The 71,448-nt window shown below is 44.9% G+C and overlaps 4 protein-coding genes across 7 annotated transcripts; 2 read left to right on the top strand and 2 right to left on the bottom strand.

Moving 5' to 3' along the window:
- The first annotated feature begins 21,299 nt into the window (after positions 1–21,299).
- On the top strand, positions 21,300–26,043 carry LOC125542737 (protein trichome birefringence-like 14). Of its 2 annotated transcripts, none has more exons than XM_048705912.2 (5): positions 21,300–21,587; positions 23,581–23,794; positions 23,898–24,062; positions 24,665–24,860; positions 24,982–26,043. In XM_048705912.2, exons 2-5 carry the CDS (start codon positions 23,641–23,643, stop codon positions 25,811–25,813), a joined length of 1,347 nt encoding a protein of 448 aa, XP_048561869.2. In that variant the 5' UTR covers positions 21,300–21,587; positions 23,581–23,640; the 3' UTR covers positions 25,814–26,043. The 2 variants fall into 2 exon arrangements, with proteins under 2 accessions (XP_048561869.2, XP_048561867.2); XM_048705910.2 differs by having other exon boundaries at positions 23,880–24,062.
- Positions 25,914–28,059, bottom strand: LOC125542738 (uncharacterized). 2 transcript variants are annotated; one of them, XM_048705914.2, is made up of 2 exons: positions 27,023–28,059; positions 25,914–26,862 (listed from the first exon to the last, which is right to left on the bottom strand). In XM_048705914.2, exons 1-2 carry the CDS (start codon positions 27,812–27,814, stop codon positions 26,827–26,829), a joined length of 828 nt encoding a protein of 275 aa, XP_048561871.2. In that variant the 5' UTR covers positions 27,815–28,059; the 3' UTR covers positions 25,914–26,826. The 2 variants fall into 2 exon arrangements, with proteins under 2 accessions (XP_048561871.2, XP_048561870.2); XM_048705913.2 differs by having other exon boundaries at positions 26,992–28,054.
- A 1,618-nt stretch (positions 28,060–29,677) lies between these two features.
- LOC125542736 (translocon-associated protein beta (TRAPB) family protein) lies at positions 29,678–31,971 on the top strand. 2 transcript variants are annotated; one of them, XM_048705909.2, is made up of 6 exons: positions 29,678–29,964; positions 30,833–30,931; positions 31,032–31,140; positions 31,283–31,354; positions 31,482–31,487; positions 31,573–31,971. In XM_048705909.2, the coding sequence occupies exons 1-6, from the start codon at positions 29,789–29,791 to the stop codon at positions 31,690–31,692; spliced, it is 582 nt and encodes a 193-aa protein (XP_048561866.1). In that variant the 5' UTR covers positions 29,678–29,788; the 3' UTR covers positions 31,693–31,971. The 2 variants fall into 2 exon arrangements, with proteins under 2 accessions (XP_048561866.1, XP_087402398.1); XM_087546272.1 differs by having other exon boundaries at positions 31,283–31,487.
- Positions 31,972–40,600: 8,629 nt separating this feature from the next.
- Positions 40,601–41,936, bottom strand: LOC125542735 (F-box protein At1g30790). Its single transcript, XM_048705908.2, is given in 1 exon segment — positions 40,601–41,936. A coding segment is annotated over 1 exon segment (1,230 nt). The 5' UTR covers positions 41,928–41,936; the 3' UTR covers positions 40,601–40,697.
- Between the last annotated feature and the right edge of the window lie 29,512 nt (positions 41,937–71,448).

Genomic DNA, 71,448 nt, shown 5'->3' with positions numbered 1-71,448 from the left:
GAACAGTAAACTTTTTTACGTACCCTGAATTTGTCTTTTTTGCTGAGAGTTGCTTAGATGTCCAAATGAGTTGAAACTTGGAGCGCAACTCACGCACAAACTTATCTATCACACAGAAAATGGAATTTTTTTGAATTTTTTTAGTGTTTGTTTTGAGTTTTTTTCATCAGGGCGGGTGCAGATGAGCTCGGGAGCAGAAACGCCGCACTCATTTTTTCTGTGTCCATTTAAGAAAAATTACAGAAAGAAGCTCATAACCACATGAATGCACACTGGCTTTGGCAAGAATCCTTGCCTGCTTGCTGCTTGATGTTGTCCATACTTCAGCCCCGTCACAAAAGCTCTGCAGTAAATACCAGCGACGAATCCATCATTGTATACATATCAGCAAATTACAAACTACAGGCCATGACAAATGGGCCGTGACCTTTGCAAGTTCACATCTTCGCATCGTACTATGCGGTGGCCAAATTACCAACTGTATGCCCATCTCAGCAACTTGTTAAGATTGAAGAAAGGTTTTTTTTTCTCGAAACGGAGGCAAAAGATTTGCCTCATCAATTAAATAAGAAGAGAATAGAGTTTATTACAAGGGCACACTTTTACACGGCATGGAAGATTACTCACACATCACACTTGCACTTGTCCCCGCGTCGCTCCGCACGAGCGACACGGGCGGCGACCCAAGCCACCGCCGAAAGCCACCCCCTCCGTCGTCTCCCTTCCTCGCCGCCACCGGGATGCGCCGCCAGGCAAAGCCCGTGTGGCAGTGGCGGCGGCGGGGCTTCTTCTCCACGGGGCGGGCGGCTCATGTCTGGCTCGTGCGGCGCCGACGCGTGGTCGTCGCGAGCTCGGCGGCGGCGGGCTGAGGCTCCTCTCCTTCGGCGGGAGCGGCGGATCCGGGGCCCTCGTGCCCGGATCTTGTGGTGTGCGGGCGGGGCCGGCCTGCAGTGGCTGCCCTGGCATCGTGGGATGGTGGCCCGTGTTGCGGCCGATCTGGTCCGGCGCAGCACGGCGCGGGCGTGGCCGGGTCGTGGTGCATCTGTGCGGGAAGGTTCGGCACGAGGTGCCCGGCGGCATGGTTCGGCCGTCGTGAGGATGTGCGGCCACGCGGTCGGTGGCTGCTGCTTGGGCAGTGCGGCAGCCCGGGGTGGAGACAATGCAGTTCTGCGGTGCTGGGCGGAGCGGATCTGCTGCGAAGTGTGAAGGTGGTCAGATCCGGACGGGTTGGACCTTGGTGGCTCGATGGAGGGCTTGCTGATGCTTGATGTGCGGGGCTCGAGAGGTTGACCCGGGCGAAAGCTTGTCTCCGCGTGTCCGGTGCCAGCGATGGCGACGCTTTCAAGCGTCGTTTCCTTCTTGTTGGCATCGTCGAGGTACTCTCAGCTCCAATCTTCGCAGCTTCGGGGGAAACCCTAGATCCATGGGATCGGACGATGACGGTGCTCTAGCATCGTATCCCCTCTCGGGGGCTTCGTCTTTGGAGCTAGGCATCATCAAGTGGGACCGATGGAAGTTGGTGGAGTTGGCGTCGAGGCTTTTGTGGCAACGATGATGGGTGTGTGCAATGACGGAGACGCGACAATGGTTGCGATAGTCGGCTCTTCTTCGGCGTGTTCGTGGGATTACATCAGGTTGTTTTGTTGCGGTGATGTCGGAGCTACGGCGGCGGGGCCCCTGTGGCGGCGATGACAGGCAGCAGGTGGTCTGTTCGGTGGTCTTCCGCGACGCCAACCTTGCATAGTTCTCCTTCGGAGCTATCATTCAGAGTCGGAGTTGTGTTGTCCTTGGCGCGGGTGGCTGAGTTTGGCCGGGGCTTCTTGTGTTTCACACAGCCTCTACGGTGTGGGTTGGGTCGACTTTTGTCTTCGGAGAAGTCGAAGTCGCTTGCTCGGAGATTAGGGAGGGCGATGACGCCTGTTGGGGAGAAGTGATGACGATGACACCGGTGTGTGATGTTGACGAGACCCTCTATGTGAGGTGTGTGTGGTATTATGTGTGTGCCGCTCAGCGGTTTGTGACGGTTTTCGCCCGGTTTTTCGTTTATTAACCGGACAACTCTCTTCTGCTTTATTAATGAGATGAGGCAAAGCTTTTGCCTCTGTTTCAAAAAAAAAGATTACTCACACAAAATAATGTCCCCTAATTTTTTAGCTCTGGCGGTGATCCAAAGGTTTGCCTCGCAGATGATGTTGTTTAGCAAGATTGGTGGTGGAGCACTCTTATTCCGGAAAACACGGGCATTCCGCTTGTTCCAAATGGTCCATGACACGAGCATGATTAAAGAGGCCATGGACTTCCTGTTGGGGACTCCGGTGCCGGTCCTATTTGTCCACCAGTTCTTGACCGAACTCTCAAGATGCCACATAGAGGTGTCCATATGATGAAGCCCGAATTTTGCAATGACCAAGTTCCAGAGCCGAATAGTGAGGTGGCATTTGAAGAAAAGATGTGATCCACTTTCTTGCTCTCGCTTGCAAAGGGTGCAAAGACCACAATTTGGCCATCCACGTTTTTGTAGTCTATCCGCAGTCCAAATTCTGTCTTGGATAGCCAACGAAGCAAAGAATTTAGCCTTTGGTGGCTCCCAAGTTTTTCAAACCATTTGGTCCATGGAGAGAGAACCAAGCAAAGGAATCATTAGAATATTGGGCCCATTTATGGGGCAGCCCAATAGGCAATTTCCGAAATCTCAAAGGCCCATGTGTGTGAGCAAGTGGTGGGAGTGCGAAGTTTAGTCCCACCCTGGAAGTTGAAGGAGTTGCACACCACCTTATAAGGTGGAGTGTTGTAGCACTTGTAAGTGAGTCAGAATAAGAGAGTCTCTCGCGCACTCCTCCTCTCGGGTCGCTCCCGCAATCGACTCGGACGTGCGACGTGGGCCTCCCACGTTGCACCCGTTAGGGTTTTCCAAACCGCTATATAAAGACACGCTGCGGGCGCCGCAACACACAGAAACCAATCTAGGTTTTGCCACGTCTCATTCCTTGCGCCGCCACCATAGTCCACCCCATCCCGAGCGCCGGCGTGCACCGGCGAATGGGAGAGCAGGTCTCCGGAACCACTTGCCTTTGTGATCCTGTACGGGAGAGGATGAATAAGGTTTTTGGGAAGCGCCATGCGCGCGACTGCTCGCTTGTCTTCATCACGGCTCGCCTATCGTCCAGGTCGGGCGATCATGCTCGTCGTCGTCTACAACGTCGCCTTCTGCGCCCAGTCTTCACCAACGTCGTCATCAACAACATTGTTGCACCAACGGCTACCTCATCTACAAACGATCGGTATAATTGCAGTGTCCCATCTCGTTGGTTAAACATGTTTGCGAGTATCATGTTTTGCGATGTTGTGCTGCTACTGTTCATGTTGTTTAGTGCTTCTAGTATGCTTGAGATTCACATGTTAGTAGCGGTTTTCATCATGTTTAATATTCTGGAATTAATCATGGAAATTATGCCTAATTACTTAATAATCCAAAAACCTTATTTTAGGCAATTTCCTGAACTTACCATGGCTGGTTTTGCCGATGCTATGAGGCCGGAAAGTTTTAAGGGTACCAACTTTAAGAGATGGCAAGTGAGATGCCAACTTTGGCTCTAGTCCATGAAAGTTTGGGACCTGATCAGTAATGGTCTTCCTGAAGGTGCATCTGATGAAGATCGGAATAAGCACAAGGAAGCCAATACTAATTTCAGAGGTTGTGTTCTGAGTGTCCTTGATGGGTGTCTGTGCGATGTGTATATGCACATCAAATATGCTAAAGAGCTCTGGGATGCACTGAATACTAAGTTCGGTGCAACCGATGCAGGCAGTGAGCTGTACGTCATGGAGAGCTTTCACGACTACAAGATGGTGAATAACCGTTCTGTAGTTGAACAGGCTCATGAAATGCAGTGCATTGCAAAAGAGCTCGAATTCCTCAAGGTTGTGTTGCCTGACAGATTTGTGGCTGGGTGCATTATTGCAAAGTTGCCTTCTTCATGGAGGAACTTCCCCGCATCTCTCAAACACAAGAGACAGGAGATATTGGTTGAAAATCTGATAGCATCTCTTGATGTTGAGGAGAAAGCCAGGGCAAAGTACACGAGTGACAAAGGTGGTGAGATCAGGCTAGCACCAACATGGTGCAGAAGAATCACCACGTCAAGAACAACAACAAGAACAAAGGGAACTACAAGCCCCAGTTCAATGGTCATGTCAATACTACTACCTTCAAGAATAAGAAGAAGAAGGTGTTGAACAAAGCTGGGCTCGAGTGCTATGCCTGTGGAGCGCTCGGCCACTTTTCCAAGGAGTGTCCTGATCGTGCGGACAAGAGAGGGAAAAATGGCACAAAGAATGTCAACGTCGTGACCACTAGCAACACTGATGGATACGATAATTTTCCTATGATACTTTCAGTCTCCATGTTGGTGGATTGATACGGGTGCTACTGTTCATGTGTGTACTGACATCTCTATGTTCACTTCTTATCATGTCGCTCGGGATTCTTCCGTCCTAATGGGGAATAGATCACATGCTACTGTTTGTGGTGTTGGCACGGTATATCTGAAGTTTACTTCGGGGAATATCGTGCAGATGAGGAACGTGCAGCATGTCCCTACTATGAACAAGAATCTTGTTAGCGGCTCCCTTCCTTGCAGAGATGGGTTTAAAGTAGTGTTTGAGTCCAATAAAGTAGTTATGTCGAGATTTGGACAATTTGTTGGTAAAGGCTATGAGTGCGGAGGAATGTTCTGCTTTTCACTTTCCGAATTTTGCAATAAGTCAGTAAACCATATTTATGGCGATGTTGATTCAGAGGCTGATGTTTGGCACTCTCGTTTATGTCATGTTAATTTTGGTCTACTGTCTCGGCTATCCAGTTTGAGCTTAATTCTAAATTTCACCATTGCCAAAGGTTCTAAGTGCCCTAGTTGTGTGCAATCTAAGCAACCTCGAAAGCCTCACAAGGCAGCCGAGGAGAGAAACTTGGCACCTCTAGAACTCATACATTCTGATCTATGCGAGATGAATGGTGTGTTGACAAAAGGTGGAAAAAGATATTTCATGACATTGATTGATGATGCTACTAGGTTCTACTATGTTTATTTGTTGCAAACTAAAGATGAAGCTTTAGACTACTTCAAAATCTATAAGGCTGAAGTTGAAAATCAATTAGAGAGAAAGATCAAACATCTTAGGTCGGATCGTGGTGGGGAGTATTTTCCCAAAATATTTGATGAATTCTGTGAGGAACATGGTATTATTCACGAGAGGACGCCTCCTTACTCGCCCCAATCAAATGGGGTTGCTGAGAGAAAAAATCGCACGCTGGCCGATTTGGTGAATGCCATGTTGGACACTGTTGGTTTATCTAAGGCATGCACTAGTAGAAAACGGGCCTATTGTCCCGGTTCATAAGGGCTTTTTGTCCCGGTTCCTGAACCGAGACTAAAGGGTCGTTACTAATGCCCTGACCCTTTAGTCCCGGTTCTAACCAGAACCGGGACAGATGGGCCTCCACGTGGCCTGCGCGCTGAGCCCAGGCAGGAGGGCCTTTGGTCCCGGTTGGTGGCACCAACCGGGACCAATAGGCCTCCACGCATCAGCATTTCTGTGGCTGGGGTTTTATTTTTTTTTGAAAGGGGGGGGGGTTGGGGGTTTTGGGGGGTTAATTTAGGTATTTCATATATTGTGTTAGATAGCTAATTAATAGACAGAAGTGTCCTCTCTTATGTCCGTGCTTGGTCGACGCTACGTATACTATACATACGTACAGAGAGGACTAGACACGCTAGCTAGCTAGTAAGCAAACAAAGGAAACAGAAGATCGTCATGAACATATATGCATACAGAGAGAAGTGATATCGACCACCTCTCCTTCTCCGAGAGATTGGTCGAACAACAAGTTCTCGTATATCTATCGTCCGACACTACCGGCTACATATATACAATAATTATCTCTTACAAATATAATCTCCTACATTATGGACGCATGGTCCACATAGTATTCTCCGTCTTCAGCGATCACATGGTCAAGAAAGAATGCCGCCAATTCCTCTTGAATTGCTCGCATGCGATCTGGTGCTAGGAGTTCATTCCGCATCCGAAACATCTAATTTGAAGAAGGGGGTCAATACATATATATATAAATGAATGAAACTCAACACAAATGATGGTAATAAAATAAAATTGTGAATATTGTTATTTACGCACTTCATATTGTTCGTCAGTGTACCCGCCCCGCTCACAGGTCGTGTGGCGGATGGACTCGCAGACGTAGTATCCACAGAAATCATTCCCTTGTTCCTGCCACAACCACTTTACAAGAAATAGAGGTCAATCAAACTGATAAGCAAGAGTGCCAAATGGTATTGATGAAACTAGCGCTTGAATCACTAGGAGATGCGCGGAACATGCTACTATAGTACTTACTTTCGGGTGTCTAATTTGCAGCTCCTTCGGCAGTCCCGGAGCTTTTTTGGTGAATTTTCTCCAAACCCTGCCGGACAAAGAAAACAATTAGTTGATATCAGGAAATGAACAAAGTTGCTGATATGGTGGATAATGATCGATTTAACTTACTTCTTGAGGATTTCAGTCATGTCCGCATACTCCTGGGGATCTTTTCGTCCAGAGTCCAAGATAGTTACTACTCCCTTCTCAAGCATAATCTCTAGGAGAATATAGTGGTACCTGCGCACGCATGCATAACTCATCAATTACATTACTATAAACTGGACTAATATATAAGGGAAACCGTATATGCACAAGACAGTAACACTCACTTGAAGTTGTAAGGAAAGAGTATTATATCTTTGTGTTCATTTATTTTGAATGATCATAGCAAGTTGGCCTCGGTTTCTTTGGGCCTTTCGTTAACCTCAGTTGCATTTATGAGATATGTGTTAACGAACCCAATATCACTGATTTGTCTTTTCTTCAATTCGGCGATCTTCAATCTGCATAATATAGTGAGGATAATTATAAATACATGCAATGAAAGAGCTGAGCTATATAGAGAGACTTAATGATAGAAGTAGTAGTACTTACAGACAGTAGCAGGTGACCGTTGTTTTATCGAGGGCCAATTGATTGAAAAACTGATAGAACTCCTCAAATGGAATAGGCAACAGTTCAATTCCAACGAGGTCATGCTCCAGTTTAACTCTCGCATACAAAGTACTCCTCCCCCCAGACTTTCTGCAGATTTTCAAGTACCAATCATGCAACCTTCGCATCATCGTTGATAGAGATTTTTCATCTTTGACAAGAGGCTTCCTGTACTCGTATCTGTGTATCTGCACCTCCATGGGATCATAATGTACCTCGTCGGGCAGGTAATCGTCAAGATTGCTATAACTGGGCACCATCCTCGGATCGACGATGTCGCTAGGCACCTTGAGCGGGAGGCACGATTGCTTCGCTTGTTCGCCGAGCTGGGAAATTTGTTTCCCAGCTGCTCGTCGTTCTTTTAGCCTCTGATCACTGACTGTACTTCCCGACCGCTCCGCTTCGGCCCATGTCTTTGCAATAATGCGCTCATAGTTGCCTTTCGGCGGAGACTTGGGTGGTTTTGCCAGGGCAACCAGAGTGCGCTTCACTTTCACCGGATCTACCTTCTCCTCCGGAGGTGGATGTATCTTTGCTTTCAACCCTTTAAACCAGTCATCCACTTCGGTTCGCGCGATCTTCGCGTTCTCCTCCGGGGTCCTCTCGTATGGTAACTTCTGTGGACTCTTCAGAGAAGGACCGAATATGTATGTCCTCCCGCCTCTAGTTGTAATGCTAGACGCCGGCCGAGCAGACGGAGCGGTTGTCTTCTTTACTTGCTTACGAGGCGGAGGAGAAGGACTACGATGCACCGGAGCAGCTGCCGGAGCAGCGGCGGGTCTCTTCCGCCCTTGCTGACAAGGCGGAGAAGGAGGAGGCTGGCTGCTCGGGCGCGCCGGCGCAGGCGGAGAAGGAGGCGGAGTGCCGCCACGCGCCGGAGAAGGAGTCGACCGAGGGCCCTGATCGTCACTCGCCGGAGGAGGAGGAGGAGGCGGAGGCGTCCAGTTCGGAAGGTTGATGAGCTCCTTCCGCCATAGGCATGGAGTCTTCAGAGAAGAACCCAGCCGAGTCTCCCCTTCTCCGGTAGGGTGGTCGTAGCGCCAACCGGGACTAATGCCTCCCTTTAGCCCCGGTTGGTGCCAACAACCGGGACCAAAGGCCTGTGCTGCCCCGAACCCAAATATTTAGTCCCACCTCGCTAGTTGAGAGGGAGGCACACCTGTTTATAAGGTGCGGTGCGCCATCCCTCTCGAGCTCCTCTCTAAAGCAGGCTTTCGGGCCTAACACTGCAATCTGTGCCTGTGGGCCTACTTGGCCTCCCGCGGGCCTGAATCCTGGCCCATGGTAGGGTTTCTAGTCGTATTCAGGCCGTGGGGGCCCAGTAGGTGGCACTTTTTTTGTTTTTTTGTTTTGTTTTGTTTCTACTTAGAACTAAATACTTATTGTTGCTATATTTAATTTTTTTTCTAGTTTTTTTGTTTTGTTTTCTGCATTATTTATTTTCTTTTGTTTCTTGCTTTATTTTTTAATTCTTTTAGCTTTTAGTTTTAGAAAAATTATAAACTTTCTGTTAGTGCCATTAGTTTTCAAATTTGAAAACACTTTTTTAGTTTTTTTGTTTTCTTTGTTGCTTTATTTATTTTATTTTGTTTCTTGCTTTATTTTTTAATTCTTTTTGCTTTTAGGTCAGCAAAATTATAAACTTTCTGTTAGTGCCATTAGTTTTAGAAAAAATATAAATTTTCTGTTAGTGCTATTAGTTTTCAAATTTGAATAGTTAAAATTTGAATTCTTTGAAATTTGTGTGAATCACAAGTTTATGATTAACTTTACTAAAAAAATGAACATAGATGCACCTATAGAGAAAATTCGACCTAAATTCATAGTTTTCAAATGAACTCTGAAAAAGTTGGCATAGCATACTCGTCTGTTACAAATTTGGCATGGTATCATCATAATAGTTGCGGGAGAAAGTCTTCACTTTTTCTTCGCTTGTGTCATTTGCTTATTGCGTCGTAACCATGGATAATCTTCATCGTTTATCAGGATGCTTGGGTCAGCCTTGACATTGAAGGGAGGAATTTCATGAAACCTTTCATAATCTTCAGACATGTCTGTCTTGCCCTCCACTTCCAGGATGTCCCTTTTTCCTGAAAGAACTATGTGGCGCTTTGGCTCATCGTATGATGTATTCGTTTCCTTATCTTTTCTTTTTCTCAGTCTGGTAGACATGTCCTTCACATAGATAATCTGTGCCACATCATTGGCTAGGACGAACGGTTCGTCAGTGTACCCAAGATTTTTCAGATCGACTGTTGTCATTCCGTACTGTGGGTCTACATGTACCCCGCCTCCTGACAGATTGACCCATTTGCACTTAAACAAAGGGACCTTAAAATCTTGTCCGTGGTCAAGTTCCCATATGTCCACTATGTAATCATAATATGTGTCCTTTCCCTTCTCGGTTGTTGCATCAAAGCGGACACCGCTGTTTTGGTTGGTGCTGTTTTGATCTTGGTCAATCGTGTAGAATGTATTCCCATTTATCTCGTATCCTTTGTAAATCAATACAGTCAAAGATGGTCCCCTGGACAACAAGTACAACTCATCACAAACAGTGTTGTCACCTCTGAGACGTGCTTCCAACCAACTGCTGAAAGTCCTAATGTGTTCACATGTAATCCAGTCGTCGCACTGCTCCGGGTGTTTGGAGCGCAGACTGTTCTTGTGTTCATCGACATACGGGGTCACCAAGGTAGAGTTCTGTAGAACTGTGTAGTGTGCTTAAGACCAAGAATGCCCGTCCCTGCATATTATTAAGTCCGCTCCTAGCGTGCCTTTTCCAGTCAGTCTTCCCTCATACCGCGATTTAGGGAGACCTATCTTCTTAAGGCCAGGAATGAAGTCAACACAAAATCCGATGACATCCTCTGTTTGATGGCCCATGGAGATGCTTCCTTCTAGCCTAGCACGGTTACGGACATATTTCTTTAGCACTCCCATGAACCTCTCAAAGGGGAACATATTGTGTAGAAATACAGGCCCTAGAATGACAATCTCGTCGACTAGATGAACTAGGACATGCGTCATGATATTGAAGAAGGATGGTGGGAACACCAGCTCGAAACTGACAAGACATTGCGCCACATCACTCCTTAGCCTTGGTACCATTTCTGGATCGATCACCTTCTGAGAGATTGCATTGAGAAATGCACATAGCTTCACAATGGCTAATCGGACGTTTTCCGGTAGAAGCCCCCTCAATGCAACCGGAAGCAGTTGCGTCATAATCACGTGGCAGTCATGAGACTTTAGGTTCTGGAACTTTTTCTCTGGCATATTTATTATTCCCTTTATATTCGACGAGAAGCCAGTTGGGACCTTCATACTGAGCAGGCATTCAAAGAAGATTTATTTCTCTTCTTTCGTAAGAGCGTAGCTGGCAGGACCTTCATACTGCTTCTGAGGCATGCCGTCTTTTTCGTGCAAACGTTGCAGGTCCTCCCGTGCCTCAGGTGTATCTTTTGTCTTTCCATACACGCCCAAGAAGCCTAGCAGGTTCACGCAAAGGTTCTTCGTCACGTGCATCACGTCGATTGAAGAGCGGACCTCTAGGTCTTTCCAGTAGGGTAGGTCCCAAAATATAGATTTCTTCTTCCACATGGGTGCGTGTCCCTCAACGTCATTCGGGACAGCTAGTGCGTCGGGACCCTTTTCAAAGATTACGTGTAAATCATTGACCATAGCAAGTACGTGATCACCGGTACGCATGGCGGGCTTCTTCTGGTGATCTGCCTCGCCTTTGAAATGCTTGCCTTTCTTTCGACATTGATGGTTGGTCGGAAGAAATCGACGATGGCCCAGGTACACATTCTTCCTGCATTTGTCCAGGTATATACTTTCAGTGTCATCTAAACAGTGTGTGCATGCGTGGTATCCTTTGTTTGTCTGTCCTGAAAGGTTACTGAGAGCGGGCCAATCGTTGATGGTCACGAACAGCAATGCCTTTAGGTTAAATTCCTCTTGTCTGTGCTCATCCCACGTACGTACACCGTTTCCATTCCACAGCTGTAAAAGTTCTTCAACTAATGGCCTTAGATACACATCAATGTCGTTGCCGGGTTGCTTAGGGCCTTGGATGAGAACTGGCATCATAATGAACTTCCGCTTCATGCACATCCAAGGAGGAAGGTTATACATACATAGAGTCACAGGCCAGGTGCTGTGATTGCTGCTCTGCTCCCCGAAAAGATTAATGCCATCCGCGCTTAAAGCAAACCATACATTCCTTGGGTCCTTTGCAAACTCATCCCAGTACTTTCTCACGATTTTTCTCCACTGCGACCCGTCAGCGGGTGCTCTCAACTTCCCGTCTTTCTTACGGTCCTCACTGTGCCATCGCATCGACTTGGCATGCTTTCCGTTTCTGAACAGACGTTTCAATCGTGGTATTATAGGAGCATACCACATCACCTTCGCAGGAACCCTCTTCCTGTGGGGCTTGCCGTGAACATCACCAGGGTCATCTCGTCTGATCTTATACCGCAATGCACCGCATACCGGGCATGCGTTCAGATCCTTGTATGCACCGCGGTATAGGATGCAGTCATTAGGGCATGCATGTATCTTCTCCACCTCCAATCCTAGAGGGCATACGACCTTCTTTGCTGCGTATGTACTATCGGGCAATTCGTTATCCTTTGGAAGCTTCTTCTTCAATATTTTCAGTAGCTTCTCAAATCCTTTGTCAGGCACAGCATTCTCTGCCTTCCACTGCAACAATTCCAGTACGGTACCGAGCTTTGTGTTGCCATCTTCGCAATTGGGGTACAACCCTTTTTTGTGATCCTCTAACATGCGATCGAACTTCAGCTTCTCCTTTTGACTTTCGCATTGCGTCCTTGCATCGACAATGACCCGGCGGAGATCGTCTGGTTCCTCTTGATCTTCAGCAGCTTCACCCGTTGCAGCATCATTGGGCACATCGTCCGGTTCCTCTTGATCTTCACCAGCTCCCCCCGTTGCAGCATCACGGTATTTAGGGGGCACGTAGTTGTCATCGTACTCTTCTTCTTCGTCGTCTTCCATCATAACCCCTATTTCTCCGTGCCTCGTCCAAACATTATAGTGTGGCATGAAACCCTTGTAAAGCAGGTGGGTGTGAAGGATTTTCCGGTCAGAGTAAGATTTCGTATTCCCACAATCAGGGCATGGACAACACATAAAACCATTCTGCTTGTTTGCCTCAGCCGCATCGAGAAACTCATGCACGCCCTTAATGTACTCGGAGGTGTGTCTGTCACCGTACATCCATTGCCGGTTCATCTGCGTGCATTATATATAATTAAGTGTCCAAATTAATAGAAGTTCATCATCACATTAAAACCAAAGTACATACATAGTTCTCATCTAACAACATATAACTCTCCAGAGCATCTAATTAATTAAACCATACATTGAAACTATGTAAAATATTTAAATGCGAAAACAAAGGCGATCATAATCGCAACCAAGGTAACAATTGATCCAACGGCATAATGATACCAAGCCTCGATATGAATGGCATATTTTCTAATCTTTCTAATCTTCAAGCGCATTGCATCCATCTTGATCTTGTGATCATCGACGACATCCGCAACATGCAACTCCAATATCATCTTCTCCTCCTCAATTTTTTTTTATTTTTTCCTTCAAGAAATTGTTTTCTTCTTCAACTAAATTTAACCTCTCGACAATAGGGTCGGTTGGAATTTCCGGTTCACATACATCCTAGATAAATAAAATCTATGTCACGTTGGTCCGCATAATTTTCATAAACAATAAATGAACCAATAGTTATAAAGATTAATATATATACCACATCCGAATCATAGACAGGACAAGGGCCGACGGGGGCGGATACCAAAACCATCGCACTATATAAGATGCAATAATAAAAGTAAGAAAATTATACAGGTATCTATCTAAACATACAAGTAACAATATTTTTCCTTTTAGAAAGAAGATAAGAACAAGAGGCTCACCACGGTGGTATCGTTGATGAGATCGGCGCGGGTGATCGACGGCAGTGAAGACGGGGGTGGGGCGTGACGGACCGCTAAATCTAGACAAATCTCGAGGAAAATGGAGCTTTGAGCTTAACTACTGTGGCTCGGGCATTTCATCGAACACCTCATGTGCATAGGAGGTGAGCTAGAGCACCACAAACCCCTCCCCTCGCCGGCCTGAGAAAAACAGAGCACTGGAGTGCTCTGCTCGCGGGCGAGGGTATATATAGGCATCTCATTGGTCCCGGTTTGTGGCATGAACCGGGACTAAAGGGTGGCCTTTGGTCCCAGTTCAGGCCACCAACCGGGACCAATGGTGGTGGGCCAGGAGCCAGGCCCATTGGTCCCGGTTCGTCCCACCAACCGGGACCAAAAGGTCCAGACGAACCGGGACCAATGGCCCACGTGGCCCGGCCGGCCCCCTGGGCTCACGAACCGGGTCCAATGCCCCCATTGGTCCCGGTTCTAGACTGAACCGGGACTAATGGGCTGACCCGGCCTGGACCGTTGCCCCCTTTTCTACTAGTGATGGTGTGGGAGGCTTTGTTGACTTTGTGTCATGTCCTGAATAGAATTCCAAACAAGAATAAAGAAAAAAAACCTTATGAGGAGTGGGTTGGGAGAAAACCATCACTTTCATAGTTGCACACTTGGGGATGTTTGGCTAAGGTCAATGTTCCAATTCCGAAGAAACACAAACTGGGACCAAAGACAGTAGATTGTATCTTTCTAGGCTATGATCAGCGTAGCGTTGGTTATAGATTTTTAGTGGTTAAATCCGAGGTACCTGATATGCATGTTGATACTATTATGGAGTCTCGTGATGCAACATTTTTTGAGAATATGTTTCCTATGAAAGATATGCATAGCACTGCTAGAATATCTTCTGAGATAATTCCTGAACCTAGTACATCAAGTGATTATTCTAAAGAACCACATGAACAACCACATGACATAGTCCTTGAGAAGAATGACAATGAAGCTCCTAAACGGAGTAAGAGGCGGAGGATTGAAAAATCCTTTGGTGGTGATTTCATTGTATACCTTGTGGACAATACTCCTACGACCATTGCAGAGGCATTTGCATCTCCTGATGCAGATGACTGGAAAGAAGCCGTCCAAAATGAGATGGACTCGATTCTTTCAAATGGAACGCGGGAATTATCTGAGAGACCATATGGTTGTAAGCCAATTGGCTGTAAGTGGGTATTTAAGAAGAAACTAAGGCCTGATGGTACCGTTGAGAAGTACAAGGCACGGCTTGTAGGCAAGGGCTACACCCAGCGAGATGGCAAAGATTACTTTGACACCTATTCACCTGTTGCTAGAATGACCACCATTCGTGTACTACTTTCCTTGGCTGCCTCCTATGGTCTTATCATTCATCAAATGGACGTGAAGACAACTTTCCTTAATGGAGAGTTGGAAGAGGAAATCTATATGGATCAGCCTGATGGTTTCGTGGTAAAAGGTGAAGAGACAAAGGTGTGCAAATTGTTAAAATCTTTGTATGGGCTGAAACAGGCACCTAAGCAATGGCATGAGAAGTTCGACAAAACTCTGACTTCTGCAGGCTTTGTCATAAATGAAGCTGATAGGTGGGCAATAGTGTTATTTTGTGCTTGTATGTTGACGACATACTAATTTTCGGTACAAGCATGATTGTGATAAATGAGGTCAAGTCTTTTCTATCAAACTGTTTCGATATGAAAGATCTGAGAGAAGTTGATGTGATTCTGAATATTAAGCTTATTAAGGATGAGAGTGGGATTACGCTAACGCAATTACACTATGGTGAGAAGGTCTTGAGCCATTCCAACTTTAATGATAGCAAGACTTCTCCAACACCTTATGATCCCAGTGTGACTCTACGAAAGAACAAGAAAACAGCGAGAGATCAATTGAGATACTCTCAAATTGTTGGTTCGCTCATGTACCTTGTGAGTGCAACGAGGCCTGATATCTCTTTTGCTGTGAGCAAGTTGAGCAGGTTCATGTCAAACCCGGGTAATGATCATTGGCATGTACTTGAAAGGGTCATGCACTATCTGAATGGTACGACGAGCTATGGGATTCACTATTCAGGGCACCCTGCTGTGCTTGAAGGATATAGTGACTCGAACTGGATATCAGACGTTGATGAACTCTACGCCACAAGTGGATATGAATTTCTTCTTGGAGGTGGCACAGTGTCATGGAGGTCTTGTAAACAGACCATATTGACGAGGTCAACCATGGAAGCAGAACTTATTGCTTTAGATACAGTCACTGTTGAAGCAGAATGGCTGCGTGAGCTCTTGATGGACTTGCTGGTGGTTGAGAAACCTGTACCGGCCATTCTCATGAACAGTGACAATCAAACAGTGATTGCCAAAGTGAATAGTTCTAAGTATAATGTGAAGTCATCAAGACACGTTAAAAGATGATTGAAGTCTGTCAGGAAATTGAGAAACTCCGAAGTAATTACTGTTACGTATATTCAAATAGACACAAACCTGGCAGATCCCTTTACGAAGGGACTATCACGTAATGTGATAGAAAATGCATCGAGGGAGATGGGTATGAGACCCGTGAGTGTCACACCATAGTGGTAACCCAATTTATGTGATCGGAGATCCAGTGAATTAGGACCTGGGAAGAACAAGCTAGTGGTTTGACTGAGGAGAGTATCTAGTAAGCCCTCTCTAAGTGGAGATGCATAACTCTCAAAGAGTTGTAAGGCAGGTTGGCAACATGCCTTAATGTGTTTATGACGGCTATTGATAGCAAAGATGCTGTCCTACAGAGCATTCTTGAAAGAGCACACCTATATGAGTCCGACTATAAACGTCGTAGTCTATGAGATTTGGGTGATCTCTAGTAAACTCATGAAGAGACCGGGGAGTACGACATATATGCTCCACCCGCGGGGTAGACTACTGGCAGCCAGGTACTGGTTATGACTTTGAGTGAAGTCTGTTGGCACAAAACTTGCAATTCAAGGCATAGTCCATTGTTCAAGCTGCTAATAGATGTAGCTTAAGGCTCTATGCGGAAGTTCAACTTAACAGTCTCTGCTGAAACACTGGTATATAAACAAGTAGCGAGGATTGGCAAATCTTCAAATGGGCATTTGAGATCTGGTGGGGGATTGTTAGAATATTGGGCCCATTTATGGGGCAGCCCAATAAGCAATTTCTGAAATCTCAAAGGCCATGTGTGTGAGCAAGTGATGGGAGTGCGAAGTTTAGCCCCACCCCGAAAGTTGAAGGAGTTGCACACCACCTTATAAGGTGGAGTGTTGTAGCACTTGTAAGTGAGTGAGAATAAGAGAGTCTCTCGCGCATTCCTCCTCTCGGGTCGCTCCCGCAATCGACTCGGACGTGCGACGTGGGCTTCCCATGTTGCACCCGTTAGGGTTTTCCAAACCGCTATATAAAGACACGTTGCGGGCGCCGCAACACACAGAAAACCAATCTAGGTTTTGCCACGTCTCGTTCCTTGCGCCGCCACTGTAGTCCACCCCATCCTGAGCGCCGGCGTGCACCGGCGAACGGGAGAGCAGGTCTCCAGAACCACTCGCCTTTGTGACCTTGTACGGGAGAGGGCGAATAAGGTTTTTGGGAAGCGCCATGCGCGCGACTGCTCGCTGTCTTCATCACGGCTCGCCTACTGTTCAGGTCGGGCGATCTTGCTCGACGTCGTCTACAATGTCGCCTTCTGCGCCCGGTCTTCACCAACGTCGCCATCAACAACATCGCTGCACCAACGGCTACCTCATCTACAAACGATCGATATAATTGCAGTGTCCCATCTCGTTGGTTAAACATGTTTGCCAGTATCATTGCGATGTTGTGCTGCTATTGTTCATGTTGTTTAGTGCTTCTAGTATGCTTGAGATTCACATGTTAGTAGCGGTTTTCATCATGTTTAATATTTTGGAATTAATCATGAAAATTATGCCTAATTACTTAACAGGAATTGGGTCTTGTAGGCGGAGGCCGCAGTGTAGAACCAAGGAACGCTGCATGTCCGCAGCTTCATACGGCACAAAAACCATGTCCTTAGAGTGACTCCGCATGAAGGTGCAGTATGATATCTGCCCTATGCCCCATGCTGCATCGCGTGTGAATGATCTATCGAACATAAATCTGCATGAACTGAGGTGAAAAAGAAATGAGTCAAAACTGCATAAGTTTGGTGTCAGTGTGATACGATCAAATGAACCCTACGTTCAGGTCATGTGAATGAGGCGTGGTTGTTCTCTCCAGGAGTCCGGGTTATATAAGACGTGGCAAACTGCCCAGTTTTCCAGCTCTGGTCAGCCGAGCCATCTTCTGAGACAAGTGAGATGTGCCTGTACATCATAATATTGTCTGTAGGTTGAGATACTGGAGTAAACCAAGCGGCTGTAGGAACAGTTCTATTTCAGTTATTTACAAACAAATTTGTACATTCCATGGGTACATGGACTATTTCTTAGGCTGCGTTTTTGTATATGACCCATTCACTTCCGTCCATTTGCTTCTTCCAAGTTACTGCTTCATCTTCTTTGCCCTTATAGAACAACCGTCCATTTGCTTCTTCCAAGTTACTGCTTCATCTTCTTTGCCCTTATAAAACAACTCTTTGGATGCTTTGCTGACATAGCACAAAAAGGAGAAGCAATTTCGTTACATATTCTAAATATTGAGTAAGAATAATTCCGCTGTTAATTAATTAATTAATTACTTTTTCTTATGCTTTCATCAGTCGTGGAATTCTCTTTGTATTCGCTGGCTTTATCTGTTTGGGAAGGTGACTGAAAAAATAGTAAGCACACAAGGTCAGATAGTATGAAGAGAACATAAAACAAGCCAAAACCAGAGTATGGTGGTGTGTGCTTGTCAGAAACCCATCTTGCATTCCTGCGGTTACATTCTGTAACATAGGTTAAGCAAACATCAGATAGAAATATTAGGGCCAGATAACCCATGGCTAACTTATCTACAACCACAAATCTCATTATACTGGACATAACAAAAAGTTGATGCTGAAGAAATGCATACTGGCATTCTGAAGAAAGAATCCATGGTTACTCCTACGGTTATAGTAGAAGATAAGTAATTACCTTTCGGCTCAGAAGGTGATGCCCCCTTTTCACCTCCCACATTAGCAGGAACACCGACAACGGGCAGTGGTGGTGGTGCGCCGGTAACTTGCTTTTCTACTTTAACTACTGACCGTGGCAATGAATCTACACTTGGGAAGTCTTCATCTGAGGATGTATGCTGATCTACAAACTTTGAGTTAGCAACAGAAATTTGAGAAAAATGAGAAAAAGGATAAGCATGCTTCAAAAAACGGAAGAGATAAATAGGTCTATAGGCTTAAAATGACCTGGATGAGTCAAAACCAATGAATCTGGATGGATATTTTCAGTATTGTACTCCCTCTGTTCCCTAATGTAGCGCATATATATTTTAAAAAAAGTCAAACCTCACAAATTTTGACTAAGTTTGTGGATAAAAACATTTGCATCTCGAATTACAAACATATTTTATATATTTGGTATTGTAGATATAAATAGTTTTCTCTATAACCTTGATCAAACTTTGTAAAGTTTGACTTTTCAAAATATCTATACGCCCTACATTATGAAATGAAGGGAGTAGTATGTTCCTTCCTCCCATTTCCAGATAATAAACAACATGAAGAAAACAAGAAGGACGAGTTTAAGCTCCTTGCACTGCAGTAGATTTATGCTCCTCAATCTCATCCTTTATTGGTGTTTAGGAACAAGTCATGTATTATTAGGACAGCTTATGATTGTAGAAACCTGCTGTCACTTAAGAAAAGAAGTAAAATTAACATCTATGATATCAATTATAATACATATCTCCGTCCTAAAATAAGTGTCGTGGCTTTAGTACAAATTTAATATCTTGAGACTCGGTCAAACTTAATGAGGTCTTGATCAAAGTTAGTGAAGTTTGATTAAGGACAATCTCAGAACTTCAATTATTTTGAAACGGAGGGAGTAAGAAGTTTTGACTGTTCTTTTTTATTCCATTTCCTTGTAAGAAGTTTCATTTATGTTTGTTTTCATTTTCATATCTCCTTTTTGTCTCCGGATTTTTCATAGTAATCCAGAATTTTTTCGCTCTATTTTTTAACATGTTGATAGGAGAACTGCCAAATCCATTGAATAAACATGGGTATTACAAGAACACCTTCAAAGGAAGAATGCATCGCATAAGACGAATGCCCAAAACAAAAAAAAATGTAAAATGGCCGCTCGGTTTATTGAGGAAAACCGAACAAAAAACTACACATCACTTAGCTAGACTAGGCCTAAAGCACCACAATACATACAAAACGCCGGAATACCAACACCCCCCAACACACCGGCCGAAGAATCGAGCGCCTTCGACGCTACCAGAGTGCACACTAAAAACCGTTGTCTTAGTCCGGATTGTCACGAGCATATCCATGAAACCTCGAAGACACCAGAGAGGAACGATACATCCGATAGAGCGATCCTATGCCACTCTGATCCCACGAGGATGACTGACATAACTCGCCTGACGCACCTTAGGGTGCTCCTGGTACTTACCGTCGTCGATCAAGCGACCATACCTGAATGGATGCAGCACCAACGACTCCACGCTCCCAAATCGCTGCCTGCTCCTGATCACCCACACCGCCAATGATCCCGTGCTCCTAACACAAGTCTTGAACTCCAAGGCCATGCTTCAAACAAAGTAATGATGACAATACTCCAATGTAAGGGCATCTTAAAGTCGACCCTCAAACCGACGTGCTGTGCCATCCAACGCGGCCCTGTATCGGCCCGACGACCGGTTTGGACGCACTATTTTGGCAAACCCGACACAAACTAGAGGGCTTTCAGGAGTCCGGACAGTACACACGTCATGGGAAGGATTGGGTTCTCCGGGTTACCAGAAGTGCACGGCCGCACTGCGGATACTTGCATATGGCACGGTTGCTGATTCGTGGGACGAGTACCTACGAATGTCTGAGAGCACATCCGTAGATGCCATGGTTAGGTTTGCAACTGTCGTGGTCTCTGTGTTTGGACCTCAATACCTGAGATAACCAACTGTGGCAGACAGCGAGAGGCTCTTGGAAATCTTGAAAGCAAAAGGGTGGCTATGTTTGGTCGGATCACTTGACTGCATGCATTGGAAATGAAAGAACTGCCCAAAAGCTTTGCAAAAGCAATATCAAGGTCATGTTAAGAAGCCCGCCATCATTTCTGTAGTAGTTACATCACATGATCTTTGGATTTGGCACATTTTTTGGCATGCCCGGGCCTCACAATGACATCAATGTGTTGCAGCGATCATCATTGTTTGCTAGGGTGACTGGAGGAAAAGGTCTTCCTTGCCACTATACTGTCAATGGGAATGAGTACGACATGAGTTACTATCTGGTTGACGGTATCTATCCTCCGTGAGCTACCTTTGTCAACACCATCTCCAACCCAGTTGGCCAGAAAAAGTTTCACTTTGCCCAAAGACAAGAAAACGGCTAGAAAGGATGTTGAGAGGGTATTTGAAGTTCTGCAGGCAGGTTTTGCAGTTATCAGTGGACCATCTAAACAATGGGCTGTGGAGACCATGTGGAAGGTGATGACCTGTTGTGTGATCATACACAACATGATCGTGGATAATGAGGGTGACGATGATGCCGCAAGTCTTCAATTTGAGAACACTGTTATCCTATCGAACTTCCTAATCAGAATTCGCCACATTTAAAGAGTTTGTTCAAATGCATTAACAAATTCGGCATTGAGCAACTCACGAGCAACTGAAGTAAGAGTTGATTGGGTATCTGTAGACGGTTAAAGGGGACAACAATATTTAAGTGTAATATTTAAACTTATTTAATTTAAACTACTGTTGCATTTGAATATTTGAACTATTCTAGACTATATATGCGACTATTTAAGTGTGTGGGCTTTAAAAAAAATTTAAGACCTGGCAGTGTTGGTTGGCTGGCTCCCACATCAGTGTCCGCGAACTAGTTCCTTTTCTCAGACGGATGCCAAAGCAAATTTACGGATCAGCATTGAAGATGCCTTACTTTTCCCCGACAGTACACCCCACAATACAAGGTTTGTTCAACACAAGTGTTTCTCTTTCTCTCTGTGGAAAAGAAAGCAAGTGCTTAAAATTCCCCTTACAAAAGATTACAGGTCTAAAATTGGTATCTCCGTTGCTAAAAAGCCAAAAGAAGAACGTGGACTGGTGCTAGTGTCCCCATTTCTTCTCAGATTCGTTCGACCTCACGCGTCCTCCATCCCTTCCCTACCTTACCCTCAACGTCTCGCCGCCGACGCCGCCCAGCCTCCGGCCGAGGGATTTCCGCGGCGCTGGTCTGACCGCCCTGACCCCCTCCGTCGCGGGCGCCTCCCCATCTCGTGCCGCCCCCGCCGCTCCTCCCCGCCGCACGCGAGGAGAGCGGCGCCGCTGCCCCTTCCCCGCCGCTTGTCCCCCATCTTCTCCGCGCGGATCCGCCTCCGAGGTAACCCCTCCCATGGATTATCTGGCCGCAATCCTTCCGTTAAACATAATTAATCGAAAGCTCGAATGATCACGGTCATTTCTGGAGGCAAATTAGCCATGCGCAACCACCTTCCCCTGGAAAAATTCACATCAGTTCCAGAGGCGATTAACGATGGATACGATCCAGCATTTAACACTGGTTTCTTCAGATCTCTACCAAAGGGCTAGGCATATGCTTGTAGTGCGGACGACGATGAGCACCTGGTGGTAGTTACAACCTTACATTTTATAGTATTTCAGATGCATAGATAGATTCTTCGATGCTTCCTAGGCCAATAGCTGTTATGCTTGCTTGAATCTCTCGAGATTGTATTGTTGCTGTTGGGTGCTAGTTTGTCTTATCTGCATTAGCCTGGATAACTAATTCACAAGGCACAGGCCCGGATGCTCTGCATTAATTAGCGTTGATAACTAATTCCTAAGCTACATACAGTCCTAAGTAATTATGTCGCCTAGTTAGTGTTGGTGTAGTCTACCTCGCTGCTCTGTTTGTCTTATCTGCGTTGACATCTTTTGGTCTAACATATCTGCAGTATTACTGTGTTGGTATGCATGATACCTCGCTGCTCTGTTGCCCTGACATCTCTGCATGTTTGGGTAATCACAGTGACAAGGAAAATTAATTATCGATGGCAATGTATGCAAGTATATAGGGCATCAGTACATCTAGATTTAGTCTCACACTTCATTTCTGAAACTTTGAACTTCCCCCTTTCGCTTACTTCAGTGTTAGACCTGGATTTGTCCACAACCTTCTGTGCAGATCATGGCAAATGGTGTTCTCATTAAGTAGCTAGGGAAGTGTATCATACTTGAGTTTTTCTCATGTATAGTTGTCAGTCAGTACCTGCGCTTCTGCATCACCTGTAGTTATAATATGCTTTTCTTTGACACTTGAGCATCTTTTCATTTAATGTATAGTTGTGCATTTATTAGTCTAAAAACCTTGGCTCAATTTGCCCTCCAATCTTGGATATATTAGAAATTAACTACATTAGGATATGAAACCGCAGACAAGTTGGTGAGAGTGTTGGTATATGTATATAGTTGAAGGTTCAATAGCTAGCAACCATGATGGTAGCTAGTTATTTCTAGGAGCAGGCTAAATTTGCATCACCTTAATCTCCTTTAATATAAATTGTGTCAAGTAGGCTTCGGGCATGAAGGCGAGTGTGCCTTGTTCAATTTAGTTCTTCCACTTTGCATTGCCCTAAGATAAGATATATTTAGAGCAATTAATCACTTGATGGTTTTTGTGAGATGAGGCTACTTTTATTGCTTGTTGAATAATTTGTAGCTGGTGTGGGTTGTTTTGTTGCATTTATACTTGAGAATGGCTTGATCTTCTGCTATGTGCTCATAATGTTGGTTGTCTTAATATATTGGGACAAAATTGTTTGTTTGTTCTGGTAGATGTTTCAGTCCAAATATGTTTCACTCCAATGGTTTGATCTGCTAATTTGTGCTGTTTCTTTATTCTGGTAGATGCTTCAGTCCATATATGTGTCACGTACGATGTGCTTTTTTAGGGGAAAACGTACGATGTGCTTGCAATTGAATTTTTGTGTATGTAACAAGGACTGAGGCTTATACCTTAATGGAAACCTTGACAAGTGTTTCGAGTTGTGATCATGCCCCCAATGTGAAGTCATACCTTCATCCACTTGATCAAGAAGGTTCCTGGTTATAGCATTTCTCCATATATTTTTTAACAGACTTAGAATATGATTTTGTACTTAACAGGTCAGGGGACAGACTTGAGAGCCTTTTTTCAAATATTGATGATTGATATATTAATAACAACTAAAATGATGAGTACAACAACTGGTCGTGTTACTGTTAATCTTTCGGTTGCACGGCACTTATAAATTTAAATCATTTCCCAAAATGTTATATACTACGAGATATAATATCACTTACTTAATTTTACCTTTTTTCTTACACGCCAACAGGTTTCTACAATCATAAACTGTCCTACTTTTACATGGAATTTTCCTAAACATCAATAAAGGATGAGATTGAGGAGCATAAATGGACTGCGGTGCAAGCAGCTTAAGCTCGTCCTTCTTGCTTTCTTCATAATGTTTATTCTCTGGAAATGGGAGGAAGGAACATACTACAATACTGAAGATATCCACCCAGATTCATTGGTTGTGTCTCATCCAGGTCATTTTAAGCATATAGACATACTTCTCTTTCTTTTTTTGCATTATGCTTATCTTTATTCTCATTTTTCTTTGAATTTCTGTAGCTAACTCAAAGTTTGTAGATCAGCGTACATCTTCAGATGAAGACTTCCCAAGTGTAGATTCATTGCCACAGCCAGTAGTTAAAGTAGGAAAGCAAGTTACCGGCGCACCACCACCAGTGCCACTTGTCGGTGTTCCTGCTAATGTGGGAGGTGAACAGGGGGCATCACCTTCTAAGTCGAAAGGTAATTACTTATCTTCTATGACCGTAGGAGGAACCATGGATTCTTTCTTGAGAATGCTACTATGCATTTCTTCAGCGTCACCTTCTGGTTATGCCTAGAATACTGAATTACCATGTTGTACATAAGTTAGTCAGGGGTTATCTGGGAGTAGGGCGTTTCGGTGCCCAGGCTCATCTGCACCTGGTTAGAAAAAAATCGTAAAGAATACAAAACGAATTCAAAAAATTCCAATTTTTTGTGTGGTAGAAAATTTGATGCGTGAGACCCGCTCCAAATTTTAAGTCATTTAGACATCTGAGCAGCTCTCAGCAAAAAAGACAAATCGGGTCAAAACAGTACATGAACAGTAAATATTTTTACAGACCCCCAATTTGTCTTTTTTGCTGAGAGCTGCTCATATATCCAAATGACTTGAAATTCGGAACGGGTCTCACGCAACAAATTGTCTACCACACAAAAAAAATTGGAATTTTTTGAATTTTCCTAGTATTTGTTTTGATTTTTTTCGTCAGCGTGGGTGCAGATGAGCACGGGTGCAGAGATGGATTTTTGGTTATCTGGTCCTAATATTTCTATCTCGTGTTTGCTTCATCTATCTTCAGAATGTAACCACAGAAATGGAAGATGGGTTCCTGACAAGCGCAGACCACTCTACTCTGGTTTTGGCTGTAAACAGTGGCTTTCTGAGAGCTGGTCCTGCAGATTGACTCAGCGCACTGATTTTGATTACGAACAATTTAGATGGCAACCTGAAGCTTGTGATATGCCAGAGTTTGAGGCCTCTCAGTTCTTGATGAGGTACGTGTCCATAGCATGTCCGATATGAATGTGGGGATGATAATATACTGCACCCTTGGCCTTATTATTATTATCTCTTGACTCATTAAGGGGAAAAAATACTAATTTGGTTATATTTCAGAATGCAGGGCAAAACCATTGCTTATGTGGGCGATTCTTTAGGGAGGCAGATGTTTCAGTCCATGATGTGTATGGCTACTGCCGGAGAAGAGCGGGCAGACGTGGAAGATGTCGGTGCGGAGTACGGGTTTGTCTTAGCACCAGGCGCAAAAAGACCAGATGGCTGGGCTTACCGGTTCCCGAGCACCAACACGACCATTCTATACCATTGGTCGTCGACGCTATGTGATCTGGAGCCTCTGAATCCATCAGATCCAGCCACCAGCTACGCCATGCACCTCGACCGCCCACCTGCTTTTGTGCGGGACAACCTCCACAGGATCCACGTTCTGGTCCTCAACACTGGCCACCACTGGAACCGGGGCAAGCTAAGGGCAAACAAGTGGGAGATGTACGTCGGCGGATCCCCGAACCGCAACAAGAACATCGCCGCCATCTGGAAGGCCAAGAACTTCACCATCCACAGTGTCGTCAAGTGGCTGGACGCGCAGCTCCCCCGCCACCCCCACCTGAAGGCCTTCTACCGATCCATCTCGCCCCGGCATTTCTTCAACGGGGACTGGGACACCGGCGGCCGCTGCGACAGCACGAGCCCTCTGGCCAAGGGCAGCGGCATCTCCCTGAACCGCTCTGAGGACACCGATGCCGAGGGCGCGGTGATGGGAACCAGGGTCAGGCTGCTGGATGTCACTGCTCTGTCGCGCCTGAGGGACGAAGGGCACATTTCGCGGTACAGCATCAAGGCCACACAGGGGATCCAGGACTGCCTGCACTGGTGCCTCCCCGGTGTGCCGGACACGTGGAACGAGATCCTCGCGGCGCAGTTGTTATAGTCTGTATGTAGTTGGATGGAAAATGAGCTAATTGTTACGATATGTATACGGTGATTATTGCTGGTATTTACTGCAGAGCTTCTATGGTGGTGGTGGGGGGGGGGGGGGGGGTGATACATGGAGACAGCAGGAGGCAAGCAGCAAGGGGTTCTTTCTGTAATGTAACTTGTTGTACTCATGCCACTTATTTCCTACCCCCTCCGGAAAGAAATATAAGAGTGTTTAGATCACTGCTGTCAAAATAACAGCGGATTTGGCCTGTCAAAATTATCTTTTGTCCTAGTCCACTCAAATCTTACAGTTCTTTTGAACTTCTTCAGGGGAAAAAAGGAAAATTATTTCTTTGTATCTTTTCTTTTGCGCGGCATAATGTTTATGTCCATGACGCGCACCTATCTATACAAGTCCCCGGAGGAGTAGTTCCGAAACACAAACCAGAGAAAGGAACGTGTGAAAGTAGCAACTGACGTTGTGGTTGCCATGTGCAGGGTTTAATCCCAAATAGATCATGTTTAATTGATTCTCAACACTCCCCCTAATGCTGCCTAACATTATGACCATTACAATCATCAAAGCTACATGTAAGAACTTGCATTGTACTCCACTATACATGATCAACGAGGAGTCAGAAAGTGTAGTAGTCGATCCATTCTCGAGAATGTGATCCCTGAATGAATAACCACACTAAAACGCGTCTATATACATCGGTTCAGAAAAACAAATCTCTAAAACGTCTTACATAAATGCACAGAGGAGTACTTCCTCCGTTTCAAAATAAATGACTCAACTTTGTACTAATTATAATACAAAATTGAGTCATTTATTTTGAAACAGAGGGAGTATTTGTGAACACAGGGAATGCTAACTTGGAGCCGGCCGGCCTGTTGCCCCTACCTAGCTAGGTGTTGGAGGAGACACGCCAGCTTGTGCCCCCTTCCTCATCTTCTTCTTTCGCCTCACAAGGAGAAAAGCTGCTCCGGCGACGACGGCGACCACGATCACGACGGCACCAACTATGACGACAAGAAGGTTATCTCGAATCTTCTTCCCTGCATCCACACGCATGCACGACTGAATATATGCATTTAAGTATATTAATTACTCCCTACGTCCCATCATACAAGAACGTTTTTGACATCAGGAAGTAATTTGCAAGAGAGAAAATGTGACGAACTCACGGATCCTCGCTCCTTTCCCCACGGGCCTCACCGGAGCGGATATCTCGAACCGCAGGTTGCAGTCGTACCGGTGCACCGAGGCCACGCCAGACCGGACGCCCTCGAACACGCCGAACAGGCCGCCGGGGCCGGGCACGTCCCGCACCGACTTCGCCAGGCACAGGGCGCACTCCGCCGCCGTGACGTTCCACGGGGCGCACTGCGCCACCGCGCGGACGGTGCCGTTCGCCCGGAGGGCGGCGCTCGCCGCGGCCAGCATGCGCCCCGGCACCCCCGAGCCGTTCGCCGCCGCGCGGGGCAGCAGGGACCGCGCCAGGCCCACCAGCGTCTCCGCGTCATAGAACCTGGGGTAGACGACGGGGTCGTGGGTCAGGAAGCTCATCCAGCGCCGCTCGTCGGCGGGCGCGGAGACGGAGGCGTTGGTGTCGGAGTAGGCCAGGAAGCAGCCGTCGTTCCAGAAGGCCGCGCGCCGGCTGCCGTCGCAGAAGCCGATCCTCTCGACCGCGGTGGCCAGGCACTCGCGGCAGTCCCCCCGTGCGGGGGACTCGCCGAAGCAGAGGGCTCGGGCGAACGCCGTGCCGTTGCTCCGGCCGGCCCTGCCGGAATGGAGGAAGGCGAAGCCCGTCGGCGCAGCGGCTGACGGGAGGGCGGCGAGGAGCGGCCTCAGGCTGGCGCCGAACGCGGTGCCTTTGGCGGGCCGCCGTGGATCCGGGTCGCAGTCGTACAGGAGGTAGCCCCCCGTGACGTCCTTGGAGGCGCCGGCCACCCCGAACGCCATCACAGTCACGGCGACGAGGAGGAGGAAGAGGCATTGGCGCGCCATGGCGTTGACAATTGTGTTAACAGGCTCGTAGTCGTAGAGCGCTTAGCTAGCAGCTACGGGAAGGGAATGGAGGCGTTTTTAGTAGTCTAGTCCGCAATGGATGGCACATTCCCATGTGACGTGATCTGGAGGAGCAGATTATGCCAATCGATAACGAAGGGCCCGTCTCAGAAAAGAAGATTTATAACTTTTGTGTGAACTCAAATTAATGATGTATAGTTTGATCTTTTGTACTCCCTCTGTTCACTTTTATAAGACGTTGTAGACATTTCAGACAGCGTTCAAAATAGTTCAATGTCAGCTGTCTGCAACGTCTGATAAGAAAGAACGAAGGGGGTAGAAAAAATGATCAACAACCACAATACTCCTAAACAGAGATAATACCAAAATACTCCCTCCGTCCAAAAATACTTGTCATCAAAATGGATAAAAAGAGATGTATCTCGAACTAAAATACGTCTAGATACATCCCTTCTTATCCATTTTGAAGACAAATATTTCCGAACGGAGAAAGTATGTATTATTGGATCCCATAAAGCCCTACTGGCAAAGTATTAACACCAAAAGGTCAGATACAGATATGAACAACTGATGAATAGTTGTTGCGGTCGATATTTTGGCCTATTAATGTGCACCACATTTTCACGAGCCTGAATAGCATGGCGGGCTTTGTCACATGGCGTTTCGTCAAGAAGGGTATGTTCTGTGTTCGCTGTACGTATCATATGGAGTAGGAATCGTTTAAGTCGGTAGGAAGAATCAGGGGCGGCAAACTTGAGTTCAAATGGGATGAGCTATGCAGACTTCAAGCGAATATCAAAATTTCAGCGTGTAAGTGTTTTGCATGGTTTCAATGCGTGGAAGCCTGGGAGATCTGGAGGGGACATTGGTCTGAGAGAAGTGCAATTGTACTAACAATGAAATTCTTGATTACATGTAATTTATCAAGACCGGTTGTGAGACCATCTACCTGCGAGAAGTTATCCTCACTATGTATGGTGCACTTGACCAATGAGGTGACAAAGAGTTGATGGTGAAAAAGTTTAGTTCATACCATATGTGGTTATCTCTATTCTCTATCTAGGTGCTTAGTAGCGAATTTTGTGAGAGCCACATATAAAAAAAAAGAAAGAGCAAATGGATCGAAGTAACGGAGGGCTTTGTCACCCCAAATATGGATGTTAGATTTGATCCGGATAGCGGTAGCGGGGCGAGAGACGTAATCCGAGATGACTGGGGCAAATTTATTGTTGTTAGCAAACACATACCGGAGCTGGCTTTGAACATTGCAACCATCGTGGAAAACTTCGTCAGTGCTCGATGGTCCCTATCTTGTCGATGGATTGCCAAAGGCTATCCATTCGATTGGATTGCAAGGAGGTCATCAATCAAATACTTTGAAGGACAATGGATTTTCGGCAACTGTGAATGCTCCAATCTCTGACGACATTTGCGTACGAGCTTCTTTTTCATGAAAGTACCTTATGGTTTCTGCCTTAGGGTTACTAGTTCATACTCTAGCTAAGGTGTGTGATCCTCAATCAGATGTTTGGGTCGATGAACCACTGAGTTTTATCGTTGCTATGTAATTGGTGAATGTAAGTGTTATGTAACTACTAAAGCTCGCCAAAATGGCATTCCTAAAAAAATAAATAAAAGAAACTAAGATAATAATATTAAAAGCAACTAAAAAAACACTATTAAAAGCATTATAAGCTACAGTACCAACAAACAATTGCAAAAAGAAAAGTTCAGTTTTATCCATACATGCACTTTTGTTTGTTTGTGTACGGCGGGTCCCATGTGCAGCCTCACTTGCCAGGCACCACCCCTGGGCTGGGCTACTAGTATGCAGAGCCCATCCGTCCCAGTCCATACCATACCCAGAGTCGTCTTCTTCTTCCATCCAGCTGGGCGAGAGGCACGAGATCCGATCCGATCCGATCCGCCGGAACCCTAGCCAGGTCCACCACCATGGCGACGACCCGCTCGCTCCTCCTCTGCGCCGCCGTCCTCCTCGCCGCCCTCTCCTGCACCTTCGCCGCCGACGCGCCCTTCCTCGTCGCGCACAAGAAGGTGGCCCTCTCCCGCCCCAAGCCCGGCGTCGAGCGCCTCGCCGTCTCCCTCGACCTCTACAACCAGGGATCCGCGTGAGTACTCCGACGTCCCATCCTACCTGCCTGCTATCCTGTGTTCCTCCTCACTTCGCGACGGCGATGGGGCCTGCTCTCTCCGCCAGATCGACGGGATCTGCGGCGGCCTTGGCCGGCAGCCGAGGGGATCGGCTCAGTTAATTGTGGTTTTAGCTCCTTCAGTTCACAATTTGGCGGTGGAATTCCGGCACCATCTCGTGGATCCTGACTAGTAACTGCTAGATCTAGCGTTTATAGATTATTATCCGTACAAAATGGTGACCCGATCCGTCGTTTTGTTGCTTGACCACGCGCCTGATTTAATTTGTCTAGGCAACCAGCTAGCAAGGTAGAGTAGCCGCAGCCAATTTGTGAGCTTTTACAAGAGCTTCAGGCGTCCCATTGTTATTGAGCAAATCTGTCAATAGTAACACCAGGGTTTACACTTGGGAAAGTTGAAGCATCTATGTGGTGTTTAATAGTCATCAGTATGAGATGTCATAAAATGTTCTCGTTTGATTACCTAGACTAGAATAGAAGCTTATCCTTCTTATTTTGATGTATGTTGTAATCTCATGGTTTTACTGCTCTTGCTGGTTAGAACTCGTATATGTGCCAAGCACTTTTCCAGATAGATTGGTTCTAGCTTGTTAGATGTTTGCATCATGTACAGTAAAGTTTTAAAACTTACCAGATGGGTTTCCTTGATGTTCTCAAAACTGAGTTATTGCAATATCTTGTTTGCTCCTCAAAGTGCACATCCTATTTCCATGGACAAAAGTTTGATTCCTTTTTCTTGTTCAACTTACCTATTTGTATAATATGATGGCCAGTGAGTATCCATGTATTTTGCATAGTCTAATAAGGTATTGTTATTTTTGTGCAGAACTGCATATGATGTGGCCATTAATGATGACTCGTGGCCAAAGGAAGCATTTGAACTTGTCTCTGGAGAGGTCTCAAAGACTTTGGAAAGGCTTGAACCGTGAGTGCATTTCCATTTTGTAATGCATCTCTCTGCTTTTGGTGACTCCACTCCATTATGGTGTTATAGTAAACTGAACTTTTATCATTTGCACTTTTAGTGGTGCCACTGCTTCGCACGCGTTTGTATTGGAGAGCAAAACACAGGGCAGGTTCCAAGCTTCACCTGCTGTTATCAAGTACCGTGTTGCCACAAAGGCTGCACTTCAGGTATGATCCTCTACCCGTTCCGTATATTATTCACTAGTGTCTCAAATGATATACATTCGCTTGTTTGCGAGATCGCCTTGTTTGCTCATTAATTCACCAGTGTCAACGCCTCCTGCTAAACTCATAATTTTGTACGCTGTAGGAGGCCTACTCAACTCCCATCCTCCCCCTGGACATTCTTGCTGAAAGACCTCCAGTGAAGAAGTTTGAATGGGTAAGTGATCATGTGCATTTTCATTCTGGTAATATCTCCTTGGTGATTCTAATTTTTTCCATGCTATTTTGTGGGGCTGATACCCTTGCTCTGGATATCTCTGGATTTGCTCTCATGTGCTGTTCAGGCTAAGGTAATTTCATTTCATTTCTTCTCCATCGAAATAAGCTGCCATGATATTCCCTGGTGTGAGATTCTAAGAGACTGTCCATGTGCAGAAACTTGTTGCGAAGTATGGAGCACTGGTGTCCGTTGTTTCCTTCGTTCTGGGGTTCATCTACCTGGTCGCGAGCCCATCGAAATCTGCCGGCTCAAAGTCTGGCAAAAAGAGGCGCTGATCTATCATCCATGGTTCACCGTTTTGGTAGCTGGCCGTTTGCCTGGAGAGACCCTTGATAGCCGAGGAAAAGAGTCTGAGGTTACAACACCCCCATGGACTGTAATGTAATGGAGCGACTAGCAGCAAAATTGACACTATAATTTTGGTTAATTTCCGTTTTGTGTTGTCAGCGACTTAACCTGGAGGAGTAGATTTGGTGAAACTTAGAAACACTTTTGATTCTGTACTGTGTGGAGGACCAATGTGGTTGTGCATCCAATCTTAGCCCCTGGTATCATATGGTTGTCGCTCCAAATGAAACCATAAAATCAGAATTTCTAAAAAATTAGATATTCCAAATGTAAACAGAGTCAGTAGGATTATAGCAACTTGTTGGAGCAAATAGCAAGAAGAATTTAGCTGACCGTAGTGAACAAATTGTAGGTTTGATGTGTTTTTGTTGTACACTCTGTTTTCACGGTGAATCAAAACATATGCCTGAAATTTTGACAAGTGAAATTTACAAGTCAAAGCAGCAGTGCAATGTTTGCACACGATCGAATAATGCATGTAAAAACTACTAATGCAGGGATTTGAAAACAGAGTAGTAGTAAATCAACATTTTTTTTCGTGTAATTGTCAAATAAAAACAGTCTGGAAAGCAATCACATCATAGTATCACAAGATAATGAACCATCTACTTGTTGAATGTCAATGCAGGCTTAGGCATTAAAAACCTTGAAATCAGAAACAAGTGTTTACTCAACAAATGACTTCATAAGATACTCAATGAGGAAGGTGTTTGGCACAAATTATTGCACAACAAATACCTGCATTCGAAAACGATATCGCAAGTTGATGTGAAGCCTACTGACTCACCATTGTGGAAGGGCTTGATGAAGGTCAAGTCTTCCACAGCTGACTTCCATGTGAATTCCGCAGGTAGCCGAGCACGTGACTTTTCATGTGAATTCCATGACGGGTACCACTTCTGCCCACGAACCTGGTTAGCCACGCGAAATCGCTATTGGACCTCCGACAGATTTGCGCGTTGTGGACTACCACACCAAGCTTTGTGCCCAATATACGATCAGGAACAAGAGATCAATCACTTACTCATCACATGTGTCATGACCAGGTATGGCATGCTAGTATGCTACCCTGTCCGCTTGGGGCAAGTCCGATTGGAAACCTACGACTAATGACAACTTACTCAATTGGTGTACTTCCAAAGTTGCACCTGAGACAGAATGATGCAATATCAGATCCATCGTAACAATGGTTTTCTGAGAGATCTAGAAACACTGCAATGTTGCGGTACTCGATGGTGCAACCCCCTCGGCCATGAAGACGATCTCCGACATGAAAAATGAGGGGACTGCTTGGGTATCTGTCGGCCTCTTCAGGGACAATCTGTGTGTATCCTTTCTAGATGCGTTGAGTGGGCATCTTGTTATGTAATACTTCATACTAACACCATGTTGGTGAGCGCGTCCTTGACACGTTGGTAATCCTTGTGTGGAGTTTGAAATGGCTTTCTAGCCCATTCTCTCTTTAATAGATGATACACACACTCGTGCGTATTCTTGATTTTTTTTTATTTGACTCATCCAACCCCTCTTCCCTGACATACCAACCTGCACCCAAAGGACCCACACACATGTGCCCTAGGCCTACCGTCGACACCCACCCACGCCTCTTCACCTGTCGCCGCCCCATTCCCCCTACCGCCGCTGGCGGCTCTTCCTCCACTAGGTTTCGAGGTACGAGCTAGGTCTTACCCACATGTGGTCTGGGTTCAGTTTGTCGACATTCCCTAGATCCGCCTGAAGAAGGCCAATATGCAAAGACAATCTCATTCATGTCTGGAACACCAACATGCAAGTCAAGATATGTGGCATCCCGGCTTAATAGAATGATAGACTACTCATATAAGTAAGGTGCACCATCTTTTCCGGTGGCTTGCCTCCTAAGAACCTCCATGTTAAGCGTGGTCAGAAATTGCTTGTAATTGTGCACGAATGAGGAAAAGGTGTGCAGGAAAGACCAATGTTGGTATATGGGTCCAATTTAGATCCTAGGTGGTAGCTAGGCATGATGATCTAGAACCGATGACTATGGCTAAAGCGTTACAGAATGGTATCAAAGATGACCCTCACGGTTAAACAGACATGTGCGGGTCATGTGTGTGCACATGAGGTGTATGGCGCGTGTGGCACGCCATACCACAAGTCATGGCACATCTGTCGACACTGCACGTACAAATGTGTGCCAAGAGGGAATGTTCCCGCTGGGTCGCCGAATCCTTGTGTGTGTGTGTGGGGGGGGGGGGGGGTATTGTAATATCATTGCTTAATAGGAATGATAGACTACTTGTATAAACAAAATGCACAATTTTTCTTTCCTGGAAGCTCATCTCCAAAGAATTTCCATAATAAGCGTGCTTACCCTGAGGTAATTTGAGGATGACCAACCGTGAAGTTGTTCATGTGTGCGCAAAAGTGAAGATAAAGTGCACAGGAAATACCTGTGTTGCTGTTAGGATGGTCTCACAAAGAACTTCCCCACCTGAATCTTTATAGATATAACCAGCGGGGCAGGCCCCAAGTTTTACAACACCAAGTAAAAGGCCAGAGGCCGGGCCTCAATTCTGAACCTCAAATGCAAAATGGCAATCTTGGTGCTCGCCCTGCATGACAACACATCATCAGAGTGACAGTGTTGAGTGGACCATCTGCAGAGGCACATAGAGGCAAAGCTCCTGTCAGAGAAGGAGCTTCTGCGCTACAACGACGGCGAGAGCCCTGCGTTCGAGGTGGTCACGCTGCCCTGCAGCCTCGTCGCGGGTGACACGGTCCTCGGCCAGGTCTGAGAGACAGTGGAGAGCGCGGTGGCGCCGGTGACCAAGAAAGATCCCTACTTCTCGCTGCCGAGGATCCTGGGATCGGTGCCGCTAGTGCACGTCGACGACATCTGCGCCACGCTTCTCTTGTGCATGAAGCAGGAGCAAACAGGCAATTTTAAGAACTAGAAACACAATAACTAACATCTAATGAAATGCCAGACTATGTCACTGTCAGACACTCTGGCATTCACTCAAAAAATAACACAAGCAAGAACGAATCTCTCATCAGAACAGTTAGAGTACATTCTTGCTTCTTAACAATGGGAGCTGAAAGTCAAATTTACCTTGCTCCAGGAGAGCACATAGTTCAACTCGTTTATAACCAAAATACCTAAAACCCACTACAAACAGCCACAAAAAGTATACCCGACGCAGTATGTTTCACACAAAGAGTAGGTGCCGCCTAGTGAAACTTACAAGTTACGACCAAATTACACACCAGGAAGCAGAGACCGAAGAAACAGCCTATGGAAGACACCAGAATAACATTTCAAAAATTTGAAATGCCTTTGCTTGAAGACCATTCGTGCATCGTAAGCATGCTGAAATTAAAGTGAACTTTCGGAGGCGAGGAGGAACATTAACAAAGTTCTAATGTCATAGATTGGTACTCCACAGTTCAGAACATTAACAAGATGACCAATACATGATAATAAGCAAGCACCAAATGATGAGATCCCAGGTGTGAGCGTAACCATCCAAAATAAAATGTTCATGTGGTAGTACTAATAAGTAAGAAGAGCTGAGAACAAAAGATATGTTGTCAATCCAAAGGCATGCCGGACCAAGAGTCTTGACCATTCAGACATACCATGTCGAGAAGGAAGACTCCCTCGTCTTCTTCTTGAATCTCATGACAAAGAATTGGAACAATGATCTCTTCTCAACAGCCAATGGAAGAGACACAGAATAACATTTCAACGGCTAAAAATTTCTTCGCTCAAAGAGCATGGCCCAAGAGAGTGCATCTGAACCATCCCAAAAATAGAGTAAATTTGAGAGGCGGAGAGGAACAATAATAAAGTTTTAATATCATAGATCAATACCCCATATTTCAGAACATTAACAAGACGTTCAACACATCATTATAAGTAAGAGCTATGGCGACCATCCAAACTGACATATTCTACTGGTAGTACTACACTAGTAGAAAAAGGGTCAAACGTGAAGCACATTAGTGCCGGTTTGAATTAGAGCCGGCACTAATGTGTACATTAGTGCCGGTTCGTGGTGGCGATCAATAGTACCGGTTCGTGGCGAACCTTTACTACCGGTTCATGACACGAACCGGTACTAAAGAGGCTGTGTCAGCCTGCGGTCAGGCTATGGCCCCACCATCACCATTTAGTGCCGGTTCGTACCACGAACCGGTACTAATGAGGTTATGGCAAGCTGTTTTTAGTCCCACCTCGCTAAGAGAGAGACAGTATGAGCGATTTATAAGCCGTGAGTGCACAGACAATGACAAAGAGTTGCAATGCTCACCTACATGTTGATTAGCTTCAAGCCTTGCGGAATAGCATAGATTGCACTGAGCTATGTGCAGTGCAGTCTACACTATTCCGAATGGCTTGAAGCAAATTAACCAGCATTGCACCTCTTTTTTATTTTTAATAACTTATTTAAACTCCGGACTTCTTTTGTGTTCAGTATGCAGCATTTAAAGCGACGTCATCAATTTCTAACATGTTCTGACATCATTTGTTGTTTTTCGGTCATTTACCTAATTGTTTAGAGAGCTAAATGACCGTGAAATTGAAAATCACTACAAAATGAATCCTGAAAATGTTGAAACTTGGCATGGTATCATCATATCACCCGCATAGCATGCGCGAAAGAGTAGAGAGGGTCACGGCAAAAATTGGACGCACTTCGTGTACAAATTGGACAAACTCTTTCCGAGTATCAGGGTTTCGGAGTCCGGAGTGGGTACTAATGTGCAACTCTTTGCTTGGTTTTGTTAGGGTGGTTCCTAGGAAGTCCCAAAACAATGGCATGAACCACCTCTACACAAGATTCCCTCATGTTCGTCGGTTATGGTACTTTCAGCCTATAAGTACTTAGACTCGGAGCGAGGAATCGATGCCGGTGAAGACCCTACACAAGGAGTGAGTGAATATTTGGCATGTACCACCCTAAGAGCACTTTTAAACACATGGTATGCCAACTCCTAGCTTTTCGTGCCATCCCGATGCTCCGGAGCCCCTCTATGGCGAAACCCTAGCCCCTCTACAACTTCCACCGAAGCCCAGAGTGGGTACTAATGTGCATCCCACCAATCAGGAAGAATCACACGGATCATGTGTTTCTTTCTAGCTCTTGCGAGTCGTTGGATCAAGGGTGTGTTTCTTCCTAGCTCATGTGAGTCGTTGGATCGAAACTGGACATACTCTTTCCGAGTATCAGGGTTTTGGACGAGAACTACTCATCTGTTACATGGCCACTTCAATGTTTTTTAAACTTATTTGAACTTCGGACTTCTTTTGTGTTCAGTATGCAGCATTTAAAGCGACGTCATCAATTTCCAACATATTCTGACATCATTTGTTGTTTTTCGGTCATTTACCTAATTGTTTAGAGAGCTAAATGACCGTGAAATTGAAAATCACTACAAAATGAATCCTGAAAATGTTGAAACTTGGCATGGTATCATCATATCACCCGCATAGCATGCGCGAAAGAGTAGAGAGGGTCACGGCAAAAACTGGACGCACTTCATCTGTTACATGGCCACTTCAATGTTTTTTAAACTTATTTGAACTCCGGACTTCTTTTGTGTTCAGTATCCAGCATTTAAAGCGATGTCATCAATTTTCAACATGTTCTGACATCATTTGTTGTTTTTCGGTCATTTACCTAATTGTTCAGTATGCAACATTCAATTTCCAGAAGAAAATAAATAGAAGAAAATAAATAATGCAGAAAATAAAAAAACTATACAAAAAAATTACTCAAAAATAAATAGAAGAAAATAAATAATGCAGAAAAGAAAAAACTATATAAATAAAAGAGGTACCGCGGCTGGGTTTATAAACCAGTGCGGCTGCCCTTCGCCGGGCGAGGTGGGACTAAACTTCGGGGTGGCAGCGCAAGGCCTTTAGTACCGGTTGGTGGCTCCAACCGGTACTAAAGCCCCCCCCCCCCTTTAGTTCCGGTTGGTGGCTCCAACCAGTACTAAAAGCCTTCGTTTCCTGCCGCTTGGCCTGGCGAAAATAGGCCTTTAGTACCGGTTGGAGCCACGAACCGGTACTAAAGCCCATCCTATATATATAGCACTTACGAAAATTTCAGTTTCATCTCCCCACTTCGTCTCCAACCTCTCGCGAGACATCGCCGCGCGCGCCGCTCGATCCCGTCGTCGCCGCCCGTCGCCTGTTGTCCGTCGTCATCGTCGCTGTCCCCGCCGCCGCCCGTCGTCGTCGTCGTCTCGCGCTGCCGCCCCGAACGCCGCCGCGGCCGTACGTCTCTCTCGCACCCGCGCCGCGCGCACCGGCCCGTACGTACGCCACCGCCCCCGCTCCGTACGTACGGGGCGGCGGCGTACGGGGCGGCACTGCAGTATACACACATACATACACACACATACACACACACACATTTTTTTACATATACACACACACACACATACACACACATACACACACATACATACACACACATACACACACACATTTTTTTACATATATACACACACACACATACACACACACATTTTCTGTTTTCTGTTTTTTAGAAAAGTTAATTAGATGATCGAATATTAGATTAATGTCGAATGTTAGATGAATTAGATAGAAAAGTTAAATATATATTAATGTCAATTGTTAGAGATGAATATAGCTAGATATTAATTAGGTATATGAGATTTGAACTAGTTGAATAATTAATATAACTAGTTTATTTTTAGTAAGAAAATTGTCGAACTAGTTTATTTAGGTATATGAGATTTGAACTAGTTGAATAATTAATATAACTAATTTATTTTTAGTAAGAAAATTTAGGTATCTGAGATTTGATGATCTAATTAAAATATTATTTGTTAATGATTTTTTCTGTTTATTTAATTTTTTATATATTTTTAGTTTATATAAATGTTACATTAATGTCGAATGTTAGATGAATTCGATAGAAAAGTTAAATATGTAGTAATGTCAATTGTTACAGATGAATATAGTTAGATATATTAATGTCAAATGTTAGATGAATATATATTTGGCTAGATATAGGTGTTTAATGTTTCACCTATATAAACATAGGAAATGTCATCTGACGACGAAAAAGATTTCATTATGTGCGAACACTGTGAAGACCAGCGCGGCCTGTGTGACCAAAATTTCCTTGTTGATGGTAGGCGCTTCAGCATCAAGCTGGATGAGACATTCGAAGTTGATAGAGTAAATCACTTTGTCAATTATTATTTCAATGCAAAACTTATGCTTCATTTGCTTCAACTTATAATTTTAATTTTTCACTATTCTACTAGCGCATCCCCTGTCATGCAAGAATTTTTGTCTTGGATAAGATAGGTTTTAGTGCTATAGATGATATGGAGGTAAAGAGAGTTTACTTGAAGACGGAGCATGGGTATACTTTCAACGTCAAATTATATAATGGAGACACATACACCCATTTTGAATGCAAAACTTGGCAATCACTATGCAAGGCTTATGCATTTGAGCCTGATATGGTTATCACTTTTGATATTCGTCCGGAAGATGATATTGAAGGTAATATAGACATCTGGGTCGATGTGCAAACGCCTCCAGTTCTACCATTTGGTGAGTTTTTCTCAACCATGCATGCATATGTTTATGTCTTTCATACAGTTTATTCAAAAATAGTTGACAACTAATTTGTATTGTCAGCTTATTTCGGTTCAAGCAAACATGTCCGACGCTTGGTAGACAGGACCTACTACTGCCCCGGGGCTCAACTAAACTGCGAGGAGATAAGTCATTATGTTTCATGGCTTGAGGATCTTAATACTGTCAAGACAAATTTTTTTCTGAACTTAGAAATGTTAGTACTCAAAACGTCCGACCAATGGTGATCGTATTGAACTACGGTCACATCTATAATCGAAAGATGGTAAGATTTTAAATATTTGTCCTTAATTAGTGCATCTTTTGCATACATTATTTTTGAAGCTAAACTTTCATTGCTTAGTATATTAATTACTATACGATGTTCTTCAACAGGGACTTCCGATGACAGTTGTGCCTCAGTGGATCGAGACAAAAGGTCGCATGTCAATGGTTAGCTTACGACCAAGATTTCCTACATTGCATATGAGTGCATTCAGGATTTCTGAAAGCGAAGAATGCTTAATAGTGAAAGATTGGAGCAAAATTGTTAACGATCGCAGAGAAGTACTAGGGGGCAGGAAGGAGAAGCGCAACCCAAGATTAGGAGACAGATTCATCTGCATGCTCCAGTATGATGAATCAGGAGAGCTATACATGTTCTATGTTATTCTACCTGAGAGGGAGCAGCAGGATCAGTAGCTACTAGTTCATGCTCTTAATTAGTACTTGTCTCATGTCCGTGTCCTGAACTTCGATGTTGGTGATGATTATGTTGAACTTGATGATATCTTTGCTTCTGTTACAAAGTGAATGTTTCCTCTTTAAGCTAGCCAGCGTTGATGATGATTAGATAGCTAGCGGTAGTGACCATGATGATTAAATAGTGGTAATTAGACGACTATGATGATTTTTAGCTAGCTAGAGTTTATTTATTTATTAATATGCGATGATGATGATGATGATGACGACTACAACTCATTATAACGTAAAACAATCCTAAATTAAATTGATAACACAAATTTAATTGAAAAATACAAAATAAAACAAAACCCACAACCATTTAGTACCGGTTGGTGTTACCAACCGGTACTAAAGGGCTCCTGGCCCCCGGAGCTGGCTCGTGCCACGTGGATCCCCTTTAGCACCGGTTCGTGCTGAACCGGTACTAAAGGGGGGGGGGGGCTTTAGTGCCGGTTCCTAAACCGGCACTAAAGGGCCTTACGAACCGGTGCTATTGCCCGGTTCTGCACTAGTGCTAGCAGAAACAGAAGACACCCTCTGAATCCAAAGGGCAAAGCAAACAAGAGTCTTGAACATTCAGACATGCTGTGTGGAGAATGGAGGTTCCTCATCTTCTCCTTGCATCCCGTGGGATGGAATTGGAATAACGCTCTCTTGGAGGCGGCACTGAGTAAGCGCCATACAACATTGACTCTTTCCAATGTTCACAATACCTAGGAACTTGCCATCAATGTCCCAGTGTAGCACATGTTTCTTATTAAACTTGATCAGCAGCTCACGCTCGTTGAGCACAGTCATATCATTGAACTCTTCAACCGTTGAATCAAGTGGTGTTTGCCTTATCTTTTTCTTTTTCAAAGTAGTTAAATAGAGCTGCCGTGATGCCTCCACCATTGATAGGTCAATCCGGTACTTGAAAGCCCATATTTGAGCCTTGTAATCCTGCATCACCTAGACATCCATAATGGTAAAACTACGTGTCGAGCTGGCGCCCTATAAAGCAAGGGTCCCCATGTGGAACAACTTCCTATTAGGGCACGACTGGGCGGGACTGCGGATGCACCGGAATGTCTCGGCTTGTGTGTCAAACACAATAATGTCTGCACCGCAGGCCCAAATGTCGCTGGCGCCATAAGGACACCAGTGCAGGCCGCCACAATGGTGGACTGATGGTGCATAATAGGACCAAGAGCGCAGATCATTTAGTAATTTCTGTTCCGCGGAAGGTGGCAAAACTGCTGGCATTCTCACTCTGACCTGCCTTGGCTTGTTGGATCCCACTGTAATGATGTATAAACTGGGTTTAGATTGTGACCCTGGCTGTGAGTGCGAGACCCAGAGCACCCTGTACTCTCCAGTGGGATCGTGCCGGTAGAAACCGATCACAGAGTTGTAGTTCTCTGGTCCAACCTGAGGAAGCGGTAGGGGAACATGCTTGCTGATGGCTGGGTTGCAGATGTAAAATCGGAGTCCTCGGGAGACGATGAGGAAGCCATCACAGGCACCGTGGAGGAGTTCCTTCGAAGAGATTTCGGGGTCCCAGACGAAGGTCCAGAGCTGTTGAGGGGCGCCAGCGTCACGGAAGACGACAAGGCCGCTGGGCCGTGGTCTTCCGTCGATGATGGGACGTGACGGCTGGCAGCGGTGGTGTTCGAGCATGAATTCAGACGTGGAGGTGGCACTGTGCAACGACGTGCTGACGGCACGACAGCGGCCGAGATCCTTGGACGGCAACTGAGTGAGTATCTTGTCGATCATCTCCGCAGGCAGGTCCTCAAACAGGGTCGCGCCGCTCCTGTCCGGCATCGTGCTCTGTCAACTGAAAAGAAAGAAACGGCGAGCTTTAGCGCCCAAGAGGAAAAACCGCCTCCATGGGCATTGCGATAGTTTAGAGGTGGTGCTCCTACTTACAACAGTTGGTCTATTTCGTTGTCTGTATAAGACCTACAATTACGCAGAAACACGAAAGGCATACTCTACTTATTACTAGTACTCTATTAATCATCTGAATGTTATTCCAAAGCACTGGCCAGGGTGCCGGCAGTAGCGTCCAGCTACTCTCCTTATCGACACCACCGACGCAATGCAAGCGAGGGGGATTGGAACACTAAAATACTGAATCGATCTCAAATCAAAATAAAAAGGTACAGCTCTCTTAAAAGAGGAAAACAAACCGTCTTCAGTGCCCAGTGACCGCCTAAAATTGACAGTCAGGAGAAATACACAGAGCACAATTAAATTGCTAGAGAGAGAGAGAGAGAGAGAGAGAGAGAGAGAGAGAGAGAGAGAGAGAGAGAGAACGATTACGGCGTGAAGGGAAACAGCAGCTCGGCGCGTCCGCGCCCAGGCTAGGAGGGGAGCTCGAGCTGGAAGCAATTGGCGCGTGGTCCGGAGGCGAACGCGCTCGATCCGGAAGCAATTGACGCGACGGGCAGCGGCCGCGAACTCGATCGATATGGATCCACTGAGGAGTGAGGAAAATAGTTAGGTCTTGCGATGGGGAATTTCTTCTGGTCGCAGTTAGCCAGTTACAGAAGAAGCGGAGAGATTGGCTCGGCCCGGCCGAGCATTGCAAGAAGGCCGTGGCCCAGGTGCTCCTACATGTCGCCTTCAGCGGTGGAGGGCGTCCCGCGTCCCTATGTCTAGCTTAAAAAGAATATATTTCAAAAAAAATCTGAACATTTTCAAAACTTGTACATTTTTAAAACTATTTTTTTGTCAAATATGAACTTTTTTAAAATATTTTTTAAACCCCTAAAAACTAAAGTAAAAATAAATAATAGAAAGTAAAAAAAGGAAAAACATAAATGAAAAAAAGGAGATAAAAAGAAAAACGAACAAAACATGGTGAGTAAAACCTGTCTACTTACAATAGTAGGTTTCCTTTTTACTAGTACCTCGACAAGCAAGGCATGCACCCGCCGCAGCTATCGACCTGCCTTTTTTGAAGACAAGTTTTGTTCAACAATCTCCCTCTCAACCTTGTCAAAAAAGGGGCTTGATTTTGATGATTCCCACCTTGTGGCGCAACTCCCGGAAACAAACACGACCAAGGACCTCGGTTAGGATGTCCGCCTTTTGCTCGCTGGTCCTGATGAACTCCATGTCCACCGTCTCCTTCTCGACGGAATCATGTATGTGAAGGAAATATGCCCTAGAGGCAATAATAAAGTTGTTATTTATATTTCCTTATATCATGATAAATGTTTATTATTCATGCTAGAATTGTACTAACCGGAAACTTAGTACATGTGTGAATACATAGACAAAACAGAGTGTCCTCAGTATGCCTCTACTTGACTAGCTCGTTAATCAAAGATGGTTATGTTTCCTGACCATAGACATGTGTTGTCATTTGATGAACGGGATCACATCATTAGAGAATGATGTGATGTACAAGACCCATCCGTTAGCTTAGCATAATGATTGTTTAGGTTTATTGCTATTGCTTTCATCATGACTTATACATGTTCCTCTGACTATGAGATTATGTAACTCCTGAATACCGAAGGAACACCTTGTGTGCTATCAAACCTCACAACGTAACTGGATGATTATAAAGATGCTTTACAGATGTCTCCGAAGGTGTTTGTTGGGTTGGCATAGATCGAGATTAGAAATTTGTCACTCCGTGTATCGGAGAAGTATCTCTGGCCCTCTCGGTAATGCACATCACTATAAACCTTGCAAGCAATGTGACTAATGAGTAGTCACGGGATGATGCATTATGGTACGAGTAAAGAGACTGTAACGAGATTGAACTAGGTATGATGATACCGACGATCGAATATCGGGCAAGTAACATATCGATGACAAAGGGAACAATGTATGTTGTTATGCGATTTGACCGATAAAGATCTTCGTAGAATATGTAGGAGCCAATATGAGCATACAGGTTCCGCTATTGGTTATTGTACGGAGATGGGCAGCGCTGTACCGCTCCCTGGCGTGCGCTAGATGGGCCTCGCGCCGGCCCAGCGCGCCTAAGCCGGCCTGCCCGCTAGGCCGCCGCCAACCTCCCTCACTGACCGGGCCGAGCCCATGGTGAGGCCACCCCACCGACGCCCCTCCTTTTTTCCCCTGCTGTTGGGCTGACCAGATTCGGCCCGATAGGTTTTTTTTTCCTGTTATGCGATTTTGCTAATTATCCAGAGATTGCAGTTTTGCAGGAAAGCTCCTAAGCTTCATGCATTTAATAACTTCTCAACCGTGCATCGAATCTATATAATTTATATATGTAACTTGACTAGAATTTTATCTAGTTTCACAATATCCAACTTTCATCCATGTTTAAAATGTTTAAAATGTTGTTTGTTTAAATTTGTTTAAATAACTTGCTAAAATGCTTTATTTCATAACTAAATAACCGTAGCTCCGAATTAAATAATCTTTATATGTAAATGGGGTAGAAAAATGCCTAGTTTAACATGGTGCACTCATCTTGCATGTTTAACAACTCTAAAATAATGTTTAGGGCAGAACAGTACCAAATCTATAATATGCTCATGAGGAGTTTCCGGAATTGTTGTTCGTTGCTTCCGGCCTCATTTAAACTTGACTAGATAGGTAGTTTACTTTGCTTCACCCTCTTGCCATGTTTAACAACATTTAAAATTGTTGGGTACATAAACAAGATCGAACTAAATAAGTCACGTGGTGTTTCGTCAATATGCAACGGAGTTACATATTGAGCTCCACTTAATTTGTAGGATTGTTTGTGCACTTTGCCATGCCATGCTTCATTAAACCGGACATGCATCATACTTGTTGTGCATCATGCCATGTTGTTGTAGTGGTTGTTTACTATGTTGTTTGCTTTCTTTCCGGTGTACTTCTCGGTAATCCGGTAAGTCGCGTTTGTGAGGACCCGTTCGACTACGCCGTTTGTCTTCTTCATGGACTCGTTCTTCTTCCTTGCGGGATTTCAGGCAAGATGACCATACCCTCGAAATCACTTCTATCTTTGCTTGCTAGTTGCTCGCTCTTTTGCTATGCCCATGTTGCGATACCTACCACTTGCTTATCATGCCTCCCATGTTGCTAAGCCAAGCCTCTAACCCACCTTGTCCTAGCAAACCGTTATTTGGCTATGTTACCGCTTTGCTCAGCCCCTCTTATAGCGTTGTTAGTTGCAGGTGAAGATTGAAGTTTGTTCCTTGTTGGAACATGGATATTTTGTTGGGATATCACAATATCTCTTATTTAATTAATGCATCTATATACTTGGTAAAGGGTGGAAGGCTCGGCCTTATGCCTGGTGTTTTGTTCCACTCTTGCCACCCTAGTTTCCATCATATCGGTGTTATGTTCCTGGATTTTGCGTTTCTTACGCGGTTGGGTTATAATGGGAATCCCTTGACAGTTCGCTTTGAATAAAACTCTTCCAGCAAGGCCCAACCTTGTTTTTACCATTCGCCACCTAGCCTTTTCCCTTGAGAGTTGCGCATCCCGAGGGTCATCTTTATTTTCTAAACCTCCGGGCCAGTGCTTGTCTAAGTGTTGGTCCAACCCAGAGCACCGTGCGGGGCCGTCCCTTGGCAACTTGGGTTACGTTGGCTCCCGTACGCTTAGCTTATCCGGTGTGCCCTGAGAACGAGATATGTGCAGCTCCTATCGGGATTTGTCGGCACAGCGGGTGGTCTTGCTGGACTTGTTTTACCATTGTCGAGGATGTCTTGTAACCGGGATTCCGAGTCTGATCGGGTCTTCCGCTAGAAGGAATATCCTTCATTGACTGTGAGAGCTTGTGATGGGCTAAGTTGGGACACCCCTGCAGGGTTTTGAACTTTCGAAAGCCGTGCCCACGGTTATGGGCAGATGGGAATTTGTTAATGTCCGGTTGTAGAAAACCTGAAGTTGACCTTAATTAAAATACATCAACCGCGTGTGTTACCGTGATGGTCTCTTCTCGGCGGAGTCCGGGAAGTGAACACGGTGTTGGAGTAATGTTTGACGTAGGTCATTCTAGGATCACTTCTTGATCATAGTTGTTCGATCGTGCTTTTGCCTTCTCTTCTCGCTCTCATTTGCGTATGTTAGCCACCATATATGCTAGTTGCTTGCTGCAGCCCCACCCCATACCTTTTACCCTTCCTATAAGCTTAAATAATCTTAATCGCGAGGGTGTGAGATTGCTGAGTCCCCGTGACTCACAGATACTTCCAAAACCAGTTTACAAGTGCCGATGATACCGTGCAGGTGACGCAACCAAGCTCAGGAGGAGCTCGATGAAGATCTTGTCCTTCGTGTTGTTTCGTTCTAGTTGATCAGTAGTGGAGCCCAGTTGGGGTCAATCGGGGATCTGTGTAGCATTTGGGATAGTCTTCTTTTATTTTGGTTCCGTAGTCGGACCTTGATTGTATCTGGATGATGTAATGCTTTATTCATGTAATTGTGTGAAGTGGCGATTGTAAGCCAACTATGTATCTCTTTCCCTTTATGTATTACATGGGTTGTGTGAAGATTACCTCACTTGCGACATTGCTTTCAATGCGGTTATGCCTCTAAGTCGTGCTTCGACACGTGAGAGATATAGCCGCATCGAGGGCGTTACAGTTTGACCATAGAAGGGGGAGGCAAAAACAATAACTACAAAGAAACATTATATTAAGTCTCACATAAAATTATATTATGTACCTAACTTTTGTAATAGTTGTACATGTTATAGTTCGTGTATGACAAAACAATACAAACGTTACATTTAGGTCTAAGATCACCAACACGATCATACAATTAACAAGTTAAATTTGAATTTTTAGTGCAAAGTCTTTTTTGAAGTAAGTGCAAAGGGTTTGAGCTTGAAGCAACACTGGTAGAAAAAGGGCCTGTAGTCCCGGTTCGTAAGGGCCTTTTGTCCCGGTTCTGGAACCGGGACTAAAGGGTCGGTACTAATGCCCTGTCCCTTTAGTCCCGGTTCAATCCAGAACCGGGACAGATGGGCCTCCACGTGGCCTGTGCGCGGAGCCCAGGCAGGAGACCCTTTGGTCCCGGTTGGTGGCACCAACCGGGACCAATAGGCATCCACGCGTCAGCATTTCTGTGGCTGGGGTTTTTTTTTGAAAGGGGGGGGGGTTTGGGGGTTTTGGGGGGTTAATTTAGGTGTTTCATATATTATGTTAGCTACCTATAATTAATAGAGAGAAGTGTCCTCTCTTATGTCCGTGCTTGGTCGACGCTATGTACTATACATACGTATAGAGAGGACTAGACACGCTAGCTAGCTAGTAAGCAAACGAAGGAAACAGAAGATCGTCATGAACATATATGCATACAGAGAGAAGTGATATCGACCACCTCTCCTTCTCCGAGAGATTGGTCGAACAACAAGTTCTCGTATATCTATCCGACACTACCGGCTACATATATACAATAATTATCTCTTACAAATATAATCATACGGACTCATGGTCCACATAGTATTCTCCGTCTTCAGCGATCACGTGGTCAAGAAAGAATGCCGCCAATTCCTCTTGAATTGCTCGCATGCGAGCTGGTGCTAGGAGTTCATCCCGCTTCCGAAACATCTAATTTGAAGAAGGGGGTCAATACATATATATATGAATGAATGAAACTCAACACAGATGATGGTAATAAAATAAAATTGTGAATGTTGTTATTTACGTACTTCATATTGTTTGTCAGAGTACCCGCCCCGCTCACAGGTCGTGTGGCGGATGGACTCGCAGACGTAGTATCCACAGAAATCATTCCCTTGTTCCTGCCACAACCACTTTACAAGAAATAGAGGTCAATCAAGCTGATAAGCAAGAATGCTAAATGGTATTGATGAAACTAGCGCTTGAATCACTAGGAGATGTGCGGAACATGCTACTATAGTACTTACTTTCAGGTGTCTAAATTCCAGCTCCTTCGGCAGTCCCGGAACTTTTATGGTGAATTTTCTCCAAACCCTGCCGGACAAAGAAAACAATTACTTGATATCAGGAAATGAACAAAGTTGCTGATATGGTGGATAATGATCGATTTAACTTACTTCTTGAGGATTTCAGTCATGTTCGCATACTCCTGGGGATCTTTTCGTTTAGAGTCCAAGACAGTTACTACTCCCCGCTCAAGCCTAATCTCTAGGAGAATATACTGGTACCTGCGCATGCATGCATAACTCATAAATTACATTACTATAACCTGGACTAATATATAAGGGAAACCGAATATGCACAAGAAAGTAAAACTCACTTGAAGTTGTAAGGAAAGAGTATTATATCTTTGTTTTCATTTTTTTTGAATGATCGTAGCAAGTTGGCCTCGGTATCTTCGGGACGATGTTCAACCTTAGTTGCATCTATAGATATGTGTTAACGAACCCAATATCACCGATTTGTCTTTTCTTCAATTCGGCGATCTTGAATCTGCATATATAGTGAGGATAATTATAAATACATGCAATGAAAGAGATGAGCTATATAGAGAGACTTAATGACAGAAGTAGTAGTACTTACAGACAGTAGCAGGTGACCGTTGTTTTATCGAGGGCCAATTGATTGAAAAACTGATAGAACTCATCAAATGGAATAGGCAATAGTTCAATTCCAACGAGGTCATGCTCCGGTTTAACTCTCGCATACAAAGTACTCCTCCCCCCAGACTCTCTGCAGATTTTCAAGTACCAATCATGTAATCTTCGCATCATCGTTGTTAAAGATTTTTCATCTTTGACGAGAGGCTTCCCGTACTCGTATCTGTGTATCTGCACCTCCATGGGATCATAATGTACATCGTCGGGCAGGTAATCGTCAACATTGCAATAACCGGGCACCATCCTCGGATCGACGATGTCGCTAGGCACCTTGAGCGGGGGGCACGATTGCTTCGCTTGTTCGCCAAGCTGGGCAATTTGTTTCCCAGCTGCTCGTCGTTCTTTTAGCCTTTGATCACTGACTGTACTTCCCGACCGCTCCGCTTCGGTCCATGTCTTTGCAATAATGCGCTCATAGTTGCCTTTCGGCGGAGACTTGGGTGGTTTTGCTAGGGCAGCCAGAGTGCGCTTCACTTTCACCGGATCTACCTTCTCCTCCGGAGGTGGATGTATCTTTGCTTTCAACCCTTTAAACCAGTCATCCACTTCGGTTCGCGCGATCTTCGCGTTCTCCTCCGGGGTCCTCTCGTATGGTAACTTCTGTGGACTCTTCAGAGAAGGACCGAATATGTATGTCCTCCCGCCTCTAGTTGTAATGCTAGACGCCGGCCGAGCAGACGGAGCGGTTGTCTTCTTTACTTGCTTACGAGGCGGAGGAGAAGGACTACGACGCGCCGGAGCAGCTGCCGGAGCGGTGGCGGGTCTCTTCCGCCCTTGCTGACGAGGCGGAGAAGGAGGAGGCTGGCTGCTCGGGCGCGTCGGCACAGGCGGAGAAGGAGGCGGAGTGCCGCCACGTGCCGGAGAAGGAGCCGACCGAGGGCCCTGATCGTCACTCGCCGGAGGAGGAGGCGGTGGAGGAGGCGGAGTGCCCTGACTCGCCGGAGGAGGAGGAGGAGGCGGAGGCGTCCAGTTCGGAAGGTTGATGAGCTCCTTTCACCATAGGCATGGAGTCTTCAGAGCAGACCCCAGCCGAGTCTCCCCTTCACCGGTAGGGTGGTCAAGCTGGAGGTCCTCAAATCCCTCCGTTATTTCATCCACCATCACCCTAGCATATCCTTCTGGAATCGGCCGGCAGTGAAAAGTTGCGCCGGGTTCAGTAGGATAAACAGAGCCAACAGCCGCCTTGACCTTCAAATTCATCCATTGCATCATAAGGTGGCAATTTTGAGACTCCGTGATAGCATCCACGGGATAGCTGGCAGGAGCCGTCAAGGCATGCTCCGGCTGAAGCAGCTCGGTGGAAGCCATGCTACTTCTGCGCTGAGATGGCGGGGTAGCTTCGGGGGAAGCTTCGGCAGTACGTTTGCTGCGATTTGCTTCTCGTTCCTCTATCGCGTCTACCCTTGCTTGCAGCGCCTGCATTTGGGTCTGCTGCACTTTTTTCCTCCTCTCATGGGATTTGTAACCGCCTGCGTCCGGAAACCCAACCTTCCACGGAATGGAGCCTGGCGTGCCTCGTGTCCGTCCAGGGTGCTCAGGATTCCCGAGGGCCATTGTGAGCTCGTCGTTCTCTCTGTCTAGAAAGAACGTCCCTTGCTGCGCTGCTTCGATATACTGCTTAAGCTTCCTGACTGGTATGTCCATTTGATCGTTCGTCCAAATGCACTTCCCTGTTACAGGGTCCAAGGTTCTGCCAGCCCCGAAGAACCAAGTCCGGCAACGGTCTGGCCAGTTAATTGTCTCTGGTTCGATCCCTTTATCAACCAGATCATTCTCAGTCTTGGCCCACTTAGGCCGGGCTACGAGGTAGCCACCTGACCCCGTGCGATGGTGAAGCTTCTTCTTCGCAGCATTTTGCTTGTTTGTCGTCGACATCTTCTTACTCTTTTCCGATGTCTTGTGGGCCACAAATGCGGGCCAGTGATGTCTGATCTTCTCATATCTGCCCTTGAATTCTGGTGTCTCATTATTTTCGACAAACTTATTCAGCTCTTTCTTCCACCTCCTGAATAGTTCTGTCATCCTCTTAAGAGCAAAAGACTTGATTAATTGCTCTTTAACTGGGTTCTCTGGATTATCCTCTGGCGGTAGGGTGAAATTTGACTTCAGCTCAGTCCAAAGATCATTTTTCTGCATATCATTGACATAAGACACCTCAGGGTCTTCTATAGCCGGCTTAAACCATTGCTGGATGCTTATCAGGATCTTGTCCCTAACCAGAACCCCGCACTGAGCAACAAATGCGTTCTTTGTTCGGATGGGTTCAATCGGTTGGCCGTCGGGCGCGATTGCTATGATCTCAAACCTTTCATCCGAGCTCAACTTTTTCTTCGGGCCTCGTCTCTTTACCGAAGTTGTGCTCGATCCGGAGGGCTAGAAAAAAAGAACAAAGACTTAATTAATATGTGTACATACCAAAACAATGAATGCATCAATCAGCTAGTCAGCACAGGCTTAACTAATATATATACCTGGCCGGACTCGGTTCGGTCACCGGAGCCGTCATCACGGTCTCCTTCTTGCACCGGCATTGGGTCACCGGAGCCGTCCTCATGTTCTTCTTCTTGCACCGGCATTAGGTCACCGTAGCCAGCTTCTTCACCATCTCCTTCCAGACCATCGGTGTCGTTGAGAAACAACGAGACGGCATCACTTCCTTCTGCGATTATGTCCCTCAACAACGCTTCTTTTGCTTCGTCTCGGGCGGTGTCCATAGTTTCTACAAATATTTACAACATGGCAATTATTATTCAAACATGACAGATGGATATATTAGTGGCAAACGTAGAACTAGCTACCTAATCATAGTAAGGAATCATATATATTAATTAGTGGCCTCGACGCTGCTTCTCTAGGGTTTGGGGTGGCCTCGACAACGCTTCAAGGGTTTGGGGTGGCCTCGAGAACGCTTCAAGGGTTTGGGGTGGCCTCGAGAACGCTTCAAGGAGGGGGTAATATCGACCCCCCCACGTATTGAAGCTGAAAGTGCGTTATATCGACTAGAGGGGGGGTGAATAGGCGATTTTTATGAAAGTCTTCAAAACATGGAAGTTTTGAAGACAAACGATAAAAATAAACCTATTACCATGCAGCGGAAGTTAGACTACACTAGATAAACCATAGTCATGTATTCAATGAAGTGAAAGGACAATGACTAATAGTAGCTAGGTAGTAAGGATCAGGCAGGAAGATATTAAGAAGCCAAAAGGATCACACAGTCACTCAGTGAAGATAAAAGATAGAGCAAACATACAATGACTTCACACAGAGTAACAGTAAGTAAAGAGAGGGGAAGGATGAAACCAGTGACTCGTTGAAGACAAAGATTTGTTGGACCAGTTCCAGTTGCTGTGACAACTGTACGTCTGGTTAGGGCGGCTAGGTATTTAAACCAAAGGACACACAGTCCCGGACACCCAGTCCTGAACACGCAGCTCAGGACACCCAGTCCTCACCGTATTCCCCTTGAGCTAACGTCACACAGACCTCGCCCAATCACTCTGGTAAGTCTTCAAGGTAGACTCCCAAACCTTCACAGACTTCGTTCACCGGCAATCCACAATGTCTCTTGGATGCTCAGAACGCGACGCCTAACCAGCTGGAGGATGCACAGTCCTCAAGTGTAATAAGTCTTCAGATCACTCAGACAAGAAGACTTAAGTGATGCCTAATTCTCTTTGGCTCTGGGTGGTTAGGGCTTTATCCTCGCAAGGAATTCTCTCTCAAAGGCTTCAAGGTGGGTTGCTCTCAAATGACAAAAGCCGTACTCTGAATCTGAGCAGCCAACAGTTTATGGTTGTAGGGGTGGGCTATTTATAGCCACTAGGCAACCCGACCCGATTTGTCCGAAATGACCCTGGGTCACTAAGGAACTGACACGTGTTCCAACGGTCAGATTTCAAACTCACACGACAACTTTACTTGGGCTACAAGCAAAGCTGACTTGTCCGACTCTGGACAAGATTTGCTCTCATAGTCTTCACTCGAAGACATAGGTTTTTGTTTAAGCATCACTTCAGTCATTCTGACTGGTTCTCTTGGACCCCACTTAACAGTACGGTGGTTCCTATGACTCAACACAGAAGAAAAAGAACTACGAAAGATCTAAGTCTTCGAGCTCCATAGGCTTCATGCGGTGTCTTCTCTTGTCATAGTCTTCAATGTAAATATCTTCATATACCACCTTTGACATCAATGTCTTCATACATTTTTAGGGGTCATCTCTGGTGGGAAAACCGAATCAATGAGGGACTTCTACCTGTGTTATCCTGCAATTCTCACAAACACATTAGTCCCTCAGCTAGGTTTTTCGTCAATACTCCAAAACCAACTAGGGGTGGCACTAGATGCACTTACAATCTCCCCCTTTTTGGTGATTGATGACAAACTAGTTGAAGTTTTCAACGGGGAATATAATGTGTGAAATTGTAAAGGATAAGGAATTGTCTTCATAAGTTACAAGGGCTCCCCCTGAAGATGTGCATATAAGTAATTTGCTTTTGGAATGCAAATGCACATGGCAGGTTGTGCGTGTGGAGATCCACTTCAAATTATGATGACAATCCACTATGCATGTGAAAGTATGTGAAGATAATGACATGCATAATGGAAAATGGACGTCTGCAGAATGATCTAAGTGCGGAATTTATCATCGCAACACAAGGTAGCAAATAGGTAGCAGACGACCATCAAGTTTAAGTGTTACAACTCAAAGAACCAAATGTTTCAAAACGAGAGTTGTAAGCACGAAGCAAAATATAAAACACCCGCCCATATGGACCCGCTTGAAGACTATCAAACTCATATGCTTCTCCCCCTTTTGTCAGTAAGGACCAAAAAGGTTTGAAGACATAGAGCCTCTACTCGTTCCCATGAGGAGTAGGTGAAGCAGCAGGGTCGTTGATGGTGTTTGGCGGTGCAGACGAGCTTGGAGCAGTGTCGACGTGTGCTGAAGGAGGTGGCGAAGAAGTAGCATCGTCTTCATCCTCAATCACTCTGGCATTCACGGTTACAGCAGAGGAAGAGAACTCGGAGTCTTCAAGTGATGGAGTTCGTCGTAGCACAGCCCTGCGAGGAGGTGTGGAGTCAAACTTGAAGCGCTCAGTGAAGCCATCCTCTTGCAGATCATCTTCAGAACACAGCAGCTTCAGCCCTTTCCATGTGCGTCGAGATGTTTCATGAGCAACAAAGGCGTTCTTGGTGGCAAGATTGCGAATGCGATTAACATCCACCAAGAGGCTTTGCATTTGACGCTTTAGCCAGTCATGATGCCTATCCTGTTTCTGATGAAGGGCCACCAGAAGCTCTCGGTCATTGAGGACACGAGTGCGCTTCTTGGGTCGTTGAGCAATGGTGCTATCAGTGGCTTCAGTAAGAGCAGGATGCGGTGCACGGGTAGTGCCAGCCAAAGGATACACACGTGTTACTGCTTCAACGCCTTTAACGTTTTGAGAGAAACTTTGATGCTCTGCATTCTGAAGACTTAGAGGTTCCTTGGCAGGCTCAGGATATATGGCTTCAATAGACATATCTACATCAGGCAAAAAGATCCGATGATTGCGGGCAGATGGCTGATATGAGATAGCAGAGTGAAGTTTGATCAGCCGCATCACCCAAGGGGCATAGAACTTCAACCCGAACAGATCAGACCCAGATGCAGCAAGTTGGCGAATGAAGAAATCCTGTGTATTGAAGCATTTTCCATGAAGAATATAGAAGACCAAAGTCTTCATTGCACCTTCCAGCTGGGCATGGGAAGAATGTCCTTTGATTGGCCAGAGAGTTCGCCTTATGATATGATAAATGGTCCTTGGTAGATACTCAAGGTCTTCAACAAAGAACGTCGTGGGATAAGCAGCATCTTGGGGCAATGGCTTCATCATACTGAGCATCTGACTCATATTGGGTTCAGTCTTCTGAAAGATGCTCTCAACAGCTTCACTGTGAAGCTGACAACCATGCTCATAGAGATCGCCAGGAGTGGGCAAGCCAGTGAGCTCAATGATGTCAAAGGCTTTGGCTTCGTGATGAACGTTTCCAGTCATCCACTCCAGGACCCAAGTCTTTGGATCTCTGTTATACCCGCGGATGTGAAGTGTGGCATAGAACTGGAGCAGCAACTCTTCATTCCAATGCTCTTGGTCAGTGACGAATGGCAGCAGCCCAACTTCCTTGAAGCAATCCAAAGCTTCTTCCAGACAGGGCAGACCAGCTATAGCTTCAATGTCAAGGCGCTTGTGTGGGAAGATGTGACCTTGGTTGTAAAGAATGCATGAGTAATAGCTTCGCTGCTGATAGCTCCAGAACCGATCAGATGATATTCTTTCCCTGGAGTAGGGGTTCCTGGAGCTATTGAAGAATGTGTTGTCTGCTCTGAAGCCATTGATGTTGAAGGAGCCAAGTGCGGATGCAGGACCTGGGAACCTGGGCAATCTTGGGATTGGCTTCTGGACCTGAGGCCTGTGCTCAACATGATAGTCGAATTGGGGACCGGCAGCAGACGCAGAAACAGAAGCAGCAGAATCAGTGGCTTCGCTGACTTCTGGTGCTGTTGGGGGTGAGGGCTCCACATTAGCTTCAGCCATGACGGCGTCAGTGGCTTCAGTGGTGTTGGTGGTGGCAGCCTCTAGATTTTCAACCTCCACTTGACGAGCTGGAGGGTCGGTCACGATCACGTTCTCCTCGAGAACCGCTTCTTGGTGGGGCAGGGGAGTAGCAGATTGTGGAACTTATTCTTCCGTGGCTGATGCAGCCGGATTGTCTTCAGCAGAGACTTGAGGCCTTGGACCTTTGCGAAGCCTGCGCAACGCGGGCGACGCTTGTGGAGCTGGAGTGGGCTGGGCCTCATAGTCTTCTTCCTCTTGTGGGTGATCCGCCCATGAAGCATCCTGTGCCATTGGCGTCAGTGGACGACCAATGCTGATGAGTTCGCTGTTTTCAAGCTGAGGAAGAACTACACCATCTTCTACATGGTCATGTTGACCAATGTCTTCAGCAGTGATGGGATCAGCTGCTAGAAAGTCTTTAGCTTTATGAGCCTCTGTGGAAGCAGGCTCATGGATTGTCAGTTGGCGTTCAGCTTCAGGATAGACCATTGAAATGGGTTCAACTATCAAAGGCTCTGTGGGAGCAGCCCGTTCCTTCTTGGTCTTTCATTTCTTCTTGGAGGGGGCAGTAGGAGAGGCTTCAGGATGTTTCCTCTTCCTGGCTTCAGCCTCAGCAGTCCTTGTCTTCTTGAGCTCTGAAGCGGTTGACCGGCTTTTTGGCTTCGAGCCAGTCAGTCTAGTTGGGAAGACAATCGGAACTGCTTCCTGCCTTGGTGCGTCGGGTTCAGCCGTAGCAGGCTTCTTCTTCTTCTTTGCGGCCATCCTGGGGTCAATGCCAGGACGCCCAAGGGCCTTGCGCTTCTCAGCCTCATTATAGGCTTGCACACATCTGTCAGCCAGAGCCTTCATGCGCTCACGCGAACCCTGACCTTCTGCACGTTTCTTCAGAAAGGCTTCCTTGAGCTCGTGCATCATGATCTTGAAGTTCTTCACTTCTTGCACACTGAGCTTGGCCATATGCTTCTTGAACTGACCCTTTTCATAGTCAATCTTCTGCTTCAGTTCAACAACGCGCTGGGCGATGGCTAGCTCTGAAGCAATGGCGCCTTGGAAGGCGACACTGAGGCCAATGGGTAGCTGCAGATCATCAAAGCTGATGTTTGGCGTGTCAAACCACTCGTCAATGAAGTTGTGGATGATGGTTACATCAAAGAGAGGCAGATCATTGAAGATTTCGGCTTCTTCTTTGCTCTTGATGAGTTGCTCAAAAGCGTCATCTGCAAGATCTTCATCACTTGACAGATCAATGTCATCATTGTGCAGAATGGCAGCAGCTGTTAGCTCTTAGCCGGTGTGTGGCAGAGGCATCTTGGCCTTCTGGGGCTTGGAGATGCGTGATAAATCTTCGGACTGCACACTGTCTTCAGGAGGTGCAGGTGCCAGTGGCTTCGCCCTTGAGATTTTTGGTGAAGGGGCAGGCTTTGAAGCTTTGGGCTTCTTCAACTTCTTTGGCGTTGGCGCTGCAGGCGCTTCATCTGATTCAGCGTCAGCTGCAGGCTCATTCACGGCTGTCCCTTGAACCAAGATATGGGTGATGAGTCCTGCAAGGTTGTAGAAAGGACTGACGACATTGGGTTCCGCATCGCGTGTGCCATCAGTCCTTGGAGCAGAAGGACCAGGGTTGAAGTCTAATCCAAAAGACTTCTTGTTCTACTTCGCTGAGTTCTTGGCAAACTGGAAGTTGCGCTTGAACAGATTGTCATCACGGCACCATAGTAGTGACGATGGGTGTGCATCTGCAGGCTGTGGCCCACGGACCATGCAGGGATAGAAGCCTTATTCAATGGCTTCTTCTCTGGACCTGGGTTGAAGATTCTTGTATAGGATGTCTCCCCACGGTCTCTTGATAGCATTTTTCTCAGCATATTCCCGGGTCACAAACCGGTATTTGAACCATTGTTCTGCCCAATATCTTCGAATCCATTGGATTCAGGTCTTGCGCTGATTATAATCCTCTTCAGGATCTGTCTTGTAAAGCTCTGAGAGGTCATCAGGCAAATCTCTTGATGTCCCCCCACGACGCTGTCTACCACCCTTCCTTATTGATTTCTCTGCATCCATGAACTTCAAACTGAAAGGCTTCAAAACGTTCAAAGGCTTCAAAGGTTTTCGCTTGCTGGGCAAACAGGAACTGGCTTCGGGAGAATTTATATGATGCTGTAAGAATTCTGCAAATGAATGTAGACTATGAGAACCAAGGGATTCTCCCACAGACATGTACCTATGACAGCATTAAGGTGCGAGGGAAGGGGAAGAGGTCATATGCATTCTCAGAAGATTTTGAAGATAAATCAGTTTAGAAGACATTGACCTCATCGTGCGAAGACATTTACTCATAGATAAGGAGTTGGTTCCAGATTTGTACGAATCCAGAGATCAGTACAAGCGAGGAATCTAACTACTTGTGAAGCATAAGTGAATATACTAGGCATGTTATGAGATGCAGTAGGAAAGAGATCCAACTTGTGTCAATAGAAACTTCTTATGGTAGAAAGTGACAAAGCCATAGGATCAAAAGGGGCCGTAAAAAGAAGTTTTATTTACCACACTGGGAACTGCTAGACGGAGTGGAAGAGGAGGCCGAGCAGTTCGATCTTCCGTGCCCTAACTTGGCGACGGAGGACACCTACGGCGACGACGGAGAGGACGATGTCCGCGGTCGGCGTGAAGACGGCCTCGGAGAGGTTGCGGCAGTGAAGCGCTTCGTCGCCGGCGTCGTCGAGGGCTAGCGGTGGCGCTAGGGTTCGTGCGAGAGTGGAAGAAGAGATAATGACCGCTGTGAAGGGTGTATTTATAGGTACAGGGGCGGCACTGCGTTATTACATAGGTGCCCCTGGCGATTCACATCTGAGGAACACGTGGCCATCATGCAGTATATTGGGGTTTGTTCCACGTCTCACGCACGCCTGGATTGTCGGGTGGTCGTTCCTACTTCTTCGGGTTTCATGTGGAGGAATGAGCATTGAAAACGGACTTAATGTTTGTCTCTGTATCTTCTGCTGACAAGGACGCAGAGAAGACATTCGACAGTTTCAATAGAATGCATATGATTTGGAGAGATAGAGTTTGAGATAGAGAGCACAGAGAGGTTAGGGTCCGATCACATTCACTTAGATCAAAAGATTCAACAAGAAGACATAGCTATAAGTGAATGCTGTAGAGGATAGAACACTAGTATATATATATATAATCAACATAGTGAAGATAATCATGAAAACATGTTGAGATTGAAACCAAACCAAATGTGAAGACATAGCAAGGTAACGCCATGAGTGAAACACTTCAAATAGAACATTTGGTGGTGGCGTTACCCACCGTATAGGAAGTATTAGACCCAGACACGGCGCACAATTATTGTGGCGCTCCGAAGTTAAATTCCACATTAATGTATTCACACTTAGAATGTATGTCTTCATTGATTGAAGATATACTTTACTTCATGTGTTGCACATCTAAGTCATCAATATGCATAAGGGTTAGGATGTGTGCCTGATCACAGGACATTTGAGGATTCCAGGATATTTAGCTCACACCGTAACTTGCAAAATCTCTTCTCATCCAAGGGCTTGGTGAAGATATCTGCCAATTGCTCTTTAGTGTTGACGTGTATGATATCAATATCTTCCTTCACAACATGATCTCTGAGAAAGTGATGACGAATTTCAATGTGCTTTGTCTTCGAGTGCTAAACAGAGTTGTTGGCAATCTTGATGGCGCTTTCGTTGTCACAGTAGAGTGGCACTTGCTTCAGATGAATGCCATAGTCCTTGAGGGTTTGCTTCATCCACAGAAGCTGAGCGCAGCAAGATCCAGTAGCAATGTATTCAGATTCAGCAGTGGAGAGAGATACACAGTTCTGCTTCTTTGAAGACCAACATACAAGTGATCGTCCCAGAAAATGACATGTGCCTGATGTAGACTTGCGATCCACCTTGTCACCAGCATAATCAGCATCCGAGAATCCAACCAGATCAAACTCTGAGCCCTTTGGATACCATAATCCTAGAGTTGGGGTGTGAGCCAAATATCGAAGAATTCGCTTCACAGCTAAGTGATGCGACTCCTTTGGTGCCGCTTGAAATCAAGCACACATGCAAACACTAAGCATAATATCTGGCCTAGATGCACATAGATAAAGCAAAGAACCAATCATGGAGCAGTATACCTTTTGATCTCTTTACCATTGTCGTCAGGACCCAGATGATGCTTGGCTGGCATTGGCGTCGTGAACCCTTTGCAGTCTTGCGTACCGAACTTCTTAAGGCAATCTTTGAGACACTTCTCTTGAGATATGAAGATGCCGTTGCGTTGCTGTCGTATTTGAAGACTGAGGAAAAACTTCAGCTCTCCCATCATGGACATCTGATATTGCTCTTGCATCATATATCGAAACTCTTCACTATACTTCTGATTGGTGCAGCCGAAGATAATGTCATCCACATATATTTGGCACACAAACAGTTCACCATCATATGTCTTCGTGAAGAGAGTGGGGTCGAGGGAACCAGGTATGAAGCCTTTTGTAAGTGCATCTAGTGCCACCCCTAGTTGGTTTTGGAGTATTGACGACAAACCTAGTTGAGGGACTAATGTGTTTGTGAGAATTGCAGGATAACACAGGTAGAAGTCCCTCATTGATTCGGTTTTACTACCAGAGATGACCCCTAAAAATGTATGAAGACATTGAAGTCAAAGGTGGTATATGAAGATATTCACATTGAAGACTATGACAAAAGAAGACACGTTATGAAGCCTATGGAGCTCGAAGACTTAGATCTTTCGTAGTTCTTTTTCTTTTGTGTTGAGTCATAGGAACCACCGTACTGTTAAGTGGGGTCCAGGAGAACCAGTTAGAATGACTGAAGTGATGCCTAAACCAAAAACCAATGTCTTCGAGTGAAGACAATGAGAGCGAATCTTGTCCAGAGCCGGACAAGTCAGCTTTGCTTGTAGCCCAAGTAAAGTTGCCATGAGAGTTTGAAATCTGACCGTTGAGACACGTGTCAGTTCCTTAGTGACCCAGGTGAAGGAAATATGCCCTAGAGGCAATAATAAAGTTATTATTTATTTCCTTATGTCATGATAAATGTTTATTATTCATGCTAGAATTGTATTAACCGGAAACATAATACATGTGTGAATACATAGACAAACAGAGTGTCACTAGTATGCCTCTACTTGACTAGCTTGTTAATCAAAGATGGTTATGTTTCCTAACCATAGACAAAGGAGTTGTTATTTGATTAACGGGATCACATCATTAGTTGAATGATCTGATTGATATGACCCATTCCATTAGCTTAGCACCTAATCGTTTAGTATGTTGCTATTGCTTTCTTCATGACTTATACATGTTCCTATGACTATGAGATTATGCAACTCCCGTTTGCCGGAGGAACACTTTGGGTGCTACCAAATGTCACAACGTAACCTGGTGATTATAAAGGAGCATTATAGGTGTCTCCAAAGGTAGATGTTGGGTTGGCGTATTTCGAGATTAGGATTTGTCACTCCGATTGTCGGAGAGGTATCTCTGGGCCCTCTCGGTAATGCACATCACTTAAGCCTTGCAAGCATCGCAACTAATGAGTTAGTAGCGGGATGATGTATTACGGAACGAGTAAAGAGACTTGCCGGTAACGAGATTGAACTAGGTATTGGATACCGACGATCGAATCTCGGGCAAGTAACATACCGATGACAAAGGGAACGACGTATGTTGTTATGCGGTCTGACCAATAAAGATCTTCGTAGAATATGTAGAAGCCAATATGGGCATCCAGGTCCCGCTATTGGTTATTGACCGGAGACGTGTCTCGGTCATGTCATCTGATTGCGGAGACAAATATTTGAGTTACGAGTTTGGTCTTCAATTAAAACAATGTGGAATAGTTTCACAAACTCATGCCACATGGAACACCACAGCACAATGGTGTGTCCGAACGTCATAACCGTACTTTATTGGATATAGTGCAATCTATGATGTCTCTTACCGATCTACCACTATCGTTTTTGGGGTTATGCATTAGAGACAGCTGCATTCACGTTAAATAGGGCACCATCTAAGTCCGTTGAGACGACACAATCTGAACTGTGGTTTGGCAAGAAACCAAAGTTGTCGTTTCTTAAAGTTTGGGACTGCGATGCTTATGTGAAAAAGTTTCAACATGATAAGCTCGAACCCAAATCGGAGAAGTATGTCTTCATAGGATACCGAAAGGAGACTGTTGGGTACACCTTCTATCACAAATCCGAAGGCAAGACTTTTGTTGCAAAATTTGGAGTTTTTCTAGAGAAGGAGTTTCTCTCGAAAGAAGTGAGTGGGAGGAAAGTAGAACTTGATGAGGTAACTGTACCTTCTCCCTTATTGGAAAGTAGTTCATCACAGAAATCTGTTCCTGTGACTACTACACCAATTAGTGAGGAAGCTAATGATGATGATCATGTAACTTTAGATCAAGTTACTACCAAATCTCGTAGGTAAACCAAAGTGAGATCCGCACCAGAGTGGTACGGTAATCCAGTTCTGGAAGTCATGTTACTAGACCATGACGAACTTGCGAACTATGAGGAAGCGATGATGACCCAGATTCCGCAAAATGGCTTGAGGCCATGAAATCTGAGATGGGATCCATGTATGAGAACAAAGTATGGACTTTGATGGATTTGCCCGATGATCGGCAAGCCATAGAAAATAAATGGATCTTCAAGAGGAAGACGGACGCTGAAAGTAGTGTTACTATCTACAAAGCTAGAATTGTCGCAAAAGGTTCTCGACAAGTTCAAGGTGTTGACTACGATGAGAGTTTCTCACTCGTATCTATGCTTAAATCTGTCCGAATCATGTTAGCAATTGCCGCATTTTATGAAATCTGGCAAATGGATAAACAAAACTGCATTCCTTAATGGATTTCTTAAAGAAGAGTTGTATATGATGCAACCAGAAGGTTTTGTCAATCCTAAAGGTGTTAACAAAATATGCAAGCTCCAACGATCCATCTATGGACTGGTGCAAGCATCTCGGAGTTGGAATATACGCTTTGATAAGTTGATCGAAGCATATAGTTTTATACAGACTTGCGATGAAGCCTGTATTTACAAGAAAGTGAGTGGGAGCACTACAACATTTCTGATAAGTATATGTGAATGACATATTGTTGATCGGAAATAATGTAGAATTATTCTGGAAAGCATAAAGGAATATTTGAAAGGAGTTTTTTCAAAGAAAGACTTCGGTGAAGCTGCTTACATAATGAGCTCCAAGATCTATAGAGATAGATCAAGACGCTTGATAAGTTTTTTCAATGAGTACATACCTTGACAAGATTTTGAAGTAGTTCAAAATGGAGCAGTCAAAGAAAGAGTTCTTGCCTGTATTACAAGGTGTGAAGTTGAGTAAGACTCAAAGCCCGACCACGGCAGAAGATAGAAAGAGAATAAAAGTCCTTCCCTATGCCTTGGCCATAGGTTCTATAAAGTATGTCATGCTGTATGCCAGATCTATTGTGTACCTTGCACTGATTTGGCAAGGGAGTACAATAGTGATCTAGGAGTAGATCACTGGACAGCGGTCAGAATTATCCTTAGTGAAATAAGGATATGTTTCTTGATTATGGACGTGACAAAAAGGTTCACAGTAAAGGGTTACGTCGATGCAAGTTTTGACACTGATCTGGATGACTCTAAGTCTCGATCTAGATACATATTGAAAGTGGGAGCAATTAGCTAGAGTAGCTCCGTGCAGAGCATTGTAGACATAGAAAATTGCAAAATACATAACGGATCTGAATGTGAAAGACCGTTGACTAAGATTCTCTCACAAGCAAAACATGATCACACCTTAGTACTTTTTGGGTGTTAATCGCATAGCGATGTGAACTAGATTACCGAATCTAGTAAACCCTTTGGGTGTTGGTCACATGGCGATGTGAACTATGGGTGTTAATCACATGATGATGTGAACTATTGATGTTAATCACATAGTGATGTGATCTAGATTATTGAGTCTAGTGCAAGTGGGAGACTGAAGGAAATATGCCCTAGAGGCAATAATAAAGTTATTATTTATTTCCTTATTTCATGATAAATGTTTATTATTCATGCTAGAATTGTATTAACCGGAAACATAATACATGTGTGAATACATAGACAAACAGAGTGTCACTAGTATGCCTCTACTTGACTAGCTCGTTAATCAAAGATGGTTATGTTTCCTAACCATAGACAAAGGAGTTGTTATTTGATTAACGGGATCACATCATTAGTTGAATGATATGATTGACATGACCCATTCCATTAGCTTAGCACCCGATCGTTTAGTATGTTGCTATTGCTTTCTTCATGACTTATACATGTTCCTATGACTATGAGATTATGCAACTCCCGTTTGCCGGAGGAACACTTTGGGTGCTACCAAACGTCACAACGTAACCTCGTGATTATAAAGGAGCATTACAGGTGTCTCCAAAGGTAGATGTTGGGTTGGCGTATTTCGAGATTAGGATTTGTCACTCCGATTGTCGGAGAGGTATCTCTGGGCCCTCTCGGTAATGCACATCACTTAAGCCTTGCAAGCATTGCAACTAATGAGTTAGTTGCGGGATGATGTATTACGGAACGAGTAAAGAGACTTGCCGGTAACGAGATTGAACTAGATATTGGATACCGACGATCGAATCTCGGGCAAGTAACATACCGATGACAAAGGGAACGACGTATGTTGTTATGCGGTCTGACCGATAAAGATCTTCGTAGAATATGTAGGAGCCAATATGGGCATCCAGGTCCCGCTATTGGTTATTGACCGGAGACGTGTCTCGGTCATGTCTACATTATTCTCAAACCCGTAGGGTCCGCACGCTTAAGGTTTCGATGACAGTTATATTATGAGTTTATGAGTTTTGATGTACCCAAGGAGTTCGGAGTCCCGGATGAGATCGGGGACATGACAAGGAGTCTCGAAATGGTCGAGACGTAAAGATTGATATATTGGAAGCCTATGTTTGGATATCGGAAGTGTTCCGGGTGAAATCGGGATTTTACCGGAGTACCGGGAGGTTACCGGAACCCCCGGGAACCATATGGGCCTTAGTGGGCCTTAGTGGAAAGGAGAAAGGGGCAGCCCAAGGTGGCCGCGCGCCTCCCCCCTTCCCCTAGTCCTATTAGGACTAGGAGAGGTGGCCGGCCCCCTCTCTCTCTTCCCCCTCGAGGAATCCTATTCCAACTAGGATTGGGGGGGGGAATCCTACTCCCGGAGGGAGTAGGACTCTCCTGGCGCGCCCCTTGTGGCCGGCCAGCCTCCCCCTTTTGGTCCTTTATATACTGAGGTAGAGGCACCCTAGAACACACAAGTTGATCCACGTGATCTATTCCTTAGCCGTGTGCGGCGCCCCCAGCCACCATAGTCCTCGATAATACTGTAGCAGAGTTTAGGCGAAGCCCTGCTGCTGCAGTACATCAAGATCGTCACCACGCCGTCGTGCTGACGAAACTCTTCCCCGACACTTTGCTGGATCGGAGTCCGGGGATCGTCATCGAGCTGAACGTGTGCTCGAACTCGGAGGTGCTGTAGTTTCGGTGCTTGATCGGTTGGATCGTGAAGACGTACGACTACTTCCTCTATGTTGTGTCAGCGCTTCCGCAGTCGGTCTGCGTTGGGTACATAGACAACACTCTCCCCTCTCGTTGCTATGCATCACATGATCTTGCGTGTGCGTAGGAAATTTTTTGAAATTACTATGAAACCCAACAGTGGCATCAGAGCCTAGGTTTTATATGTTGATGTTATATGCACGAGTAGAACACAAGTAAGTTGTGGGCGATATAAGTCATACTGCCTACCAGCATGTCATACTTTGGTTCGGTGGTATTGTTGGATGAAGCGGCCCAGACCGACATTACGCGTACGCTTACGCGAGACCGGTTCTCCCGACGTGCTTTGCACATAGGTGGCTTGTGGGTGACAGTTTCTCCAACTTTAGTTGAACCGAGTATGGCTACGCCCGGTCCTTGCGAAGGTTAAAACAGAGTCAAATTGACAAACTATCGTTGTGGTTTTGATGCGTAGGTAAGATTGGTTCTTGCTTAAGCCCGTAGCAGCCACGTAAAACTTGCAACAACAAAGTAGAGGACGTCTAACTTGTTTTTGCAGGGCATGTTGTGATGTGATATGGTCAAAACGTGATGAGATATAAGTTGTTGTATGAGATGATCATGTTTTGTTAAAGTTATCGGCAACTGGCAAAAGCCTTATGGTTGTCTCTTTATTGCATAAGATGCAAGCGCTAAATAATTGCTTTACTTTATCGCTATGCGATAGCAATAGTTGCAAGAGCAATAGTTGGCAAGACGACCGTGTGACGACACATTGATATAGATCAAGATGATGGAGATCATGGTGTCATGCCGGTGACGATAGAGATCATGACAGTACTTTGGAGATGGAGATCAAAGGCACAAGATGATGATGGCCATATCATGTCACATATTTTGATTGCATGTGATGTTTATCTTTTATGCATCTTATCTTGCTTTGATTGACGGTAGCATTTTAAGATGATCTCTCGCTAATTATCAAGAAGTGTTATCCCTGAGTATGCACCATTGCGAAAGTTCTTCGTGCTGAGACACCACGTGATGATCGGGTGTGATAGGCTCTACGTTCAAATACAACGGGTGCAAAACAGTTGCACACGCGGAATACTCAGGTTATACTTGACGAGCCAAGCATATACAGATATGGCCTCGGAACACGAAGACCGAAAGGTCGAGCGTGAATCATATAGTAGATATGATCAACATAGTGATGTTCACCAATGAAACTACTCCATCTCACGTGATGATCGGACATGGTTTAGTTGATTTGGATCACGTAATCACTTAGAGGATTAGAGGGATGTCTATCTAAGTGGGAGTTCTTAAGTAATATGATTAATTGAACTTAAATTTATCATGAACTTAGTCCTGGTAGTATTTTGCAAATTATGTTGTAGATCAATAGCTCGCGTTGTTGTTTCCCTGTGTTTATTTTGATATGTTCCTAGAGAAAATTGTGTTGAAAGATGTTAGTAGCAATGATGCGGATTGGATCCGTGATCTGAGGTTTATCCTCATTGCTGCACAGAAGAATTATGTCCTTGATGCACCGCTAGGTGACTGACATATTGCAGGAGCAGATGCAGACGTTATGAACGTTTGGCTAGCTCAATATGATGACTACTTGATAGTTTAGTGCACCATGCTTAATGGCTTAGAATCGGGACTTCAAAGACGTTTTGAACGTCATGGAGCATATGAGATGTTCCAGGAGTTGAAGTTAATATTTCAAGCAAATACCCGAGTTGAGAGATATGAAGTCTCCAACAAGTTCTATAGCTAAAAGATGGAGGAGAATCGCTCAACTAGTGAGCATGTGCCCAGATTGTCTGAGTACTACAATCGCTTGAATCAAGTGGGAGTTAATCTTCTAGATAAGATAGTGATTGACAGAATTCTCTAGTCACCATCACCAAGTTAGTAGAACTTCGTGATGAACTATGATATGCAAGGGATAACGGAAACAATTCCCAAGCTTTTCGTAATGTGGAAATTGACGAAGGTAGAAATCGAGAAAAACATCAAGTGTTGATGGTAGACAAGACCACTGGTTTCAAGAAAAGGGCAGAGGGAAGAAGGGGAACTTCAAGAAGAACAGCAAGCAAGTTGCTGCTCAAGTGAAGAAGCCCAAGTCTGGTCCTAAGCCTGAGACTAAGTGTTTCTACTACAAAGGGACTGGTCACTGGAAGCGGAACTACCCCAAGTGATTGGCAGATAAGAAGGATGGCAATGTGAACATAAGTATATTTGATATACATATTATTGATGTGTACTTTACTAGTGTTTATAGCAACCCCTCAGTATTTGATACTAGTTCAGATGCTAAGATTAGTAACTCGAAACAGGAGTTGTAGAATAAACAGAGACTAGTTAAGGGTGAAGTGACGATGTGTGTTGGAAGTGGTTCCAAGATAGATATGATCATCATCGCACACTCCCTATACTTTCGGGATTAGTGTTGAACCTGAATAAGTGTTATTTGGTGTTTGCGTTAATTATGAATATGATTTGATCATGTTTATTGTAATACGGTTATTCATTTAAGTAAGAGAATAAATTGTTGTTCTGTTTACATGAATAAAACCTTATATGGTTACACACCCAATGAAAATAGTTCGTTGGATCTCGATCGTAGTGATACACATAATCATAATATTGAAACCAAAATATGCAAAGTTAATAATGGTAGTGCAACTTATTTGTAGCACTGCCGTTTAGGTCATATTGGTGTAAAGCGCATGAAGAAACTCCATGCTGATGGAATTTTGGAATCACTTGATTATGAATCACTTGATGCTTGCGAACCATGCCTCATGGGCAAGATGACTAAGACTCCGTTCTCCGGAGCGAGCAACTGACTTATTGAAAATAATACATACTGATGTATGCGGTCCGATGAGTGTTAAGGCTCATGGCAAGTATCGTTATTTTCTGAACTTCACAGATGATTTGAGCAGATATGGGTATATCTACTTGATGAAACATAAGTCTGAAACATTTGAAAAGTTCAAAGAATTTCAGAGTGAAGTGAAAAATCATCATGACAAGAAAATAAAGTTTCTATGATCTGATCGTGGAGACAAATATTTGAGTTATGAGTTTGGTCTTCAATTAAAACAATGTGGAATAGTTTCACAAACTCATGCCACATGGAACACCACAGCACAATGGTGTGTCCGAACGTCATAACCGTACTTTATTGGATATAGTGCAATCTATGATGTCTCTTACCGATCTACCACTATCGTTTTGGGGTTATGCATTAGAGACAGCTGCATTCACGTTAAATAGGGCACCATCTAAGTCCGTTGAGACGACACAATCTGAACTGTGGTTTGGCAAGAAACCAAAGTTGTCGTTTCTTAAAGTTTGGGACTGCGATGCTTATGTGAAAAAGTTTCAACATGATAAGCTCGAACCCAAATCGGAGAAGTATGTCTTCATAGGATACCCAAAGGAGACTGTTGGGTACACCTTCTATCACAAATCCGAAGGCAAGACTTTTGTTACTAAATTCGGAGTTTTTCTAGAGAAGGAGTTTCTCTCGAAAGAAGTGAGTGGGAGGAAAGTAGAACTTGATGAGGTAACTGTACCTTCTCCCTTATTGGAAAGTAGTTCATCACAGAAATCTGTTCCTGTGACTACCACACCAATTAGTGAGGAAGCTAATGATGATGATCATGTAACTTTAGATCAAGTTACTACCAAATCTCGTAGGTAAACCAGAGTGAGATCCGCACCAGAGTGGTACGGTAATCCAGTTCTGGAAGTCATGTTACTAGACCATGACGAACTTGCGAACTATGAGGAAGCGATGATGAGCCCAGATTCCGCAAAATGGCTTGAGGCCATGAAATCTGAGATGGGATCCATGTATGAGAACAAAGTATGGACTTTGATGGATTTGCCCGATGATCGGCAAGCCATAGAAAATAAATGGATCTTCAAGAGGAAGACGGACACTGATAGTAGTGTTACTATCTACAAAGCTAGAATTGTCGCAAAAGGTTTTCGACAAGTTCAAGGTGTTGACTATGATGAGAGTTTCTCACTCGTATCTATGCTTAAATCTGTCCGAATCATGTTAGCAATTGCCGCATTTTATGAAATCTGGCAAATGGATAAACAAAATTGCATTCTTAATGAATTTCTTAAAGAAGAGTTGTATATGATGCAACCAGAAGGTTTTGTCAATCCTAAAGGTGTTAACAAAATATGCAAGCTCCAACGATCCATCTATGGACTGGTGCAAGCATCTAGGAGTTGGAATATACGCTTTGATAAGTTGATCGAAGCATATAGTTTTATACAGACTTGCGATGAAGCCTGTATTTACAAGAAAGTGAGTGGGAGCACTACAACATTTCTGATAAGTATATGTGAATGACATATTGTTGATCGGAAATAATGTAGAATTATTCTGGAAAGCATAAAGGAATATTTGAAAGGAGTTTTTTCAAAGAAAGACTTCGGTGAAGCTGCTTACATATTGAGCTCCAAGATCTATAGAGATAGATCAAGACGCTTGATAAGTTTTTTCAATCAGTACATACCTTGACAAGATTTTGAAGTAGTTCAAAATGGAGCAGTCAAAGAAAGAGTTCTTGCCTGTATTACAAGGTGTGAAGTTGAGTAAGACTCAAAGCCCGACCACGGCAGAAGATAGAAAGAGAATAAAAGTCCTTCCCTATGCCTTGGCCATAGGTTCTATAAAGTATGTCATGCTGTATGCCAGATCTATTGTGTACCTTGCACTGATTTGGCAAGGGAGTACAATAGTGATCTAGGAGTAGATCACTGGACAGCGGTCAGAATTATCCTTAGTGAAATAAGGATATGTTTCTTGATTATGGACGTGAAAAAAAGGTTCACCGTAAAGGGTTACGTCGATGCAAGTTTTGACACTGATCTGGATGACTCTAAGTCTCGATCTAGATACATATTGAAAGTGGGAGCAATTAGCTAGAGTAGCTCCGTGCAGAGCATTGTAGACATAGAAAATTGCAAAATACATAACGGATCTGAATGTGAAAGACCGTTGACTAAGATTCTCTCACAAGCAAAACATGATCACACCTTAGTACTTTTTGGGTGTTAATCGCATAGCGATGTGAACTAGATTACCGAATCTAGTAAACCCTTTGGGTGTTGGTCACATGGCGATGTGAACTATGGGTGTTAATCACATGATGATGTGAACTATCGATGTTAATCACATAGTGATGTGATCTAGATTATTGACTCTAGTGCAAGTGGGAGACTGAAGGAAATATGCCCTAGAGGCAATAATAAAGTTATTATTTATTTACTTATTTCATGATAAATGTTTATTATTCATGCTAGAATTGTATTAACCGGAAACATAATACATGTGTGAATACATAGACAAACAGAGTGTCACTAGTATGCCTCTACTTGACTAGCTCATTAATCAAAGATGGTTATGTTTCCTAACCATAGACAAAGGAGTTGTTATTTTATTAACGGGATCACGTCATTAGTTGAATGATCTGATTGACATGACCCATTCCATTAGCTTAGCACCCGATAGTTTAGTATGTTGCTATTGCTTTCTTCATGACTTATACATGTTCCTATGACTATGAGATTATGCAACTCCCGTTTGCCGGAGGAACACTTTGGGTGCTACCAAACGTCACAACGTAACCTGGTGATTATAAAGGAGCATTACAGGTGTCTCCAAAGGTAGATGTTGGGTTGGCGTATTTCGAGATTAGGATTTGTCACTCCGATTGTCGGAGAGGTATCTCTGGGCCCTCTCGGTAATGCACATCACTTAAGCCTTGCAAGCATTGCAACTAATGAGTTAGTTGTGGGATGATGTATTACGGAACGAGTAAAGAGACTTGCCGGTAACGAGATTGAACTAGGTATTGGATACCGACGATCGAATCTCGGGCAAGTAACATACCGATGACAAAGGGAACGACGTATGTTGTTATGCGGTCTGACCGATAAAGATCTTCGTAGAATATGTAGGAGCCAATATGGGCATCCAGGTCCCGCTATTGGTTATTGACCGGAGACATGTCTCGGTCATGTCTACATTGTTCTTGAACCCGTAGGGTCCGCACGCTTAAGGTTTCGATGACAGTTATATTATGAGTTTATGAGTTTTGATGTACCCAAGGAGTTCGGAGTCCCGGATGAGATCGGGGACATGACGAGGAGTCTCGAAATGGTCGAGACATAAAGATTGATATATTGGAAGCCTATGTTTGGATATCGGAAGTGTTCCGGGTGAAATCGGGATTTTACCGGAGTACCGGGAGGTTACCGGAACCCCTGGGAACCATATGGGCCTTAGTGGGCCTTAGTGGAAAGGAGAAAGGGGCAGCCCAAGGTGGCCGCGCGCCTCCCCCCTTCCCCTAGTCCTATTAGGACTAGGAGAGGTGGCCGGCCCCCTCTCTCTCTCCCCCCTCGAGGAATCCTATTCCAACTAGGATTGGGGGGGAATCCTACTCCCGGAGGGAGTAGGACTCTCCTGGCGCGCCCCTTGTGGCCGGCCAGCCTCCCCCTTTTGGTCCTTTATATACTGAGGCAGAGGCACCCTAGAACACACAAGTTGATC

Source organism: Triticum urartu, chromosome 3A (assembly GCF_056163025.1).
Source record: "Triticum urartu cultivar PI428250 chromosome 3A, HENAU_Tu73, whole genome shotgun sequence".
Lineage (NCBI taxonomy): Eukaryota > Viridiplantae > Streptophyta > Magnoliopsida > Poales > Poaceae > Triticum > Triticum urartu.
Note: the sequence above shows the minus strand (reverse complement) of the source record. Positions and strands in the feature narration are given on the sequence as shown.

What these genes read in the sequence shown, in the direction of transcription:
- LOC125542736 (XM_087546272.1), top strand. Translation starts at nt 29,789, where the DNA reads ATGGCGACGACCCGCTCGCTCCTCCTCTGCGCCGCCGTCCTCCTCGCC. An exon ending in ACTTTGGAAAGGCTTGAACC is followed by an intron (nt 30,932 to 31,031) that starts GTGAGTGCATTT and finishes TTGCACTTTTAG; the next exon opens with TGGTGCCACTGCTTCGCACG. An exon ending in CCACAAAGGCTGCACTTCAG is followed by an intron (nt 31,141 to 31,282) that starts GTATGATCCTCT and finishes TGTACGCTGTAG; the next exon opens with GAGGCCTACTCAACTCCCAT.
- LOC125542738 (XM_048705913.2), bottom strand. Translation starts at nt 27,814, where the DNA reads ATGGCGCGCCAATGCCTCTTCCTCCTCCTCGTCGCCGTGACTGTGATG. An exon ending in GGGGAAAGGAGCGAGGATCC is followed by an intron (nt 26,863 to 26,991) that starts GTGAGTTCGTCA and finishes GTGTGGATGCAG; the next exon opens with GGAAGAAGATTCGAGATAAC.
- LOC125542737 (XM_048705910.2), top strand. Translation starts at nt 23,641, where the DNA reads ATGAGATTGAGGAGCATAAATGGACTGCGGTGCAAGCAGCTTAAGCTC. An exon ending in ATCACCTTCTAAGTCGAAAG is followed by an intron (nt 24,063 to 24,664) that starts GTAATTACTTAT and finishes ATCTATCTTCAG; the next exon opens with AATGTAACCACAGAAATGGA. An exon ending in GCCTCTCAGTTCTTGATGAG is followed by an intron (nt 24,861 to 24,981) that starts GTACGTGTCCAT and finishes GTTATATTTCAG; the next exon opens with AATGCAGGGCAAAACCATTG.